Below are 72,089 nucleotides of genomic sequence, written 5' to 3'. Positions count from 1 at the left end.
GAGTCAAAGGAGAAGTAAAAATAAAACCTCCAAAATTTCTATGAGATAACAATAAGGAAAACATTACATATTAAAATCTATGGTGTGCACTTAAAGTACTAATCATAAAAAAGTCAAAATATATAAGATTTGTAATAGATTATGGTAATTTTATAATGTAGAAAACTTATATCAAAAAACATTTAAGAAGATAAGTACTATATAAACTTTGGAAAAAATATAAAAATCAACTATGTGATAACAACGGAGATAGACCAAAAACCAAACAGTCAAATGATAAAAAAATCAGCAAATCCAAAATTTGTTTTTACGTTGTTTTTTTTAAAAGCAAGATAGCTGTTCTATACATACTATTGCAAAAAAATTTCTTAGAGATATTATAGAAAACATGAATAAATGGAAAGATAAATCATGATAATGGATCAGATCACTCAGTGTTGATAGGAGAGCAACTCTAACATAATTTATTTCTAGATTCATCAGATTCTCCATCAAAGTGGCAGCAATTTATTTTTTACTTTGAAAAACTGATCCTAAAATTTATATGGAATGGTGGATTATCTACAATGTGAAAACAGCGAAAATCTAGGCCTGATATCGTTTGCTTTTAAGACTTGAAGTAGTAATTAAGATAGTTCGTCACTGGAATATAGATAAATAAGTAAATTAATTAAGCGTAATTAAATCCAGAGGTATAGCCGTACCTTTTCAGTTGCTTAATTTTTTGACAAAGACTACTCAGAATCATTTCAACAAATGATTCTTACTTAAGAAAAAAATTATATGTACCTATGAAAAAGAAAAAAGCCATTAATCATGACAACATTTCAAAATGAAAAATTATTTTGAAGCTAAGTGTAAAAGCTAATACTATAGAAGTTTCTAAAGGAAAATAAGAACATATATTTGAAACTTTGAGGTTGGCCAATATTTTATAGAATAGACAAAAATCAATAAATATAAAAGAAGGAAATTGTTCTTGGAGTTGGATTTTGTATGACTGCAATGGGATTTGGGGAAAATTTCCGGAATAATGTACTAATTTACACTGACATGTAGAATGTGTGATTTCAATAATTTATTGAATTATACACTTAAATTCTGGACACTTCTGCAAAAAGAAAAATATGCGACAAAATTTTAAAATATTTACATTAAAATATTTGGAAAATGAAAATTATGTAACAATACCACCTAAAGAATATCAAGTAAGTCAATCAGGCTAGAAATTAGACATTAATTTTCAATGCAGAAAAAGAAAGATAACTATAAAATAAGCTATAAAAGTAGAGGGGGCAAGAAAAATGATAACGCAGCAATTAATGTTAGAATACTGAAAATAGAAAACTATAGAATTAATGAACTAATCAAAAGGAAATGTCTTTCATTATTAAAATCTGTAACCACCTTTTTCAAGAGAAAACAGAGAAATCACAAACGTACATAACAAATAATGATAAGAAAGTAAAATAATTCGAAAGCAAGAGAATTAAAAGCAATTCCTAAAAGCTTTTTATCCCCCGCCAAAATACTAGAACAATTTCAGGTCTCATTTGCATCAAGGCTGCAAGACCAGTCACAAATACTGCCTTTTCACTAATCTGCTTCAACTGTTTCTTTCCTGCATATCCCTGACGCCATTTGAGCCATCTGATCCACAAAAATGGCATGGTGATCTAAAATCTCAAATTCTCTCTGGTGGGGAAAAGAACCTGGAATTAGAAGCAATTGGAGTATTAGACCATGATTTTTTCAGTTATTCTATAGAAGTTTCGTAATATAATTCAAGTAAGAAATAAATGCTTCCTGATTACGTCAATGTATTCAGTCTGAAGAAAGAGTGCCAATTTGTTGATATAATAAATTTTCTCTCCGAGAAAGAGTGGATTTTATAAAATGAATTAGTACTTAATATGGGGAAGTGTATTTAATTTAGATATTTGTGGTATTAACAGACACATGCTGGAGTGAAGTCCCTGACCGTACCCAGCGCATAGCCTGTGTCATACACGGTGTACAAAGCTTCTGCTTTCTGCTTCTACATGTCTTTCACACCAGGACAGCACAGACAAACTGGAGAAAGGACAACCCAAATGGTAACGATGGCTGCCAGTTTTCTAGGTACATGAAAGAAGTCAGGGGACAGGAGTTACAGCAGAGAATGGAAGAAGAGGAGAGTGCAGTGGGATGGGGTGGAAGGCGGAACAAGAAGGTAAACTAACCACCAAATCATATTTCCCACCTTTTACTCCCCATCCCATCCCCCTATTCAACTCCCTTACAGGTGACTGAGGGCTGATTTAGGGAGAGAGCAGGGATTCAAAATATTTGCAAAAGTAGGATTTGAACTTACACCTATTCGGGTTTTTTAAATAATAAAAGTAAGAGCCTTCTTTCAGCAGAAAGCATCTGGAAAGCAACTATGTGAGTGGCGATATGAGAAGAAATATTCAATGGAGTGTGAGTAAAGATAGTGGAGGCAAGTCCTGTTATTAGGAATGTTAATATGGCCTTGTCCCTAGGCAAGTTCAAAAAGTAAAATAGCATGCTTCAGTGAAGGAAATTCAGCATTTTACAGCAGAAATACTATAGGATGGGCCAGTCATCAGTATTCTGCATAGACTTTCAAGATTTAAACCTTGCATTCATTATAATTGCCAAAAATAGTCATTAGGTAAAGCCTTGTTGAAAAACTCAAATTTATCAATAATTTTTTTATGCAGACATTGGCTATTTTATGAGTGCCAAAATAATAAATGACAATAAAATTTTCTTGTTCTTTAATCACATAGGCAATTATCAGGAAGCAGTCTCATTATGATATTGTTCCATAGAATTTAATATTACTGTTTTTAAAGTTTGAAATAGATTTTTTGGAGTGATTACTTCCTGTTTTATCAGAGGAATGGCTGCCCTTTAGTGATAAAGCCGTATGGATATCAATATGTCACATCCCTCTCAAAAGCATGAGGCTACATTATTTAGATGCTTAGAGCAGAATTGCTGCAGTGCAGTCGGTCTTAAGGGGGTTTCATTTCTAAGAAAAGGCTTAGTTCCCACTGAATATTTATACCTCAATTTCACTTTAATCTCAATAGAACTGATGTTTTCAATCAAATCCTGGGGAAGCGGAAGAGATGTGATACCTGTCAAATACTTATGAGAAACAAATTACTGACTTAAACCAAGACATAAATGCATTAAATTGTCATGGCTATTTACAGAGAAAAATAAATAAATAAATAATTCTGTATAAAGTGATAGCAGCATACTTGAATTTGTTTCTGATGAATTCAACAGTATCTAATAATCACTTCCTAAAATAAATATTTACTAAAGCAAATGTTAGGTAAAGTATTATAACATTTATATTACAGAATGTTTAGTAATGTTAGAGAAAAGGTTATATACTATGTATTGGCCACAGCTGGATGGAAAAACATAGTTTGTAAACTTTCTTTTGGAGTATATTTAAGTAAGATATAGCGAAAGATAGAATTTATGAGTATGGCACATGGACACATCATTTTCTATCTGTATGGTCAGAATGGAGCTGGTATTATTGCACTCCTCAAACTTTCAACATGAAGTTAAAGAACTTATTTTTAAAAAATCACTGTTTTCCTCTGCTTTGCTGAAGCTCCGAGAAAGTAAAGACTTTTTACTTTGTCTCTTTCTGTCTCAAGCTACTCTGCTGAATCAAATACTATATGTTTTCAAAGGGTAAGACACATTTCAGATTACTAAAATATATAGAGAACAAAGTACTGCCAGTAAACTTTGGTATAGTCATGCTTGTACTTTAAAATTGATTCATCTTTCTGTGATTGTCAGACTGCTTCCACTTCTGTTCAGAGATTTATATCTCTGTCATGTAATTCACTCGATATGTCAGAACACACCATTCACTGGTCTTTATCTATGATGGACAAAGTTTTACACAAAAATAAAATTTTTGTACAATAAAATAAAGATTAAAATTAAAAACTACTAATAACCCAACATTTAGAAATCATACCGTTCTACATATGCAATCAGTAATTCTTAACATCCTCACATAGATGCATGATCATCATTTCTTAGTACATTTGCATCGGTTTAGAAGAACTAGCAACATAACCGAAAAAGATATAGAATGTTAATATAGAGAAAAAAAATAAAAGTAATAATAGTAAAATCAAAACAAAACAAAACAAAACAAAACAAATTTCTTTTTTTCCGTTAATTGAAAAAAAAAAAAAAGAGAAGGGGTAATTGGAGCTGAAGGGATACAGACTGTACAACGGGACTGGATATAAAAACTCAGAAATGGACAGCACAATACTACCCAATTGTAATGCAATTATGTTAAAACACTGAATGAAGCTGCATGTGAGGTATAGGTTTTTTTGTTTGTTTGTTTGTTTGTTTTTTCTTTCTTTCTATTATTGTTTTCATTCTTATTCTGTTGTCTTTTTATTTCTTTTTCTAAATCGATGCAAATGTACTAAGAAATGATGAATATGCAACTATGTGATGTTATTAAGAATTACTGATTGTACATGTAGAATGGAATGATTTCTAATTGTTTTGTTAATTCTTTTTTTAATTAATAAAAAAAATAAAAAAAACTACTAATAAAAAAGTTTTGTACAAAAGTAAAATTATGTTAAAATATGTTTATTTAGATTTTGCAAATGAACACACTGATTTGAACAATCTTTGCCAGAAATAAGGCATTGGTTTCACAAAGCTACAATTTTGGAAGTTTTTAGTATTTGGAATGTCATCAATGCTGGCAATTTGAAATGCCTGCTGGCAGTGTCCATTTCTCTTTCAATACTACACTATCAATGTTAAATTTAATAATGGAATCCAATTAGTTCTCTGAGCATGAACATTTTAATCAGATAAAATATAAATAGAGGATGCTTGGTAACAGAAATTATTCCTTTCTGAAAAGCCAGACAAATATCAATATTATTTTTCTCTCATTTCATCCACATGTTTATTTGTTCTTAGTGAATAATTTAAACGGATGGACTCATTTATCCTGAGTTACACATTATCAAAATCAAATTAGTAACTTCAAAATCCTAGTATTTAAACCTGCATTTAAAATATATTATATTTTGGTAACACTTTTTTTTATTAGACAAGCTGTAGGTTTACTGGAAAATCACACATAAAATAAAAAGTGTACATCTGTTAAAATTCGTGAAAGAACATTTTTATCATTATACTATTAACTAGAGCCTATCATTTATATTAGGGTTTGCTATTTTATTAGTAGTACAGTCCTTTGTTATCAGTTGTTTATTATTAAAATTTTATTCCAAACCCTTAACAACATGCATTTTCCCTTTTAGCTGCATTTTCCCTTTTAGCCACATTCAAATATGTAATTAAGTGATGCAAATTGCATTCACAATGTTGTGTGTCCTCATAAGAAGGGAAGAGAAGACAGTAGACAGACACCGGCAGGGAGATAACCTCATGAAGAGACAGAAACAAACAGAGAAACCAGCCATGTGGAGAAGAGGGCCTTTGCGATGGGCAGGATTCCAAGTTGTCACCCATGAACCCCACCTCTTGATGTTCTTGTTCTCTGTGCAGCCTCCTCTTGACTATAACACAAACCTACGACTGCTTCTAGCCAACAAAATTTGGCAAAGATGAAGGGGATTTTACAAATATAATTAACATCTGAAATCATCTAATTTTAAGTTAATCAAAAAGCAGTTGATACTTACTGGGTCTGACCTGATAAGGTGAACAACCTTAAAAAAGGAGCTAGGGTCTCCTTGAGGATCAGAAAGATGCTCTGTTGCTGGTTTTCTAGAAATAAACTGCTATGTTGTAAGAGAGCCCATGGAGAGGATCAAATGGCAAGAAACTTCTGGTGGGCTTTAGGAGCTGAACATAGCCTTGCTCTATTTTTATATAGAAACAGATAAAGTCTGGACTAAAAAAAACATGAAAAGTTATTCCATGCGGAGAATGAACACATAGGGTCAATTCCATAGAGCAGTGGTATAGATAATGAAAAATAGTGCTTTGTGAGGAATTCAGGAATGTTAGTTAAATAATATAATAAAATAAGTATTTAATTCACAAAATATTCATCTATTAGGATGATGACCAAATGTGTAAAATTATTTGAAAGTACCTCCTCACTCAAGAAAAATTATCCTGTCCCTGAGACCTGAAATTCAACCATTCTTACTTATTTTGTTAGTAAGACTTTGTATTAAGATAAAATGACCTTGTGAAGGAGATCACGGGACTTCTGATTATTTAATTTTCAAATTAACAAGTTTATTCAGCACTTAAATTAGAATAAAAAATTCAGAGATGGAATGTGTCCTCATGTATTTATTACAGGAAGAGGGGGACTTGGAGAATCAAAGTGTCATAGTATGGAGGAAAGGGAATTGAACATAAAAGTTTCCAAGTTCATACTTCTGTTTAAGGCCGGCTCTAGCTCCCTTTCTTTCCTGAAAATGAGCATATGTACAACTGCCCGAGACAAAATGGCAGAATTCAGAGCTGAATATATAATAGGACTATCACAGTGGAATGCTTCTTGTGTCCTGGCATCCCTAAACCCAGGTCAGCTAATAATAAAGTTAAATATCTTGTCCCATGAGGATAAACAGTCTGCTTCCATAAAAGCTTAGGGAATTGCAGTTAAGAGCATAAATCTACATTAAAGACAATGAGATTTGCTGTTCATTTTAATCACATCATTATTTTTATTATGTGGCTATTTTTGACTCCTAAGTAAATGGAACTACCTCATAAATATGTATGTGTGTTTATTCTCAAGGAGAACCCCAGAAGAAGTAGAAAAAATGGTTCAAGTGTACAGTCCCTCTCAGTGGTACTTCGGCTGGAAATACATGTGCTCCATTACAAGGTGAGACATTCTGAGTATTAATATAGAAATCAATATTCTCCTAAAGAATATAGGTGCAACATGAAAAAGACATGAGTTCTTTGGCTAGCTTCATGAAAAAGATTGTTCCTTAAGGAAATTATGCTAGCAATTGGGTCCATTCATTTGTTATTGGATTTTTGTCCAACAAAATTGTTTGTGCTCTGATCAGCAGCAGCTTTTGTTATTAATTAAAACCTTTCCTGTACAGGTATCATAAGAATTAAATGATAATGGGGTATTAAATGTTTGCAAGGTAATGACTACCTTGTAACTAGATTTAGTTTGGTTATCAAAAACCTCAGAAGACCTGGTAACTACTGAGTTAACAGGAAGTCAAACTCACATTCTGATTATCAATACCAAAAACTAAAAATTCTTAAAGATCATAAATTCAAAATAATAGCAATAAAATCAATGAAATAGGAAGATTAGAGATCTTTTTTTCAGAGTATTAGAGTATTACTTCATTTGATTTGGTCAGGGCCTGAGAAAAATGGACTGGCTAAATGGCTAATATGGCATTTGTAATATTTCAGTTAGTCAATGAGTGCTCTGAGCACCAGGCATTGTGCTGGTTTCATGGCATACCAAGGTAACTATACAGAATAGCATTACCATTTAATGACAATATAGTGAAAAATTAAAAATGGAGCCAAATAATACAAAAGAATTGATGAGTTGTGAATAGTGTACCTGCAGTGTGTTCCACCTGTGCTGAATTGTAAAAGATTAAAAAATGGGGTAAAAATTTTCAGTTCCTCTGAAGCACTAATGCTCAAAAGTCTTGATTTTGGAAAATGTACACATTTACAGCAAAACATTGCAAAATCTTTCCTATAAAATGCAATCAATCAGAGAAAATAATTGTGGTTATCCTCTCAGCAAGATATTCAAAATAGATATGACTAAGAAATACATCGTCAGTTTGACATTTAAAGGTTATTGAATAATCAGTCCATATAAACATGAATTATAATATTTTGAAAAATATTGAGGGAACTTTGGGTTATGTTTTCTGGTGATAATATTATTCTTGGTATATCTAGTGCCCATGTTATTATATCTGATGCCTGATTTAAAAATACCTGAGGTCATTTTGTCATTAGATCAACATAGAAAGAGATCAATGTTTGACATTTTCCAGTAAAAATATTTCTTGTAATATATTGGGTGGTAATATCTAAATTTGCATATCAGGCACATTTTTCAAAACAATGGAATTATATTCCCATCATTCAGAGATTTATATCCCAAACATCTGAAATCAGTAGTTAATTAGAAATTAGAAAATGACCATGAAAATGGGTTACAATAAACATTTTCCTTTATATTTTCTTATATATTTCTACATTTAAAACCACTAATAATTCACTTTGTTGAGGTTTTATTCAAAATCTAGATATTTAAGCCATTCACGGATAGTTATGTTTTAGTTTAAGGGAATGAAGAGGAATTGATAATAATTACTAAACAATACACTTATAAAGATGACTAGAACCTTTTCAACAAAGTTTCAAGGACAGTTTCCAGGAATGATTACTTTATTCTCTGCTCAGACTGTTTACTTTGAGGATTCTTATTTTGATTCTAAGTCTTTTGGTTTTGTTCTGTTTCTCTTCTTACTTATATATGCTTACTATATAAATTACCTTATTATGTGTATATACATACTCCTACAGCCGATATGTGATAATTTCTGTATGTATATTATTCTTCAGAATTATTCCAAAAATCTCTGCTCTCCACCCTATATCATTTCTTATTGCTTTATGTCAAGATGGGCTACTCCAATCATCTTCTAATTGGCTTCTGTGTCACTCTTCTCTCTCTATGATATCTCATCTCCACAATGCCTAAGTATCCTCTTAAAAATCTGCTTTTTCTCTAACCCACAAAGGGAACTTTGGTGATAGCCTATTAAAACAGACCAGGAATTCCACACAGTTCATTCAATGCCTCTCATTTTCTCTATGATCATCTCTTGACATTCAACCTTCATGTTCTGTCACCCCTGTCTCATTACATTCTGTCCACACCAACGTCTTACTGATGCTTGAACATGCGTACTATCTAACGTGTCTGCAAGTCTCTTGTCCCCTCTCCTTTCCCGGGTAATCCCAATGCTATCTTGCCTCTAACTTCCTAATTCTTTAGGTAATTTGTCACTGAACTTATGTTCTTTTACCACACTGCACATCCACTCAGAATATGAGCTACCACATCATAGTTTACTGACATAGCTTTTCTTCAGTTGGAGAATAAGTGTGTACATGTTTATCTGTGTGTGATTGTGGATGTGGATTAGAACTAAAAGAGATTAGAGACAAGGAGAAGAACAAAGGAGGGACAAGTGGTAGAGGCAGAAGGTAACTTGAGTCAATTAAAACGAGGTTTGCCAAGTTTCCTTTTTTCATTCAATCTAGAATTTCCCCGTATTTGAGTGTCAAAAGTTGCAAATTCCCTTGCTTTCCCTAAAAATAATAACACTAAGTAATTCAGAAATTCCATTTCTATGGCTAAATCCTCTTAAACATGGAACAAACTGCTTAGAAAATTTAGGCAAAAATGCCAGCAGCTTCATTTTGACTATCTAAACAATTGAGCAAAATCAGTTTTGATCTTGAATTAAGCAAATGATTGTCTGAGCTCTGCACTTTGACTATGGAGACAAACACATCACTGCTTTCCTCCCTAATCAGACTTTCTCTGTTGTAAGTTGATAAGCAGTTTCATATATATACATGTTATATATGTTATACATGTTATATAGTGCCTACATGTTATATATGTAAGCACTTGAATTACTTAACTGTTTAATTTTATAATGCACAGGTACCAAATAATGAGGCAAATTATTTATATGGGCCGCATTATTCAGACTCATTCTAGGAAATATTTTGGTAAATTGTCCCAAATAGTAGAAAATAAATCTGAACACTAAAAAATCTAGAAATGTTTATTTTCCTCAAAACAAAGAATTAAAAACATATGACTAAAACATCAATATGCAACACACATACCATTGCTATTCAGATATGGAAGAAGTGCCGACCATGTAGTATTTTTAATATTAATTATCTGTATTTGCAAAAACATGTACTGTGGTATTTGAATATAATTAGATTCTTAGAAATTTCACATAAATATTTAAACAATGTAAATTAAGGGCATTGTAATTACTCTCTTAATTTTAAAGGTAAAATACACTTAATTGGTTTTGAGTCAACTTTGTTAATTTTTACAAAACAGGAGTTGTCCCTTCTGATTAATTTCCTTTTCCTTCCTATTATAGTTCTATATTGTTTTCTTAACTTTATGCAAGTAACTAATTTGTTTTACATTTGCCAGCCATGTGTCTCACGAGAACTCTCCATTTAGCATCCTGATAATTGTAGCTTGTAGTATATTTTAGCAAACTAGCTTATGTACAAAACAATAGACTGAGCACAACCTGTTAAATAAAACTGCCTGCAGAATGCAAATACTCCCAATTTCCCGCTTCATTTCATTATATTTGAGTTTAACCTTGCTTGAACTGTCATTTAGTCTCCCTTAAATTAAACTCTACCTTTAAAAAAAATGTTTATCTTTTCCTTGTTGCTGTTTTGGTCATTCCTTCCTTTCATTTTTGATAACCATTTTTATGATAGAGTTTAATACATGTGCTGAAGAGCACATCAAACTGTAACTATATTGCTTAAATTATTGTAGTCAACTGTGCAACTGCCACACAGGTCAAGAAACATAACATTGCTGGTAACCCAGAGTCCAGTCCTTCCTCAAGAGATTGTGCCCTACTGAATTTCATCGGAATCGCTTCTTGCTTTTTATATTAGAGTGTTGTCTAATTACTTATTTCTAAATTAAATTGTTACCTTTTCTTTGTTTTTGAATTTTAAATAAAGTTTATATCATTTTACATGTCTTTTTATAACTTAATGTCATAATATTCAACAATATCATTACTTTCATCTCTTTTTGTCACTCATGGTTTTTAGTGTATACTATTCCACTGGCGACTAAGCCACACATTATTCAACCATCCTGCTATCAAACAGTTTTGGTTGTTATGAACAATGCTGTTATGATCTTTCTTGTGTATGTCACCAGGTGCACATAAGCACGCATTTTTGTAAAATCTACCCAGGAGTGGAATTGTTGATGATAGGGTATATCTATTCTTTTTCTGTTTATATAAAAATAAATTCTTTCGTCAGTCTATCTGTGTAGTCGATACTGTTCCTTTGTAAACCAGAAAGGCTCTTTAAAAACAATTTGCTATGTGGCCTAATCTCAGTGTTTGCACTGATCATTGCAAGCTGTTCTCCATCCTACTGATATATAACAAAGCTCAAGAAGAGACTGGCTGTTTTGCTCCTTGAAATTTGATGACGAAGCATATGATTAGCTGAGATATGATGTGATGCTTCCTTTTGAATTTTTATTAGGTATGATGTACTGGAATTGTATTTTGATTTCAATGCATGTTCTATAACAGTACTCTTGCTTTATAACTTCATAGGATCTAAAGCAATTTTAAATATTCATAAATATGTTATGAAATATTTTTAAATTTATAAATAAAAGAAATAAGTCATAGCATTTCCTTCAATTCATTCAAATGCATAGTAAGCTACTGCTATTAAATTAATATTAATTAATGAATAAATCAGGAGTTTTCAGTGTAAATTAATTATACAGACAAGTTTTAGGGATTAGATTTGGGAGAAAGCAGGACATTCTTACACATTTTTATTTTGTTTTACTGCAAATGCTGTGTTGACAAGATATCTTCCTGATTTTGTGTGCCAGAAGAAGCACATAACCTAAGGTCATCAACTGAAATTTACCTGGTTGCTTTCTGTTTGCAAAGTTCTTTTCTGACTGAGGGGTAGAAAACTATTATTTTTCTTATTGACATTTCTTCAGATGAGCTTCATGAAGAAAGAAAAAGAAAAAAAGAAACTGCTGTTTAGCATTAGATTGGAAGACATTGTGCACAGAAGTGAACTCAAAGTTTCTTAAAGAAGTCTTCCATTTTTCACAGTGTCAGTTTGCAGAGTATAGATTTCATATTTGCATTACTTCTGTACATTTCTAATTTTTCTGTTTTCAGGGAATTCCACTGTAGGACTTTCTTTTCAACTTTTGAGTGAGTGACAAATGTCTAGATGAAAAATGGATAGCTTTCACAGTGATATTCTCATCACTTGGACAATAATATATTCCAAAATGTAAGTAATACATTTGAAGATGTGACCACTACACTAAGTGTTTGTTTTGTTGCCCTTGGTTTGTTTGGTTGTGTTTTTTCTATCTCAGAATTCAAGTTTATCTATATCAAATCCAGAATACTGTAAGTTAAGAATTCACTTACAGTGAATTCTTATATTCATAAATATATATGAAATATTCAGGGTTAGGCTCTCTTTTTTTAGTTTTTATGGAAAACTGAACTGATACGTTAAATAACATAGTGACATTTGACTATATTCAATAACACCATTATATTTGATACATTAGACTTGGAAAAAAATCTTTATAAAAATATTTGATTTGGAAAAGTAGCTACATTCAATAACTTAATAGAATTATTAATTCTTTAATTTATTTTGAGAAATATTTTATCAATATCTAATATAGAGAGGAGACAATGGCAAAACTAAACAAATATCAACCTTTTTGAAGTTTTACATTATTCTTTATCCATTCATCATGATCTGCCAAGGTGATCTTACTTACCTCTAAAGTCTTAATTAACTACATCCATCAAATCGTCCTTGAACGCATACTAGATACCAGCAATTGTTCATGCTGCTGAGGCAATAATGTTGAGTCAAAGCAGGAGCTATGTCTCTTCACATGAAGTTGATTTTCTAATATGTCCTCTATTTACCTGTTACGTACACATTGTCATTTTGATATGTCAACAACTTCTCATACTCAAAACTGTAAAGATCAAACTTGTTATTCCTTAACCTCTAAATATTTTCCTTTCATTAATGATGCAAAGTATTTAGTAACCTAACCAAATTTAGAAGTTTTATTTGGCTCCTCTCTCCAGGTTACTTTACAATACTCTATTTCCTCTTAAAGCCACCATGGTAGTTTGAAGGTATGTGGACCCCAGAATAATATGTTCCTAAGTGATTCCATTCCTGTGAATGTGAACCCATTGTAAGTAGGACCCTTAAATAAGGTTACTACCGTTAAAAAGTTGTGGCGCACCTCAGTCAGGCTGCATCTTAATCTATTGCTCGTGTCTTTTATGTGCGAAGTGAAATTGAGACAGAGAGCCACAGAGGAAGCAAACAGAAGCTGAAATCAGCAGAAGGGAAGGGAAGGAAGAAACCAGGAGACGTCACCACGTGCCTTGCCATGTAGAAAACAAAGGGTAAAGCATCACCTGCAGCCAGCCACAGTATTCCAATCTTAGAGGAGAAAGCATTTTCTTAATTAAGCTTTGATTTGGATTTCTTTTAGCCTCAAAACCATAAGTTAATACATTCCCATTGCTTAACCCAACCCACATTATGGTATTGCTTGAGCCTCGGAAACCAAATCAGTTAACTTAGAAAAATCTTTCAAAAGAGGGGCTGTCTGAGAACACCTTAGCTCAAAATTTTGCCATCTTTTTCTTTGACTATTATAATGCACTTCTAATTGACCTCTCATACTTTAATCTCATTTCCATCTACACTGCCAATATAATGATATTTCCAGACTCATTCAGAAAAAAAATCAAGAAACATACAAAAAGCAACTCCTGAGTTTTCTCCTCTTTTCTTATTTATGAATCCATATCTGACAGATAAAATTCAAATTCACTTTCATTGCACATTTAAGCCCCCCATTTTTAGGTTTCCTACCTAATACTCTAACAAGATGCTCCACTGTCTAGCACTTCCCTGTCCCAAAATTGGACTATATGTCTCAATTATGGTGTGCTGCACATAGCCTCAAGCTATGTAAATCATTCATAGCTCTGTATTTCAGCATGTTACTTTGTCTTCTGTCATGCCTGTTTACCCCTTATCTGTCTATCATATTCCTATCAAACCTGAAAGGATGGCTCAAATTTTATGTACACTATGAAACTTAATTTGAATCACCAAATGAGAGTTTAATAATTTTCTAAATATTTGTTGAGTGCCTATAATGGAGGTTTATAAATGGCCCTGGAGATACAAAGTATTGTGCTTGGATGTTACATATTTATTCATTTAACAATATTTATTGATTACTTACTCTGAGTCAAGCACTCTTCTACGTTCTAGTGGTGCAGTGGTGGCATTCTAGATAGAGTCACTGATCTATGTACTTTTGAACATTTTATGTTGACACCTAAGAAAATGTCCCAGAATAACCAGTTACATGAAAGTTAGGAGAGGTACAAATATTATCTAATGTCTCCCACTTAAGTGGGCAACACTCTCTGCAATGACCTTGCAGCAGATGATTTGCAGGCACTTGAAACCTTGCCTCAGCAGCAAATCTGATAGTTGCGGTTTCATTTATTTTTTTGCTAAAAAAACTTCACAGTTGGATACAAGACTAGTTGTTGCAATGGTGAAAAATAAATATGATTACCTCTTTGCCACAGGTCTACATCTAACTACAGTTTCTTGGACAATGTCTATAATCATCACTCACAGATATTGTTGCATTGCAGGTGGAATCTGAAAGAGAACATATAAATAACGATGACATTTCTACTCTCAAGAAAGTTATAGATGGCATTAAGATTTAACATTGAGTAAATTAAAATGAAATGCTATGGTTATCATTGTGATATTCAATTAGAAATCTGATTCTTTATGTTGATTTTGAGATCAGATTGAGTATATTTTGCCAAAAGTGGACTAGCTCAGCTGACATAAGAACTGGGAATCTTTCATATTTTTTATTCTGCTTTCTGTCATAATACTAACAAAAACCATAGCCTCATATCACCTTTTTTATAAATTCAATTTAAAAAATTTCCATATCTATGAAATAGTATTTAAGATAAAATTGAAATATTACCTTCAGCCTTCAACAGGTTAAAACCACTGCTGTGTTCTTATTGTTATACATGCATCTCTATTGAGTAAAATGCTGAAAAGAAGAAAATTATTTTTTTTTTCTTTTTTTTTTTTCTCTCGCATGGACAGGCACTGGGAATCGAACTCAGGTCTTGGTATGGCAGGCATAGTAAACTATTTTCACTAAAGCAATTTGAGGGTGTATTCACTTTTATAAGAGAAAATTTACATTTCCAAATAAAACCAGATAATTATAGAACTAGAAGTATTTACATATACATCATCCACATTTCTGCACTCATTTCTATACATCTGAAAATATATTACCTAGTTATTTACTGAAATTGGAAATCATTAAAATTTAGGATTTATTAGTATTTTAAGACAGAGCAGTGAAACTCTATTAGTTTGAGATATTTGTCTCAAGCTTGATTTCTGTACTTTACTGAGGAAACAGAATAGCTACAATGAAATATTGAAAATAAGTATACATGTATGAAGTTCATTAACTTATCAATGACTACCTTTATCCACTTCAATTTGAATGCCCTCATATTCGTTCAGCCACTCGGGTGTGCTATGAAACAGATAGCAGGTAACACCCCATCTGACTCGGAGCCATCACCCCCGACACAACCAGGGAGTTTCTCTCAGTGAGTGGGACTGTAGTTCAGGCTATTCTGTGAATAAAACTCTTTAGAAATTATGTGACAGATTCAGACCAGAATTCAGAGTCCAAATGAAAAAAACTGCAGATCTGTAGGCTTAGTCTTCTAAACTAAATATATGCCTAAATATAGACAGCAGGTGTCTATGCATTATTATAAAACCCTGCTTTAGACTCTTAAAAATATTTATCCACCTATCATATTAAACTGTATTAAAATGATGAAATTCATCAGCGGAGAAAAATGTGAAAGTCCTCTGCTATGAGATGTGATTCAGAAAGTTAGGTTATGCAAACCAAAGAAGTAGAAATTGCATGCCATTTTATAAACGACATTTGGGCGTTAAAGAATTTGCTGCTATTAGGAAGATCAGGACAATGTTTCAGGCATTTACTGAATGAAATTCAACTTGATGATGTGCAAAGAAATGTCATCATGAGTACTTTAGCTGGTCTATGGACTTCACATTCAGTTTCAGGAAGGAATGAAGACCCATTGAACGGAGGTGGAGGGCATGGCAGAGGGTAGGTTTTATGTCTGAATGTATTGCCCCATACCTAGCATTAAGAATTTTGAACTCTGAGATTAGTGAGTTGCACCTGGCCTGGGTAAAAAGGTTTTCTGAATATGCAGAATAGGAGGCCTTGGGTAAAATTACTGGGAAAGAAAATGTCATGCTTCCAATAAATTTGCTGTGCCTCACACTCAGATTTAGAATCCACAATGGGGTATCTGTTGATGAGGATATGAAACTAGTTAGCACCACATCTCTTGTATCAGATTTTTGGATCAGTTAGCTTTGCATCCCACATGGTCTTCCTGCAATAATCTTGAAGTAAACATAGCCTGCCATGACTTAATCATGTTGTGACTCTATTTGGTCTTTCTAAGGATTTGTACCTACTATTGGCACATGCCCATACAGAAATTTCACACCAGTAAATCTTTAAAAATATCTTTGCTATTGAGTGATATATTATTTTCCACTTTTATTGTGTAAACCTTTTAAACAAATGCTGCCATCATAAAAATGCCAACAAAATATAAACGGGAAAGGGTTTTTGTCCTTGTACCAATTCTTTGCAGCCTATAATTTTGTCAATTTTTAATCCAATTTAGTTTGGATTGTTATTTTTATTGTTTTATTGTTAAGTTTGTTATTTTTCTTGTTTTAATATTTTTATAAATTTCCTCCCTTCTTCCCTCCCTTGCTCTCTCCTCCTTCCTTCCCTCCCCCTTTCCTCCTTCCTTCCCTCCCCCTTTCCTCCTTCCTTCCTTCCTGTCTGACTGTCTTTTTCTTTCATACCTTTCATGGGTTCTGGGCCACCTCACCCAGAATTTTTAAACGGTAAAATGACGTTTCCCTTTGGATTTATTTTCGATATGAAGGAAAGAGTTCATTGAAAATAAATGGATATACTTTTCCCATCTTTAATTCTATGCACCCTCTTTCTTCTCCACAGAGGTAATGAACCATTTATTTAGTGTATGTCATTTTACTCCATGTTTTTGCATATTTTGGTGTTAGAGCTTTACTATGTAATGATATACTGCTTTGTGTGTTGTTTGAAAGTATGTGGGAAAGCTACCTTATCCTCCATATTATTTTTTACTAGAGATTTTGTTGACGATCTCTATGTATTGATTTTTATGTATAGATTGGGCAACATTCATATGTAACTACTGATAAATATTCAGCATTTTTTACATTTTTTATTATAAGCAATGAACATACAGATGCTCAAATAGTTTATAGAATGCATATATAAATGTTGAAATGATAGGTCGTAACATGAAAATTTTAACTTTTCTGAATCATTGGACAAGGTTGTGATTCCCCACTCCAATCTGGCATTATCCAATTTTTTTCTTTCATTTTGCAATCCTTGTCAAGTATAACATTTAATCACATATTTATTTTTCAATTGTATGTTTTAAATTGCTAATGGATGCATTTTATATGCTTATTAGCCATTCAAAATTTACTTATGCAAACTCCCTATTTAAATTCTTAACATTTTTCTTCTTTTTATCTTCTTTTTAATTATTTACAGAAACATTTAATATATTCTGCATATTAATTATTTTATATATTTTGCAAATATTTTCTCTGGTCTTCAAGGCTATGTGTTTTATTTCATGATGTAGAAGTGTTTAATATTTATGCACACTAAAAATTTATCAATATTTTCTGTTATTTGAGTTTCTCTGTCTCTTGAAAACAAATATTTTATACCAAATCCACAGACATATTTTCCATATCTTGTTACAATAGTTTAAAGGTATTTGTTTATTGATCTATGTTTAGTCCTTAAGCAATATGAAATTTAATTGGAATATGTTAAATAGATTCAAGTTTTTCTCATACATCAAGCCAATTTCCCCAATATTATTGTTTCTATAGGCTACAATTTTTTCACTAATATCTAGTGTAAATTTATCATATACTATGTTTGGGTTAATTCCTGAAATTATCTTCATTTTTCAACATTTCTCATCATTTTCAGATCTATGCTTTTCTAAGTGAGCCTTAGAGAAAGATTGCATAGATGTGTAAGTAGCCCTACTGAGAATTTTGTAAAGTTGAATTAAAATTATAGATGAATTTGGAGAAAATTTATATACCAACAATATTAACCAATTATGTCTCACCTTTTATTCAGTTATACAGTTGTACATTCTTTAAAAGTGTTGTTTTAATTTCAAACATCATTTTTTGTTGGTATCTTATAGTTTTGTTTATGCTGTTAATGTATCTTTTTAAATATTACTTTCTCTTAATTATTACTGGTAAATTAGACTACTACTGTTTTTTAAAGTATTCAGGCATATTATATGTTTATGTTTATATTTGTGAGCTCTGAAGTCAGACTAACTTGAGCTTAAATCTTTAATGTATTAGTGGGATGCATTATACAGATGAACTTTCTGAAGCTGATATACCCTTCTATTCTTGGTTATACAGTCCATTCTTGGTTATTGTATACATTTAGAGATTAACTATAACAAGTGATATTTCTGCTTACTCTTTCTATACTAATTTGAGATCAATAAAAAATTTCTCTCTTTACTGTCTTTTTCTAGGTTTCATTACAATGAAAATGCTATTTTATTAGATGAGTTGGATAGTCTACCTTATCAAAAGGGATGGGGAGTCTAGACTTCCACCCTCACCAGGGTGAAATAAGACATGGCTGTGTCATCCCCAGAATGATGTCAGAGAACCTTGACTGCAGAGACACCATAGGGCATCCATCCTTTTATGCTCATGGAGTGACAACCATATAGGGAGCCTCAGTGTCTGTCCCCACCGAGTAGTAATGAGGCAAACCTACCTCATCATTCTTGATGGTCTCAAAGAAAACCTAATGGGAAGTCAGGACTTTAACCAATGCACTGCAACCAAGCTCAGCCAAAGTGGTATCAGTGGAGATAAATAGAGAGCTGAAACTTCCACTCCCACCAGCAATAATGAGGGGACTCCCAGAGTGTCATCAGATGCCAAGTGAGGATCCTGGATTTTCAGTCCCTTTGGTAGTAAGGAGGTCCCTCTGACCTCCCTCCCTGGGGTGGTATAAAATGAGGCCTGCTAAGTAGATTTAAATAAAGTCCAGTCATTCATAACCTTAGTACCCAAAATGTCCAGGAGTGAGTAGAAAAATCACTTTTCATACCAAAACCCAGGAATATCCAAATTTGAATGAGAAAAGACAATCAACAGATGCTAAGTTATTAAAATTATGTGACAAGAATTTTAAAGTAGCCATGATAAACAAACTCTAACAAACAATGAAGATCACACTAGAAACAAATGTAAGAATAGAGTATCAGCAAAGAAATCTAAAGTCTCAAAAAGGAAATAGAAAATATAAGCAAGAACTAGATGGAAATTTCAGAACTGAAAAATATATAACCAAAATAAAATGTTGATGCTTTTTAATTTTCAATGTTATTTGCAAAAAAAAAAATTATGAAATGCTTTTTGGCGTTCCATAAATTTTGTTGTCTGTAGTTAAATATGTTTAGTTATTTGACCCTTCCATTATTTTCTTCTTGATCAATTTTGTGAGATTTCTTTTCTGTGTTTTAAAGTTATCAAATAACTGAATTATTTAGGACATTTTTCATGCCAAATCTACCCCCCAAAATGTTTTGCTTATTTTCTTACTTGATTGCCCTATTACAAAAATATGAATTGATTTCTAAAGAAATACAAAAATATATCAATGAACAACACCTTCTCACACACAAAAAATGAATAAATATAAAAACACTAGGTCCAGATATATCACCATGGACCAGATACTTCCAAATCAATTTAAATTGTTCCAGAAGCTAGAAGAAGAAAGAACATTGCCACATCATTTTTATGAAACAGTTTAACTTGGGTACCTACTACTGATAAACACTGCTTAAAAGAAAGAAAGAAAACTACTGGTAAATTTAAAATATGAATATCAGCACATAACTTCTAAATAAAATATTAACACAACAATCAAACAGTATATTTTAAAAATGCATCTTCTCCAAGTGGAATTTCATTCTGGGAATGCATGCATAGTTCAATTTTAGAGGATACCTATCATTCCACATAACATTAGGTTTAAAGGAATAATTTTATTTCCTGATACTATTTTAAGATCTTTAAACAATAAATTATGAATAAAGTGGGACATAGTAAAAAAAAGTCTGGGTTTTGTTGAAAAATAGGCCTAAGATTAAATCACACCACTTCTATTTGCTGTGTGGATTACCTTTGGGAGTGATTCATCCACTCTAAGTTTTGCATTAATATTTATAAAATAGAAACAGTATTAGTCATTACTTTTGGTACAAATTGGAGAATCTAAGCCTATTCAGTATAGATAATACAAACAGATTTCTTGAAAATATACAGAATCTATGATTTCTCTGTTCCCTTGCATCATACAACCAATCATTTGACATGTCCTGTTGGTTTTGCTTTCAAAATATATCTCCAATCTCTGGAACTTTTGCCATGAACTCCTATTTCCTTGCTTCCCCGTTTGCCCTCAAGGACAGCACTTCTCAAGCACTCCTGGTGAATGAACAATTTTGTTTGTTGATTTTCAATTTTTCACACGCTGACTGCTTTGTAATATATAATAAAACTGAATTACTTTAAAAATAATCACATGCTTCTATGTTGCCACTATGTCAGAATGCGATAAAGTTTCCAAATGTTTACTCTCGATTTCCATGCTTATCATGGAGCAGTAAAAGTAAAGAGTTCAGAAACTAGCTTCATTCTGAGCACCACCACTCAGTAGTCTATTTTCCCTAAGGTTGTGAAAATGTACTTCAGATTATGACCCTACCTGCCTGAACTAAAGAAGTCTTGCTGTTCCAGTGAGATTAATAGCAAAATTATTTAGCTGATTGTATCAAGCCAGGCCTAATCTGAACTCATTTTACCTTGTCTGCTTCATCGATGACAGCTCAGCCTCTGGCTCCAGTCACTTTGTACATTGGGGGTTTGGCTCTTCTCAGACACATTCAACATATACCTCACAACAAGGAGATTTTAGTGAATTTTTTCAAATGTACAAAAAATATGAGAGTAAAAATTAAAATGCACCTAAGGACCCACCATTACAAATAATATTGAAGTGTAACCACATATTTTCTAGATATAATTCCTATTTTATGCCACAGATTTAATCCAATATTCTGATTCATGTTAACCATTTCTATGCATGTCTTTATGATTTTAATGTATTGATGCATTGCATGATTATAAACTTCATTAAAATGATATCATGTTGTACTTGTCTCCAAATTACCTTTTTTTTGCTCTCTGTTCTTCTCCTCTGTATAAATATGCTGCTGTTTATAATGCATTCCCTTGTTTTCATATCACTTACTTTTTCATAATATTCAGGTTTCTGTTCAAATCGTCACTTCTTCAAAGACTACCCTAACTAAAATAATCCTTATACAATCACTGACAAACTTCTCCTACACATCTTTAGTTTTCTTCCTGTCACATCTTATCACTAAAATCTCATTATTTTGCAATTTGTGAGATTAATGTTTTTTTTTGAAGACAGAGGCTTTTTCATGTTGACTCTTTTATCAACACAGCCTTAAAAAGCATTGATAACATGGTAGATGCTTCATATATTACATGTATATTTATGTGAATTATCCAACTATGAACTTAATGATACATGTTGCAGAAAGAGACTAAAACCTGAAATTAGAAATCCATCAAACATTTAGGTAACTTCTCCCAGTGCATTGGCTTTTGGCTTTTATCTCTGCATCAACATTTTCTGCTTTTCAACACCGTGACCGGAAAATGGGATTTTGTTACATATAAGCTTACATCTTTTATTCTGGTTCACTGTACCAGAATACCATTGAAGTCAGTTCAAACTTCCCAACACTGAAAGTGTGATTAGTCTTTTTATGGCCAAATTTCCAAATGACCATGTGGCCCAGTTACTCATGGTTGAGGTAACCTATGGTATGAGTGATGAGGTGTGAAATCAAGATATGCACATTTAGGATCCAAACCTAAGAGGTGAGGGGACTGTGAAAGCATGTTTGTGAGTTCATCAGATGTTCCACAAGTGCTTATTATACAGTCAATAACACCAATGTTTAGGGTTATAATAATGATTAAATATAGCATGAGTAAAATCATCACTTCTATGCCCGGTGTGAAAACAACACTATGTATTGAGGTTTTAACTACTTGCATTTATTGTTATCACAGAGATTCTTAATCCTAATTCTGCAAAATTGATCTACGTGTAAATAATTTTGTCTGTATCATATTTCCTTATAGCTAATTTTTTTAACCTCTGATGTATAACTATATTTCCTTTGCTTTTAAAGTTGATTATTTTGAAAATAATACTTTGTAAGTGCTTTAGATATTATATTTAATTTTCTATGAAGAATATTTTAATATATAAAGATATGACAAATCATTATCATAGTAAAAATAGTATATATTTCATAAAAGATGTTACATAGCTTTATTTTCCTTCCTCATAATGGAAAATTGAAATTAAATAGTAATTCATTTCTAAAAAATTACATTATACCATGAAGAAATTGCATTAAGATATGTGTCTATATTCAAGAATTACTTATGTAAAATTCTGTTCATTTTATGGATGTAAAAGCTCAGTTTCTGCCTTTATCTATCTCTAACTTTCAAATTATTCCATTTTTATGTTTAATTACTTTCTGTTTGTCAGATATTTTCTGGCAATTTTATTTTATTTTATTTGGAAAAATATGTAGAATGATATTTTTTGTGATATTGTCTATAATATTATTTGCTTCTGCTTTTGCTTATTAATGACAGTTGGTTGGGTAAAGAGTTTATGGGTAACAATCTTATTGGAATTGTGTAAATTTTATAGAATTGTCTTCTGGCTTCTAATATTGCAAAGAAGAAGTGTGAGGTCAATCTGAACGTAGTTTTTCTTTGTGAGTTATGTTTTCTTTCTTGTTTTTTCTTTGTTTTTAACTTTTTGTTATTGATCACTATAATATTTATCAAAATATATTTAAGCTTAGATTGTTTCATTTGACTTGTAATGTGATTAGATTATTTGATGTGCAAACTGAAACTTTACTATTCATCTAAGGAAAGAATAATTTTTTCTCAAGTTTTTCAAGCAGTTGCCTTTATTTTCATCCCATTTTCTCCTACTCTATTTTGCATAACATCTATTTCATTCTTATATCGATTACACTGAAAATCTCTGCCCTTCTTATATGTCGTTGAGTTTGAAAATTTATACAATTGTTCTTTCACTCTCCACTTTGTGAGAGTTTCTTATATTTATCATTCACTTCACTGATGTGATATATTGAAATATCAAGCTGTTGCTTTATCATTTACAAAACAGATTTATATTTTACTATTGCATTTTCATTTTCTTCTGCACTCTCATTTTCCCACCTACCTCTGTGTATAATCCCAATCTGTTGTCTAATTATCTCAGCCAGTTACTTAATCATTCTAAGCTAATTTTATTTTGTTAAAATATAAAAAGTACATGCTACAAAATGTCTTCTCTTTTTTTGTGTATCTAATAATCATAATTATTATTAAGCACCTGTTCTAAGCAAATTTTCTGCCTTTATTTTTTAATGGAAAAATGATGTACCATACCCAATTTGAGGTTCTGTTTTTACAGGCTACTAACACCTGAAATAAAAAATGATATGTTATAGGCTAAGTCTTTGTTAATACTAAAGGCTCATGGTTTGCTTTTTGTCATAAAATTTACTTTCAATCCACATATCTCCATACCAGAAATAAGAGGTATTTTCAGACAAGGGAGTGCTGGTAGAATTTCTCTTTCAGAGCCAGAACTGTGGATAATGTTGTTATACACAGCTTCTACCTTAAATCTAATATTGGTTCAAACAGTTATTACCTCAGTTACCACCAAGCTTCAATATAGAGTGGATTTTCTTCTACTACATCTGATACTCTGATATGTTACCAGTTAGAATTTGGCAAAATTTTAATGTTAATAACTCATTTTTATGAAACTTTACCTTGGAAGGTAGGTCTCTCAGGACGACTTCTACTTCTTCACTGAAAGGTACAGCTCTCAATGGATACATAATCAGTATTCTAGAGAAGAGAATGCAGATGCTAGTTTTGCTTTTGACCATCTACTCTTTTCCATCACAGTGGTCTTGCTTTCTAAGTAAAACATAGTAAATTAGATGCATGCTTTTTTCTGCCAAAATCCAGTCAGGATGATACCTGTGTGTGTGTGTGTGTGTGTGTGTGTGTGTGCGCGCGCATGTGCACGCACATGTGCATGTGTGCTAATCCAGTGGCTAAAGCATTCGTAGAACAAGTATTTGGTTTCTTAGCACAGTTCTATTAATATTTTAACTGATAGAATTAATTGTATTTTAATTGGTAGAATGTATTATTCTAAAGAAAATAAGGATGCCTTTTGGTTTTGAAGTAGTTAGGTTATTTCAGTTATCTTTTATTGCCCTATAAATATATCAATGAGATGTTGTAGAAAAACATTCTCCAGACTTCCAATCTAGCAGTGTGTAATAATTCTCCACTCGTAATAAAATTTTAACTCTCATCCAATTCTTTTGTTCTGACGAGGGTATCTCTAGTGCTCTATGAATTTCCTGCATCTGGAAGATTAAGATACTAAAATGAAAAGAATTAACTGAGTGAAAGGCCCAGATACTCATCCCTTAATTCTAGCTCTTCCCATTCCTAAATGTGTGACAGAATGGCCCATGCAAGATCATTTTGTCATCCAGTCAATTTTAATTTAGCAAAGACCACTAAGTATTTACCAGGCCCTAAGTCATGGACTTCTGAAACAAATAAGCATTAAATATGTCCTTTTCTTTATCAGTACATTCAAATTTACAAAGCAGTACTCCTTTATAATATGTCAAGGAACAATTATTAGACATATATGCAAGTAAGGGAGGTAGGAATAATGTAGATGGAGGTTTCATTCGTAGAGGAGCACTTCAGCATCTCGTGAAGGAGTGGTGAAGTCAGGATAAACAGCATATGCAAAGACACTGCATGGCATATTCTGAGAATTCTAAAGAACAGTTATGAATTAAAAATAGAGATTGGTGATAAATGGGTGATAGAAACAGCAGGAAATTAGAGAAAGGCATACATAAAACTCAGAAAGTCTGTAATGAAACAGAAATGATTTCTGTGACTTTACTCTTCTTATATTTCCGTTATATGAGAACATATGCCTTTTCCATCAAAACAGCTAAATCTTTCATGGATGCTTTCAATTAAGTTATTATACTTTCCCAATATTCAAGTATTTATGGAAAGGAAAATGTTATCAGCAGATGCATGAACTATTTATTCTCAGACATGACACCCTGGGAATATATGACTTCTTTGATAAATGCTAATGAGGGATCACCTGGTAAATATAATAATAATATTGATTAGCATAAAGGTAACTAGAAATCCTTAACTATAAACTGCTTTTGAGGGATATGCTTTTGCTACCTAGCTATTTATTTTTTATATAAAATTGGAATATATGGACTTATGGGACAATGGGCAGCTAGAAAATGTCACATAAACTGTGTAATTAATGGGTTACAAATAGGGGATAATTCATAACCAAAATGGAATTTTCTGTACCCATTCCATGGATTATTAAGAACACACTTTTCATGTTAAAATTTAAACCAGAATGTGTTCTGATGTAGAAGAGAAAGAGCCTGCTTTTGAAGGGATGGGATCCGACTTCTTCATGAGAAAAAGCCTTCCCCAGTGCCTTGTGTGTAGTCATGTACTTTAAACTATCACCAAATGATTGTAATAGGTAAGATCTGTGATTTGTGTGTGTCTAATCTGACAATTCAATTTGTATATGAAGCTTCTCTTCCTTGTTTTTCATTTCTCTAATGTTTTTCATACTTCTATTGCAGAGATTTTCTCCTACTGTGAGATCACCCTTTTTTGAAGGAGCTTTGCCATATTGCCAAGCTCAATCTTTCCTTGCACTTCTTTCCCAGAGAAGGGTCACACAGAGGCATGTACATTAGTCCTGCTACTATTGAGGTAATGCTAAGTAAAAATATTAAGAAATAAGGTTGATTTCTTTGACTTCACATTAAAAATTGACAGGTAATGCTTTAAAATATTTAGGAAGAGAGCTAGAGGAAACTGTCTACAAGAAGTAGTTGCAATTATAGAAAAGAGAAACATACAAATGTCCATTCATCAACTCCCTAGGCAAGTTAAATGAGAAAAGATAAAGAGGCATATGAATATATGCTATGGGACTGAAAAGTCTTAAAGGCAGTACTGATTTGTGGTGTACCTTTGCATCCTGTATCATCTAGCTTGCTATGTACACATTGATAAATATTTATAGAATAATTTCAAAAATCTTTTCATAAGTGTGCCATTCCAAGAATATACTAAGACTTTTTATATTCTAATCCAATTTATATTAATACATCAATATTTATAAATAGACTTGCCTCTCAGAAGATTATTACTTACCTATTTTGGAGGTCACTATGGTCAGCCAAGCTCCTTCAGAAATATTCCACTTGAAAATTTCAAACAAGAGACACACGTGTGAAAGTACTGACTTTTGGCTCAAATTATATTATATACATGTATCACTGCTCAACTCTTTGAAGTTAACAAAAATCTTTAGCATATGCCATAGAATTCATGGACATTGAAAAGTATGTCATTAAAATTAATAATAAAACTCAATTCTATTTCATAATACAACCTCTAACTTGTTATCTTATTCAGCTTACTTTTTTAAAAATTTTGGTTCTCAGAAATAGTATTTATCAGTGCTTCAAAACAAAGAAATGTATAAACCAGTTAGTACATTTGAAATACCATCATCATGTAATGACATAATTTTAATCTGAATATAGATATTATTGCAGCTCTATCAAGGGAGTTAAATGTACACAGATTGCTTTATAGAAATACAGATAAAATAGATGACTCCAACTATATAACAAATATATGAATAAAATTGAAGAAATATATGACTCAATTGATATACTAACTTTAATACAAACAAGATGAAATATGATATTCATATGGGCCCTTCGAAACGAATAGGGAAATGTCAATATAGATTTGGACAAGTAGACCAACCAAGAGAACCTTGCTGTCTTTTAAATTTTCCCTTGATAAAATAAACCACATATGCAAAAAAAGAAAAAAAAAAGGCTGGATGAAGTTCAGGCATTAATAATTAAGTGGTACAAAATTGGGGATTAATTTGAACTAATTTGTCGATACCTCATTTTAAAAGTCACAAGAGCTGCTACCATATACTTGAAAGGCCTCTTGATAATTTTGTTCATCTTAAAATGAGAATAAAAATCATCATCTGCATTATTTTCTTTAGGGCAATTGCAACAGCATACTATTTCAACTACATATTATTAGAGTGTTTAAATGCATTCTGATATATGATGATCAGAGAATTTTGAGATGAAGGGGAGGCATTTCTTCCACTCTGCTGCTATTTTCTTTCATACCTAAAGAATTCTGCATGCCAAAATGGTTACAGTCTCTCCTCTGTGCCCTTACTTATAACTCTGATTGGTAAGCCTTAAAGACAAAAAGGTCACACAGATTAATCTCTCAAGTATTTCTCACCACCATATAAGTGACTCCAAAATTTAGCAGCTTTAAACTGAAAACATTTATTATAGTTTCTCAGGGTGTGGTATCCAAGACCAGCTTAGCTGAGTGTTTTGATTCGTAGTTTCTCTTGAAGTTGCAGTCAATTAGCCAGTTAAGTTTGCAGTCACCTAAAGGATTGACTGGACTGGAGAATGTACGTCCAGTTTTACTCAAATGGCTGAGGGTCACGATCTTCAGGTCTTGACTACATGGGCCTCTCCATAGGGCTGCTCACGCATAGGAATGGCTTCCTTTAATATGGCAAATGGTCTGGAGAAAGACTCTAAGATCTAAGTCATAGTGCCCTTTAAACTCTAATCTTGAGAGTGGAGATTCCATAATTTCTGCCATATTCCACTGGTCACGCAATACAAGGTGGGGAAAACCAAGTGTGAGTGCACATATCAGGTGACAGGGATCCTGTGGGACCACATGGAGGCTGACTGCTACAAACCTAACTTTATTTCCTCTTAAAGGAATTAAATTGCCTAGAGGGAGAACATATTCTCTCTCACCGTCTGTGCTCTAAACTATATAGCAGCAGGCCCTACCACTATATTTAAGGGTGTTAACGTTTGGGGTAGTAAGTCTAAAGCCCCAAATAAACATCCTTTGGCCAGGAGCCTTGAAAAAAAGGTTAAGAAAAATATTTATATAGGGGTTAACATAATGTGGGATGATTGTGGGTACTAGTGCTGTAGTGAGCTTGGCTTTGGTCTGTGGACAGGGAATTTGACCTTGGCTGTTCATAAGACTTAATTTGAACTTATTATGATTTACTTTTTAGTATAAAGGTGAGTACATGATTGTTCATTATAGTCTATATAATTATTATAAATTTGGAATATTTTGCTGTTTTATAAAAGGAAAAAACCTGTATGAGCTAAATTCTGCTGCCTTAATGCTTATGTCTTTTGCTGTATACTGGAGAGCAGTTACATATAACATCCTGGTGTAGTGTTGCGTCTCCACCTACATTATGGAATGCAGCTATAGCGGTTAGTAGACTCCTGATCTAAGGGCAGCCAGGTCAAATGCCTGACAGTAGAGCAAACAAAATAGTCTACACTTAGGGTATTACTAAATTATATTTAAGAGTGAGTGAAGACCTATAAAGCCTCACCAGCAAGAACTCTAAAACCCCCATAAATCTTGAACTACTTCAGGTTATCTCCTATCTCAGAGGTAAAGTTTTTCCAATTACATAAACCTTCTTCATTCCAGCAAGCTGGACTAAGTTTCTATTTCTTGCTACCAAAGCTAGTGTTCACTTAATTAGCTAAGTGATAGCCCAGCGTTTGCAACTTTCATGGTAGACATGGCGCTCAGAACTTGGTATCTCATCCTGTCCAATCAGTAGCCTGAAAATCTTTAGCTTTTTAGCATCTGTGTTATGTTTCCCCGGGAATAATATCATCCATTCATATGGTGCATTTAGTTGTGCAAAGTGCTACAGAGAATATTATGTGAATTACTCTGAGAAATATGAAATAAAAATGACTTTTACTTTAAAAATGTGACTTAGCAAATGAATAGTCCTTCCACAAACAAAGATAAAGTTGCTTTTGACTCATTTAGATTTTCAGTTGGAGAACTCATTTTATTGCTAGATTCCTAGTTTTTTAAATCTATAAGTAGGTCGCAGAAGCTGAGTGGAAAATAGAAAGCAGAAATTAAACAATGGAAAACAAGCACATCAGCAAAATGCTTGTGCCTAGAAAATTAGATGGGAAGGTTCCTGTCAAGACTTGATATCGAAACTTCTTTCCTATCCTCCCCTTATAAGACAGAAACTAACTCCAGAAACTATGGAAAAGACTCCATTGTGAAGAGCATACCTGACAACACAGCTACCATTTCTGTGAAGACACATTTCCCTGCATTGTTTCTTCCTTGACCTCTTCTTATATATAGGTGAAAACTTTTCCTCTTTCTTTCCCTAACTCCCCTTTCCCTCAGAACCAAAGGTACACAGACCTCACAAGACAGTCTCTTCTTTCTCTCTCTCCTTCTTTCCCTCTCTCTCTCCCCCTCTCCCTCTTGCCCAGAGGGATAACACACAGTCACTATTATCTTATTAACAAGATAATGAGTCTTTTAATAAGGGGCATTTCAGATGAAATAATCGTGAACTATGACTATAACTTACAATATTAGTTTCTAGAAATAAATAGGGATGTATAGTTTTCATACAAAAAGTATTCTCATATAATAGAATATTAAAGTGTTAATCTCACAGTTTCAAATAACCTTGTTGGGGGAATTATACAGTATTACCAGCTTTTTTCCTGACATTTGTCCTCACCTAATCTAAAGACCTGCATCTTTCCTGAGAATTAAGTCCTTCCCTGCCTCTGAAATGTCACCAGATGAAACTGCTACTTCACCATTTCAGGACCAGAAAATGAAGTGTTCTCATGTGTCGACATTTGTCCACTGATACCCACTGCTGCTCTGGGAAACCGGCCATGAACAACTAGTGCTCTGAACACTCATGCTGGAAGGGCACAGAAGTCTGTAAAAGAGAGGATTCACTTCTCTTTGCTCTTCAATCTGCAAGCATGCTTTTATTTATTTTGATTTTTAGTTTAAGGAACGGACATTTTAATATTTACTTATAACATTTTCCTCTAAAGATTTCAGACATCTACGTAGAAATTTGGACGAAATATGTACTTGATTAAAGGTCCTGATACTAGGCTCAAAATTACCTCTCCTTTATGTTGAGAGTGCTTTAGGTGGGTAACTCTATCAAGCTTGGTTCTTCCGTACTTCAGTATCGGTTCTCCCTGATAAGTTTTCAGGCAAAGATTCTTTGTTTAATACAATTAAGAATGTCAGACAAAGCAAGACAGTCCATCATCCTGTCTAACTCTCCAGTACTTTATTGTCTCACAGTTTTGGAGGCCAGAAGTTCCTCATGAAGGTTTCAGCTGACTGCATCCAAATGTCTTTTGCTTATAAGGACTCTGGCCATATAGATAAAGATCCACCCTCATTCAATTTGGCCTCATCTAAATAAGATTTTTAAAAATCCTATTTTTAAAAAAAGCCCCCACTTTAACAATAACACCTTTAAAGGTCCTATTTCCAAGAGGATTCACATCCACAGGAACATGGTTCAAGATCTGAATATGCATTTTGTGAGGGACATGATTCATCCCCAAGATCACCTCTGGAAACTTTTAGTTGTTGGTAACATTTCCTCGTCCTCAAAATTCATGGATTTTATAGGTGCACAAGAAAGCAACATACTTAAGCTGTGTCTGCATCTATTCCTCTGAATTAATGCTTTTGTAGTATACAAGGTTTAAATATTCTTATGACCATCCTAAATCATGTTTGCAATTTTTTTTCTTATTTGGCCACAAGATGAGCTGACACACTCTTAATTGTACCACACAAAGTATCTTTGCCTGAATAACTTATCAGGGAGAACCAATGCTCACAATTTAGCAATTAAAAATGCTCTTTTTAATCTGGTAAGCATTCAAAAAGTTAAATTCCATAGACTCTCTTCTCCCCTGAACTTTTTCCAATTAACTCCTTTGTTGACTAAAAGCCACCCAATCGAGTCTCCATTATTTAGCACTGATTGGTTTTCCAGGGATAAGCAAACAAACCTAAACAAACTCGTGAGAAATTGCCATGAACATTAGTGTCCTTAATATCTACTGGGTGGCTCACATGTGTGCAGACATTGGTATAAGTTTATAAGAGGAACACTGCAACGGGTATCAGCTGAAAAACAGGAACATGCTGTGGAAGGATAGGAAGAAAAAATGACTCATAACCAGGAAGACTAGGGCATCTTTCATGCAGGATGATTCATTCGAGCTGTGACTAAAATGAGGAGGCTGTTCTGAGAAGACTGAGAATGGGGAGTAAATTATTATAGGTAGAACAGGTAAGGACCGGATTAGAAAAGAAAAAATAAAACTGAAATTTATGCTACAGTTTGGATCATATTGTTCAGGTGTTTGAATTTTGAGTTTGTTTCGGAAGGAATAGAATATTTTCCCGTGTTTTAGAAAGATAACTCAAACACTATAGTGGAAAAATATATTTGACTGAGTGAAGTTAATCATATAATACATTCAGAACTGGCAAGAATATTACCTTTCTCGTTTCTTTCCTTTAAGAAAAAAATCTCTCAGTCCAAATAATAATATGGGTTGTAACAGGCAGGTGCTAAATAATTGTTTGTAGAATGTATCATGGAACAAGTCTCTCTGAGCACTTAATCCTTTCTTTTGTTCAGGTATTTTCATCTTATGCATTCTCTTGGTCATTCACCAATTTGAAAAGTCATATTTGAGGTACAATCATAACTACGCAGTTTTCACAGTTAAGAGGACACATTATTTCTCCTTAATAATAAGTATGTTGTTCACTGACAGAGAAACCTGGACAAGCTTTTTTCTTCCACTGAAAGTTGTCAGTGGTAATGAAAGCATTCATTTGGTTTAAAGAGAGCCACTTTGCATATAGTAAAATTGAGGGACTCCTTTGACTCCCCACCTCCCCCTGCCCCCAATTATGATTCAAACATAAATCATAAGATTAATAGGCAGAACGGTCCTTAGAGAAGATATGGTGGGATATCCACAAGTTATTGATGAGGAAAGTTAAAGTGCAAACATTTCTTTCAATTCTACACATTAGTTACTATTTTGCATTCCGTTTTGATTATTTTATGCATCTAATGCATTTGGAATACTAGTACATATATCCAAGATTTAGTTGGAAAAGAAGCTATGTTTATATATTTCAACATTCCTTCATATAATAATGTTATGCTCAGCATGTGAGCAGATTTATTAGTTTCGACAGTAATAAACAAGTTTATGCTCTTTATCTGAATAATTTATGTAATGGCTCTCATGGCTGAAATCTAGATTTATCTTATAATCAATGAAATGGCTTAGTAGATATTTTTAATAGAATTTTGTTGCTAATTTCAAAACGAGAAAATGAGGGGGTGCATAGCAGGTGACAGAGTTACAAACTCTGATATGGAAATTGCTATGATAATGAATCTACTTCACTTTTCATATACAGCATTTAGGGACCTTTAAAGAATTAATAGACTCAACCCAACATCTTTCAATTTTCAGAATTGAGATTTCCTGAATAAAACCCATTTTCTCAAAAACTTCATTATCCAAGGCAAATGCTACTCACTCTTAACCTTTTTTTATAGTGCTACATTTGATGAAAAGAGCTATTGCACTTCTATAATATAACTAAAGCAAGGGAGTTAAACAGATATGCCTCATAGCCCTTAGAATTGTTACATTAAATAACTTATTAATGAACACATTTCTCTCTTCTTTAAAATATATCTGAATCTTTCATTTCTATATTAATCAGTGCATTTATTAAATTATATTGTATGATCCCTCATAAGTGTTTGGATAAATAAATTTCAAATCCCAACCATTAACTTAAAATTTGCAATAGATTTAATAAAAATAAACAAATGCTTTGCTCTTTATTATATTTATTATATTTTAAATTCAAAAAGCTGTAAAACATTATTTATACAAACTACAAACACCTGAGAAATGTTAAACTGGGCACAGCATCTTCACACAGACAATTTGAAAGAAGACCAAGTTTAAGTTAGAATCTCGTATTACAAAATACAAATAATGTAGATGAAACCTCAAATCACAAATACCAAGAAAATAGCCGCTTTTGTATATAAAGTACAATTGATTTTCTAAACAGCAAATGTACATTCCTGCCCTTGATGTACATTGCACTGGCATTATAACAAATGGCTAACAATATCAGCACCGACTTTCATAGCTTAAAAGCATTACACCAAAAATTATACAAAGTCATATGTAGTAAAAGAATAACAATGAATGTTTCCCTTAGAAGTTCTATCTTTGAAAATAAGGCCCAACATGACAAGTCAAAACAAATGCATCTTCCAACATTTAACAGAATAAATGTCTCAGAACTAAGCAAACTGGAAACACTGCATAGAACATTCCTGCATGGAAGCCAATCTGATGATTGCATCTCCACCCCTGAAGAGTAAGCTGAGAGGTACTAGTGATAGCAAAGGATGCACATATTTTTAGCAAAATAAAAAGATCTAACTGTATATGTAGTTCATCAATGCCTCCGCATAGGTGCAAAGTGTCATTTTAAATTTAAAACGAAAGGTTTACTTGTGTGCACGGCTACAGGTATAGAATAAAATATATGATATAGTATCCCTATGGAGAATAAACACATGCAATGAAAATACATATATTTTCAAAGTGTGGACATCAGTATCTTCATATACAAATGAGCAATGAATGCCTAGGCAAATATCCAAGATGGCCCCAAATATGGAAAGTTTAAAACATATTTCACTGAACAGAATGTATTCAGATTCCACCCAAACCACCCTTGTAGTATAAATATCTCTTGCCTGAAAAGACTAATCTATCTATCCTACAATTTAACAAAGAAATGTTGCTTCAAGGAAACCTATAAGCTTATTTTCTTCTCCTTTAAATCTGAACACAAATACAATATACAGAGAAATATTAACAGAGAGGAAAGAACTTACATGGCTTTTCCCGTTCAGGAAACTTATAGACCACGAAGAGGACATTACAGCAAAGAGAAGTTTCAATACCTTTGAGAAAGAGACGCTATCTGTAGTTGCATCTTTCAATTTTCTCCTAAGAAAAAATATTCATGAATTTAATTATAAAAGTCGTCCCCCATCCCCTGACACTTCCCCTTTGGGATTTAGATGCTTTGGTACAATACGAAAAAAATTAACTACAACCAAAGGCTTTTCTCTGTTTCCTGCACGTTCGTGTGCAAACTGTGCAACTGAAAAAATGAAAACGACTACCAAGAACTAAGTGCTAATTTGAAAATGAAAACGCTAACACGTTAAATTGTTTTCAACGCAGTAGACGGGGCTGCTGCGTGGTTCGACAACTCCTATAACAGACTTTTAAAGGAAACTTCTGCAACACAAGAGCTGCTTAGGGCAGCGAGCGGACTTGCTATCAAGAAGGTCTCAGCCTCCGCAGAGGCGAGTCAACTCGAAAATGTCCGCGAACATCTTTTCAACGGCTGAGGTACTTCTTCGGCTTCAGCCTCTTGATGTAGTGGCCCAGCTTGACGGCGGTCCCCAGCTTCAGCCCCATGTACTTCATCATCAGGTCGCTCTGGAGCAGCAGCAGGGCCTTGCCGTCGACGGCGTGGTAGCGGAAGAGGTGGGCGAGCGGGCGGAACGTCTGCGGATCCACGTGCACCAGGAACGCGATCACTTCCTCCACCGACCAGCTCGAAGGATCTTTGGGGAACCTGTGGGTCAGGCCCCGGGAGTGAAGGCCAGCCCGCGAGCTCGGGACAAAACCCGGAGGGACGCAGAAGGCCGACGACCCGGCCCGCGTGCCGACGCGCTTCTCCAGCCAGCGGCCGCTGACCGGGTCGCCCCCCGGGACCACCAAGCCCGAGGCAGCCGCCGCGGGGCCGGCCCTGACGGGGCGGGGCGCAGGCGCGGGCGCGGGCGCGGGCTTGGGCGCGGGCGCGGGCTTGGGCGCGGCGCGGGGCAGGGCGCGCCGCCCGGGCAAGGCCGGGGCCTGGGGCTGCAGGGGGCGCTCCCCGCGCTGGCTGAGGGCGGCGCTGCCTCCCGCTTCCCTTCCCGCTGCCGCGGGACCGTACCCCTCAGGGCGGGGAGCGGCCGAGGGCGGCTGTTGCTTCATTTTCTGGAATTTAACTTCCCTAGAGAGCAGGACATTGTCGTTTTTGGACGTGTAACCCGGGGGCTTACGGCTCTGCCACAGCGACCTCACGCGGGAATGGCGGACTTTGGGGACCTTGGCGTCGATCACATCGAACTTCTTATCCAGGTTGAGGATGCCGTCGTAGATGACGCGGCACTGGCTGAGCACCTTCAGCACCGCGCTGGGCTGCCCCCCTTCGCAGGACATGTCCGCGAGGACATTGGCCTGGTGACTGACGCCGGTCCCGTTGGCCTCGTGGGCCCGCGGGCCTGCGCTCTCGTCGGAACCGCGTGCTTGCGAGCTCGTCGCCTTCTCGCCGGATGGGCTGGCCATCTTTTCGCGTGCGAGCCACCGAACCACTGCGCTGCCTCCGAAGGACACCTGCGCCTGTCTACACCTGCCGGAGGGCGTGTGTGAGAAACCGCTGGGTTCTCTCGCACGCCTAAACCGCAACTGTCTAGACCCCCGGGTGATGAGGAAGGCTCCTAGTCGCAGCCTCGCCCAACGGTGACTGAGCGACCGTTGGGACCACCCACTTCTTTGGAACTTCCGCCGGAAGTGGCAGTTGGGACCACCCACTACTTTGGAATGTTGGTGCCGGAAGCCCCGCCCCCCCCCGCGCGCGCTTTTTGACAGGCATTTAACGGTCAGTCCTGTTGTTTCATGCATAGAACAAGAACGTGTGTTAGTGAGGAGGGGGTGTGTACAGCCAATGACAGGGTGCCTCCCTAGAAAACATGTCTTTAAGTGGATAGAAACAAAAGTTTTCCAATGAAAGGCTTTTGGTAAGACGCTGAAGGAGACAGAGTACTTCCAAATGAAGTCAGCACGGATACATACCGTTCTCACTAGATATAACGTGGTATATAATGCAGTCACAAGTTCAGTTGCAAAATCAAGAAACCTTTATATGCTAATACAGATACCATATCCAATGACAGGGATATGAGTGGAACTCCCTTCTGTTTCTCACGCATTTGGGGTAGAGGGCTAGGAGAAAACTTGTCAGTGAATTTAATAAACTCTATTGCAAAACTGCGATCAGGATCTCCTGTTAAAGCATGAGGAGAACGGAATTATCACATATGTGGCTACTGCCTTAAAATTAAATATTTTACATCAAAATAAAAAAATATATCAATACTTAAATATTGTATTCCTCGTGAAGTAGTTCGTTATACCTGCAGGCAGGAAAGACTTCTGTAAAAGATAGAACAGTTAATTCCTCTGTTTATCCAGGAACTGTGTGAGTTTAGATATATTCACTGGGCAGGAATGTTCTGTTCTAAGATGCCAATAATCAAACTTCTCACATGTATCACCATAAAGAAAGTAATAACTTAGTTTTAAAGAGAAAAGAGATGTAGCAAGATATGATTAAAATGATATTCAGTGATGTTTTAGTTAGCTAGCTGCTAGAATGCAATATACCAGAAACGGAAAGGCTTTTAAAAGGGGATTTAATAAGTTATAAGTTTACAGTTTTATGGCTATGAAAATGTCCCAAATAAAGAAAATCCAATTAAAGAAATGTCCAATCTAAAGGGATCCAGGAAAACGTACTTTGGTTCAAGAAGGCTGATGCTGTTCAGCGCTTCTCTTTCAGCTGGAAGGGCAGGTGGCAGACATGGGTCTGCTGGCTCTCTCTCCAGGCCTCCCCTAGAAGGTTTTCCTTCTTCATCTCCAAAGGTCACTGGCTGGTGGAGTCTCTGCTTCCTGGTTCTGCAATGTTCCAAAACTTTCTCCAAAACACCTCTTCTTTTATAGGATTCCAGTAATCTAATCAAGACCCACATAGAATGGTGGAGACACACCTCCATCTAAACAAGTTTAATACCCACAATTGATTGAGTCATCTCCATGGAGATAACCTACTCAAGTTTCCAACCTATAGTACTGAGTAGAGATTAGAAGAAACCATTGCTCTCACAAGATTGTTTAGGATTAAAACATTGCTTTCTTAGGGTCCATAAATCCTTTCAAACCGGCACAAGTGCCACATAATGCAGTTGCCTGATTTGCAGAACCAGATTATAGAGCCCTAGATAATGCATTCTAAGGAAGGCTCACCAAACCTGAAGACTGTCACTTTCCTTAGGTACCCAATATCCCATCTGCTTGTGTGAGACGTCAGTAGGTCTTAGCACCTTCAGATGAGAAATGTGGTACATTCGACTTAATGAACAATGAAGCTCTGTAGCTTGTGTAACTTACTTTACCTTTGGACAACTGCCCTGTGAGGCTCGTACATCAATCAGTTATAGTAAACTGTGTGCTTTGGACAAGGAAAACCTATCAGTTTTTTCTCTGACAAATAATTCTTCTTTGAACAACTTCACAAGAAATTTTAAATTGCTGCATTTTATATCCTTATTGGATTCTCTTAATTTGAGGTTCTTAAAAAAAAAAAAAAAAAAAACGTTCTTAGTATTTCAGTATACAGTTTGGAGCAATGACACCAGTCATTTCATTGTATAAATCCCCTACTTACGCGAGCATTTCCAATTTTGGTGGCTCCACGACACAACTTACACTTGAGAAAATAAAAATTACAAGCACATTCTCATGGAAAATGTATACTGATACCACTTTAACTTTCTATACCCACAAGTGCTCCTGCTTTTATATATAAATAAGAAAAGTTATTTTTTTGAGTTCTAGCACTTGTATAGGTTCAGTGAATGTTTACATGAGATATATATGGCTTAAAGCTAATATAAGTATCAGATAGGGAATATAAAGTATTTGTGTTTGAAATACTTGAAGAATAGAAGATGGAAATTACAAAAGTGAGTAAGTAATAAAAAAACTAGAGGTATGACTAATTATTTTTTTTAAGCACAGATTTGAAATAAAAAGCAATTGTTAAAAAGTTTAAAAAATGAAATGAAAAGAACTCACTAGATGTATTGAGCAATAGAGTAGTCAGAGTTGATAGAAAATTAAAGATGGGAATTGGATATGAGTAAATAAGCAGAATGTAGCAGAAACAGAGGCAAGAGAAATGAGGTTAAATATGTGGAGATACAATTAGAAATTCTGATATGTTTACTTGAACATATGCTTTATTCTCTATGTTCTCTCAATTGGAAAATATCTAAATTTGGATACGTGAGGATACAGATTATGGGAACTGAACTTATCATATATTAGCACTGGCCATACAGCTTGGTGTATGGAACAGGGCAAGGGCATGCAAACAGCTCCAAAAGAGACACAGCCCTTCATTTACCTGCTTTATGACCTTGTGCAAATAATTTAGACTCTTAAAGCCTTAGATTCCTCATTTGACTATGATATCGATTCTTCTTTATTTACAAGATTAGCCATAAAGACTGAACAGTTTAAGGCATGTGATCCATTTGAAAATAATAATAAAAATCAAATCTTGGGAAACAAGTTTTATGATAAGCATTTGTGTTTGTCCTTATTAAAATGGGAGAATAATTCTTTCTTTTAAAACAGTTAGTGCATTTGAGACACTGTGATGTCATTAAATTAGATTCCAAAATGAAATAAGCCAAATTTCCAATGCCTCTCATAATCATATAATTATGTGTGATCATTGATAACTCCTGTAATGGTGTTTATTATGTTTCTGGTCATCAGAACGAATAGGCCTCCAGGCAGGTCTTTTACTTGAATTGGACCTAAAATTAAAAATGCCAGCAGTTATTTACCATTCCTCATCAGCTATTTGGAAATCAAGTTAAATCACAACAATACATCAAATAAGATACAAACATTTCTGTGTGACTTTAAATATTATCTATGGGTTTTATTTTTAACATCTCTCGTCCGTTCTAAATTAAAGTAACTCTTTTCCAAATCATTCACAAATGATCTTAGCTTTTTAACAAAGGAACTTTACCCTTTAAAGTCAGCTGTGTTTCAACATTCAGATTAGTATGTGCATAGATGGAATTTAGGAATGTTATGTTTTTGAAGCCATAAGTATCTTTCTTAAGCTACTTCTCTGTGTATTTTAGGTTTATCTTCCATTTATTTCACACATTTCATTTCTATTGAAGAAGGTTTTGAAAGCTAGCAAGCCTACCTAGAGTTAGCACGTTTTAGTTTTTTACATTCCATCATTTGTATCACAAAGTGAAAGATTTTCGTTTCTTTACTAAATTGTGTGGAAAACCATATACATACGCACAGGCAATTCACCCCTCTGATCGTATCTGTGGACCACTATAGTTCTAGAGCATGAATATTATTGCTGTCTGGGTATAACAGCTATTTTCTGAAGAGAGAAGCAATTTACGATAAATAAACTCAAATCTATGGTCACTGAAAGTCGACTCTTTAAATATATAAAGAGCCAGAAGCCTCTGTCTGCATGCTTTTCGCCATTCTATTAATTTAGCACTTCCCGTACTTCATTTCCTTCAAATTTGAGATGAAGGGTACCTAAGCATTTCTGCTATAACTATTTAAGTGTCCACAGAAATATTATAAATAATATAAATGGCACAGTTATTCAGAAACTTAGGAAAGTATCTGGCTAATACTAGGCTGAATTTCCCTTTACAAGCTCCAAACTGCATATTGAACTATTAATAGTAGTTTGTTTTAAGGGTCTTAATTTAAGAGAATCCCATAAGGATATATAATACAGCAATTTAAAATTTCTTGTGAAGTTATTCAAAGAAGAATTATATGTCAGAGAAAAAAGAAATAGGTTTTCCTTGTCCAAAGCACAAATTTGACACTTATCTGGGGATTTCAATTCAGAATATTCTTATATATGAGAGAAATAGTCAACTTATACTGTAAACAAATTAAAACCCTGCCAGCGTTTTCTCTTTTGGTGCATCAATATGCCTTTTACTCTATCAGTGTGCAAGCACAATTGACATGTTTTGATTAACAGTTGCTGTAGTCTATTAGATCAATAGGCAAGTTTGTCCGTAAACAAAATCCCAGTACAGAGTTTTTCTATTATATGTCTTAAAGTTCTTCCATTGTTAATATAATTATGAATTTCAACAGCAGCTTTAAATTCTAAACTGTATGATGAAATATGAGCAAAGAATGCAATTCTGTTTTATGTTTGGGGTAGGTCCTTGGTTTATCACCATCTACTTAAATATTTTCTTCCAGTTTCAGTTGAAATTGGCCCTACTTCAGCCTTTTTACCAATTCTAATAGAAATACTTATTACTGAAGATTGTCTGGCTGCAAATAGAATAAATGCCAAAAATTAATGACAATCAAAATAGATGTTTAGGGCTTGCCATGGTGGCTCAGCAGGTAGAGTTCTCACCTGCCATGCCAGAGACCTGGGTTCAAATCCCGGTGCCTGCCCATGCCAAAAAAAAAAAAAAAAAAGTTTAATTCATAAGAGAGTCTGGAAATAAGCAGTCATTGACTGTTATGGTATCTTTCCTCCTCAAGTTTCTTAAGGAACCAGACAACTTTTAGCCTGTGCTCCATCATTCCACAGGTTGCCTGGGTTTTATGACCTAAATATATCTGTTTCAAGCAATAGAACCTAGTTAAGTCTGAAGAAGAAGAGATGATAATGATGATGATGATGATGTGTATGTGTGTGTGTGTGTGTGTGTGTGTGTGTGTATCAACTGTCTGTTAAAGAAGAGCTCCAGAAGTTGCCACAGGACAAATCTACTTTATTCTGAGATAATGAATATATAATAACCAGACCATATACAACATATAACTCTGACCTTCAAACGCTGCAGCAACTACAACCTTTGTAGGGATTCAAAACAGTCACAACCTGGTTAAAGACTGTCAACTTCACCAATTTTTGACCCCCACCTTCCAACTGAGGACCAAACAGAAAAAGCCAAATATGTTCACCACACCAATCGCATAGGTTGTCCCACTTCTAGTTAGCCTGCTTCCAACTTTCCCATGCTGTTGAAAAGGACACAAAAATGAAATGATCCCAGAATTTAAAGGCATAAGAAAAACAGCACATAATAAGAAAACACACATGTAAAATAATAACACTTAAAAGCAGGCATTAAGTACATAATAGTAATAGAAATTAACTTACTTAAATGATACTCAAAACTATTTTTAACCACAAAGTTTGACCAAGAGAACAACTGAGATAAAAGCACACAGAGAAAAATTAATTAATTAATTTAAGAAAAAGAATATTGAGGTACTGGCTAAAAATAATTTATTCAAAATTGATAAACAATTAAGATTTAGAAATTTTTGATAAATTAGGAAAGAAATTAACCCCAAGGATGGTGGACAGGTCTTCATTACTTAAGTAAAATTTGAAGAAAAACATAAAGGTTTGTGCAATATAATTAACAATAACAACTTATGAAATTCATTCTAGATAATACATAAGTTTATTTTCCTGCAGAGCAGTCCATGATTATAAAAGTATTGATAGTGAAAAGGGTCCAAAGAAAAATCTATTTAAATGGCAGAATTTGAACAGTCTCTAATCAAAGTGCTATTAAAATAGATATTAAAAACTATCGATAACTGTTCTAGTTGCTAGCTGCCAGAATGCAACACACCAGAGACGGATTGGCTTTTAATAAAAGGGGATTTATTTTGTTAGTTCTTCAGAGGAAAGGCAGCTAACTTTCCACTGAGGTTCTTTCTTACATGGAAGGCACAGGATGGTCTCTGCTGGCCTTCTCTCCAGGCCCCTGGGTTCCAACAACTTTCCCTGGGGTGATTCCTTTCTGCATCTCCAAAGGCCTGGGCTGAGCTGCGAGTGCTGAGATGAGGTATGCTGAGCTGCTTAGGCTGTGCTATGTTGCAGTCTCTCATTTAAGCATCAGCCAATTAAGTCAAAGGTCCTTCATTGCAGCAGGCACGCCTCCTAACCGACTGCAGATGTAAATCAGCAACAGACGAGGTTCACGTACCATTAGCTCATATCCGCAGCAACAGAACTAGGTACGCTCACCTGGCCAAGTTGACAACTGAATCTAACTACCACAATAACCCACAGTCATGTTTAATAGACTGCTCTAAATCACTTTTGACTTAAATAGAAAAATAACATTTAAGTGCAACCTCCTCCAAAATTAATGACAATAGAACCTAAAGATGAAGATGAAGTGACAAATTCTCACAGTGCTGAAAACAACCTTGAAACTGAGGCAGATTCTTTCTAAGACAACAATGACATGCGCTATTCAAACTTTTGTGTTGAAGGTGATGTAAAATGTATACAAAAATTCAAAAGATGGACGACGACGGACTCATAGTTTTACTTGGTATTTCACATATGATTTTCCTCAATTCCCTTTATTTTTCAGAAATAAAGTTCAATAATATATTTCTTCAAGGAAACTAACCATGCACTGCCAGTAATTTGGTAGGTGTGCTTAAAAGAAATGATAGAGGAGCCCTCGCAGTAGGCAGTTGAGAAGCTAAGAATCATGACAGAACTGCTGCCAAGACAGTTTTCCCTGTATAAACCTGTCATCTATCTTTCCCCTTAGCTGGTAGATTCAGCTAGACTGGAGAGAGTAGCTCTACCGAAATGTATAATCACTGAACAACCCCAATTCTGTAGCATTCTGTATTAGAAATTGTTGGAGCTCAGGAAAGATGCCATCTATTTAGTCATATGAATTAACTGATGATGAAGAAATTTATCCTTCCAAATAAAAGATTAGAAAATAATCGCATAATAAAATAAGGGTGCTTGGGCTAAAGTACTATTTGACCATGTGACAGTAGAGAATACAAAATGAAATGATCTGTTTCAAAAGCATTATAAAGTTTTGCTGAGAAAGTCTAGAAAGTTTTTTCTTTTGGCAAAGCTCTGGATGTAATATAAAATAGCTAAACAAATTTAAAATGAAAAAATGCTTATGAAGTGATCTCGCACTGTTTTGTGTTTAGTTAGTGATTCTGTGTTTACAGTGTTGATTTCAAAAATGTATTTGATAGGAAAAAATGAGAAAATTAAAACCAATAGAAATCTTAATTTCATAAAACAAGGAAGATATTGGGAAAATTGTCAATGAACTTATATTTTTCTTTTGTTATTAATTTCACTCTTTTTTTGAAAAAAGCCTGTCATTTATGTCATGCTCTAGGCTGCTTTTAATGTCTCTTAGCATATTTGGTGCTATGAAATTTAACCCTAATTTATGTTTTTTCCTTCCACCAACTCAGTGGTCCTTTTGGTCATAGGACTTGTGTGAAATTTTCCTGTATTACTATCTTTTTAAATTTCCTTCCCTTCCGTTTTCTTTATTTTCTGCTTCTGTAACATCTCGTTACAGAAATCTTTCAGCTTTTTCAGTAACAGACATTAATTGCAAATTAAGCTTGTTACATGTAAGGAATGTTTCATCCCCCAGTGTAGGAACATAATTAAATCACCATATTTTGTTTTAATAGGTAATTTTCTAATAAATAAAATATATGCTTCATCTTGAATACCAGGAACTGGGCCTGTAATCTCGTTCTAATTCATATATTCACTTCTAGGACTTTTGGGGAGATTAAAAAAATTCTTAATAACATTGTTATATTATAAAAGAACTCCTTAAAAATGTCGTGTAAGTCCTACTTACAGAGCAAAGAAATACACATGATTTTTAAAAATCGTTTAAATGCATCTATTAGTACTTAGAGAATCAATAGTACTTCATGGGTTACATTCATTTATCTCCTAGTAAAATTGTTGATTTTGACATTTATTTCATTTATTTCAGTAGATATTTTACCATTGTTGTCTGCATCGGACACTCTCTTGTGAAAAATAACAAAATGGGAGACGTTTTTCAAATCTGTGCTTTATTACTGCAGGATGCTTAACTCCTTCCATTCCTTGCAAAGTATGATTAGTCTTGCATTTGAATTTTCAATAGTTAGATTAGTGTCAGTTGAAATTCAGTGATGGCTGAAAGCATGCTATTAAAAGAGCACTCCAAAAATCAGTATTGAAGCAGTGAATATCACATAGTTATCTGTTTTGCAAAGCCATAAGCTTCCTTTAAAACAGCGTTCATGCCACTTATTCTTTAATTATTGTGATGATATCTTAGGCTTTTGTATCGTGTGTCAATATGTCATAAAATGTATGCATGCTTTAAAGTCCAACATTATTACACTAGCCAGGAATTTTAAAATAGACTCTTATACATTGCAATATTGTTTAACAAATACTGATGACTCCATAGCTATTAATGCATGACATAGAGAACATTTAGACAATTCTGCCTTTCTAGGGGGGATCTACTCGCAAAGAAATTTCAAAGAATAACTGTACGTGTTCTTTTTCTTAGTAAAAATCATTGGAATACAATAGAGAAACTAGGAAAATTTTTATTGACTATGATGCCAGACAAAACTGGAAGGGTCATAAGGTGAAACGAAGGACTAAATAATGAGCTATTAATAAAGTGTAACATGAAGGGAATATACTTCCTTTCATGATGTAGTAACTGCTACGGGCCTTGTCCTTTCCTGCCCACAACTCAAGAACCTAAAAAAAAAATAAATGAAAATACTCTTTTTAACATTGGACAATAGACACCACAGAAGAGGAATCTCTGAGAGACTATAAATAAACAAGATAATTTCTACAATCATCTGACTCACTGCCTAGAAGCTCTTTCTAGACCATGGCGGAGATGAAGGAAGTGAGAAAGAAAGCAGACCATACTGTCTTGCTGAATTGAGGATGCTGCCATATTGGACCATAAAGAGGCTGAGGTAGCTGGTTTATCAGAGTTGAATACCTTAGATGAGGGAACAATGCAGAAAAGTAGTTCCAGAAATATGCATATGCTTTCACGTGAATGTTTCATCTGAGAACTAAGTTCCTCAGTTACAGGGTAAGATGCCACAAGCCCAAAATAAGAAGAGCTCCTGGGGAAAATCAGCTACTATGAAGCTGTAAGTAGAACAATCCCAACATTCACAGATGGCAGGGAGATTTTCCAGTCATCCTGAAGTAGAGAGATTTTAATAATGAGAAAATCAATAAAAAAATTGAAAGGGTTATTCCTTAACAGTAAGGCTAAATTAGCCTGAGAACAAAGTCTTGCTTAGTACTGACAGAAAATGAAGCTTAAAAACAAGGCTTTCAAGTATCAAACTGATCTGTGTGCAATTAAACTTCCTGTCAAAACAAAAAATCGAAACTATTAAGTAAATGTCATGGTCAGGTTCATCTGTCAACTTGGCCAATTGGTGGTAACTGTTTGTGTGGTTGGCAAGTGCTGGCCTGTCTGTTGCTATGAGGACATTTCATAGAACTAAATCATGATCACAGCTGCATCCACAGCTGATTCCATTTGTAATCAGCCAAGGGGTGTGTCTTCTGCAATGAGTGATGCTCAATTTAATCACTGGAAGCCTTTTAAGGAGCACTGGGAAGAGACAGGTTTCTTCCTGCTTCAGCTGGTGAGCCTCTCCTGTGGAGTTAGTCCAGAACCCCCATCGGAATTGTCGGCTTCACAGCCTGCCCTTCAGATTTTGGACTCTGCATTTCCACAGTTATGGGAGACACTTTTATAAATTTTATATTTATGAATATTGCCTGTTGATTCTGTTTCTCTAGAGACCCCTAACTAACATAGTAAACCACAAAATACAGGTACTCAACAAATTGATGTCCAAAATGTGACTCTTAAGATGAAAAAAAACAATAAATAGATGCAACAACTAAAAAAATAAATAAAAACAAAACAAAAAATCAGAGCTATGTAGCTCCTAACCCACTGAGAGATAAAATATAATTAAAAATACTCAGTTGATTTAAAAAAATGGCAGGAAAAGTAGAAAAAATAAAGGAAATAAAATTGAAAATAAATAGTAAGATAATATAATTATTTAAATATAGAATGTAGAAAACCTTCATTCAAAGGTAAAAATTTTACGAATGAATTAAAAAGGCAAAAACCTAGCTCTATCACCTTGTGGTTGGAACAATACTGTGCCTTCAAAGGTGACTACATCCTAATCCCTGGAACCTGTGATTATGTTTCACTAAGAGGCAAAGAGGAATAAAGGCTGCAGAGGAAATTAATAGTGCTGGTCAGAAGATAGAAAGATCATCCTGGATTTCCAAGTGAGCACAATGTTCAATTCCTGTCCCATGCACTTCCCCAAAAAACAAACAAGCAAGCAAACTAACAAAACAAAACAAAACGAACAAAAGGAATTCAACAAATGGTGCTGCAATAATGAGATACTCACATGGAAAAAGAAGGAAATGTACCTCCGCCATATAGCATAAAAAAATGTGGAACAGGAGTTAGAAGGAGAATCAGAGTCAAAGAGATGAGAAGAAGAAAGAAACAGTGTCAGAGTGATGCTGTATAAGAACTTGTTCTGCTTTTTCTGGCTTTGAAGATGGGGAAACACGCAAAGGAATGTGGGGCACATCTAGAAGCTGGAAAAGGCAAGAGTTGTCTAGAACATTGCCTATACCTTGATTTGAGCCCAGCAAAGCCTGTGGCAGACATCTACAGAACTACACAATAAAAATTTATATTGTTCAAACCATCAAGTTTGTGGGAATTTGTTATAACTGCAATAGAATACTACACTTGTCTATAAAAGTTAACTTTAAAAAATAGTAAAGGGCTTCCATTTCCTATCAAAATGGAGCAACAGAGACCATATTTACCATTCACGTGATACAACCAAACACAACCAATCAAAACACATACAAAAATCCATTATGTCTGCAACAGAAGTTTTCAAGACACTTGTCATCAGGCAATGAGGAACTCTGTTCTCTGCAAGAGAGTAAACAAATGAGGTGAGACCAAAAATTGCACTTGCTTTCTGCCCAGACAGTTTACATGTAACTTCATTGCTTTCCAGAACAAATCTCACAAGTAGGTATGGCAATACAAGAATGTCCCGCATTCAACCAGGCAAAGCACACAATATCTGGCATCCTATCAAAAATTAGCAGATATACAAAAAAAGCCAAAAAAGAAAAATGTGGAGAAAAGTCTATCAATTAAAAATAGAACTAAATCTGAGCAGAATTAAATTTAGCAAATAAAGACATTAAAACAATTATAATAATTGCACTTCAAATGTTCAAAAATGTACAGAAGTGAAAGATCTCAAAGAGACCCAAATCAAAATTCTAGAGATGAAATCAATACTGTTATGGATGAAAATTATACTGCATACAATTAATAGCAGATTAGACATTACAGAAGAGATTAGCACATATGAAAATATTGCCATGGAAGGTGTCCAAAAGGAACAGAGAACAAAGATTAAAACTATAAAGAACAAGAATGAGATGAGGACTAACTTCAGCAGGAGTCTTTGTAGAAACTGAAAAGTTGATTCTTTTCAATTTAGGTACTTGCATTTGAAAATTTGAAATGGCCAAAACAGCACTGTAAAAAGAGAAAAAAGTTGGAGTACTAATTAATCAAGATAGTATGGAATTGCAGTGGAAGTGGACAAATCAATCAATTGAAAAGAATAGAGAATCCAGAAAGAAATCTGTACATATAAGGGCAATTAAATTTAATAAATATGTAAAGGCAACTGGTTAAATGTTAATCTTTTCAACAGTAGTGCAAAAATATTAGATATCTATATCATAAGTCTCAATAATAACTTGCAACATACACAAAAACTAAAACTAACTCAATATGTCATATACCTAAGTGTAAATCCTAAAACTATAAAACTTTCAGAAAGAACACAGGATAATAATTTTATTACCTTGATTAGCCAAATATTGTTTCATATGAATCCAAATGCTTAATCCATAAGAAAAATCTGTTAAGAAAAAATTAATAAAGTTGATTTTATCAAAATTTAAAAAAAATCTCTTTTTTGAAAGGCACAACAGAGGAGAATAAAGAGACAAGCTGCAGACCTAGAGAAAATATTTGTAAATTATAAATCTTACAAAGGACTTGTATCCAGAATATATACAGAGCTCTCAAACCTTAACAAAAAAAAAAAAACAAATAACCCAATAAATGGACAAAGGATTTGAAGAAGATACATTGATAGCAATTAGAACATGAGTATACATTAGTCATTAGGGAAATGCCAATTAAAATGATGTGAATCTAATACACATCTGTTGAAATGGTTAAAGTTAAAATAGCAATCATTCCAGTAATTGGTGAGGATGTGAAGAACCTGGAACTTTTATCCACTCATGATGAATACAGATATTTTGGAAAATATTTCGGCAGTTTCTTGAATATGCAGCTACCATATGATGCAGAGCTATTCAGTGGTAGAAAGGATAAGTATTTGAGCCTGAATTGTTCAGACAGTACCATCTCAATCTATACAGATAGACATTTTGCAATATTTCATCTGATGGGTCCTTTTTCCTTTTCTCGGCATCGTGCATTTTTTTTTTTTCTTTCTCATCAGGTTGTTTTTCCTGACTCCTCCATTGAAACTTGATCTCAGTTGTTGCTATAACTTTCCAAATTTATGTGCTTCAAAACAAATAAAGCTAACTTGGTTGTAAAAGGATGTTAAAAACTTATATCAGCTACTGCAAAGATTCCATAACTCAATCCATTTTAAGTCTCACTCGAACTATCTGGAGTTATGCAACTTTCTACTAGTTAAGGGGATTCCTTTACAGGATTACCTTTCAAGCACCAATCATATATTCAAGGGTCTAGGCCACCTGCACTTCTGACCAGCTGGCTACAAATTTGGGGCTTCCCTCCATCCCCTCAGGTTTTAAAATTGGCTAGAATGACCCAAAGAACTCAGTTAGAGAGCTATACTTATGATAATCTTATATAGTAAAGGGATAAGACCTAAAGGAAGAGATAACTAGGGCAAGGTCTGGGAAGCCCTCAAATGCAAGTTTTGAGTCCTCTCCATTTGGAGACAGCACATGTCACCCTCCCAGCACAGGGATGCGTTTTCTCAATCATGGACTCTTCTTTGGTTTTCCAGTGTCCTGAGTTTATGTGGGTCTCATTAGGTAGGCCTGAATGATGGATTCAATGCGTATGTGTGTGAACTCAATCTGCATTCTTCCCCCCATCCCAGAGATCAGAAAGTCGGGCTGGTATGTGACTCAAAATCCCTACAGGCTAATCATCTGGATGTTCTAGCAGGCATTTTCATGCTGAAGCTATTGCTGTCTCTGTTGCATAATTGCGAGGTTTGTGTAATGAACTGTAACCACATGGGGAACAGCTTTTGTGAGGATGGTGAAGCCTTTTGGGAGTGGTGGAGTCTGACACTGGTTACTTGACCCTCAACACAGGAAATCAAAGAGTAAAATGAATCTTACACGATACTAGAGACACAGCTGATTTGTCAATAGGCTGAAGAGAAAGGAATAAATGTTATACATGTGGCTCATTTATTGTGGTACCACCAACAGCAATAATTTTATATATTTGGGAAGGTTTATGGGGACCAAATCAGTTCATTCAAAATGACTCAATATGTTGCATTTATAGGCTCACAAAATGTTTGATATCTGCCCTGTGTTATCCAATATTTTATCAGTAACTCCCTTATGGGCTCTCCTTTTCCTGAAAATACTAATTATATTCCATTCGAGGACCTGCAGACTAGGCTACCAAGAGAACATCAGAAGTTTTCAGGCTTCTAAATGGGTAAGGGAGAAAATTTAGATATTTCGCTGTTGTCATGTTATTTTTGTACTTTATAATTTTTTTCTACATTTTTAAATGTTTCCCCAGAAAGAGGCATTTTGAACTTACCTTGCTGGTTCTCTCTCCTATTCAAATATATAGACCTTTCTTTGCATTGTATTTTTCATGCTGTATCATATTCCCATTGTGGCAGACATAATTCAAATATCTCCTCATTGTTTTTTCTTTTTTCTAGTGCTATTACAAATATATGTACATGTATTTTTTAGATAAATATTGTGATATTTCTTCATGTGCAGAAATTACCTTTGTACGTGAATGATTTTACATACAAAATGGGCATAGATAGTGATAAGTATAGTGTCGGACCCACTTTTCTAGCTATTTTTGCAGCTATAATAATAGGCATATCATTAAATCCTGGACTATGTGAATAAAAGAAAGGTGTCATTTTCATATATGATGCTTCTAGGAAAGTGTTTTAATCAAGTAAAATAAATTGATTCAAAATAAAATCCTTCTCCCTTCAATTCTATAAGTAAATGTTCTGATAGATGAAAATGTCACTTGGATCTGTTGTAACTGTTTTACAACATACATGGAAAATCAGAAGAGAAGGTAACCTAAAGCCATGATATCATAGTCTTGATAAATGAATGAGGGATTCATTTACCTCTGGTTTCTCTGTTATGTAGGAAAAAATAACCCAGTGTTTTGTAGTAAAAAAAATTCTAATAGAATCATAGAAAATATTGTTGATCCTGGGAGACTAAAATGAAAATGCTTATGTTTAACTTTTATATTATTGTTTCATAATCTGTCATTAATGTGACATAAATGTATTGACCACCAACTACATTAAATATACTATTTAAAACCTGAGGCTATAGTGATCAAAATGTTACAATTGTTGGAAACAATGTTGATAAATTTTAATCTGAGATTTAATCAAAAGTAGAAATGAATTGCTGGGGAAAATGCTTCTCCATCACCCTTGTGGGATGGACTGATGTCACTGATGAATTGGGTAGAGGTAGCAGCTATGCATCACCCAGACTTTACTGTCTTTCTCCATAATCTGATGTCTTGGAGACTGTTCTTTCAATCTCTCTAGGGCACAAGTGAGTTTAAAGATAAGGCTTTGCCTCTCTAGGTGGAGGCATGCATTGATCCAGCCTGAATATCTATCTGTCTAATTCTGGTATTCACTATTAGGAGATCACCTGACCTTGCAAATAAGCCACATTTATAAATATACATTTTGAAGAAGTCTTAATTTCCATTTGTATTTTTACGTCTAATTCCTCTATTAGTCTAATATGAGAAAAAGTGTTTTTTTAAAAAAGCTCAGTCAAACTTCATGACAAATTAATATTAACTCACTCAGATAATTAAGTAACCTGGCATAGCAAATGCTATCAGGGCCCCGCATACATCCCTTTTGCACGTGTCAGATACTGACAACTTGGGAAGAAAAGCCAAACACATAGAAATCTACTAATGGGCTGAGGAGTTTTCTATGTTTTATATCCTTGAAATCGTTTGAGGAATTGTCCTCATCTGTGTTTTGGCTCCATCACCAGAAAAAGTGGCCAGCTATGGCAACATTCTCACTTCGCTTGCTTTTCATTGTAGGTGAAGGTGGTTGACCCCCTTAAATAAAGAACAGCGACATTTTCAGGGAACTTGTGCGGTTACTGAAATCTTGATCATTTCCTGACCGCCGTCCATGGCTGTCCATTGCTCTGTGTCCACATGTTCTGACTTGACCTTCAGGTGTGGGACTCTTTTAAAACAACCAATCGTTTTTACTAAGTAAAATTTTCTTCCTTTGATGAAGTAAAGATTTGGTAGGTGCTGATGGATATTTGTGTCAGTTACTTCGCATAAACCTCATACTTTCTACAAATATTTCTCAAAAATGTTGACTTCCTGGTGCTCCTGTTTTCTGATATTATAATACACTTTTAAAAACTATTTCTTGCTCATTTCATTGGAGTTTCGAGAGGAATGCTAGACAAATAGTCTCTATGCATCATACTGAAAATATTCTCATGTATTTTGATAGACATTTACACAAAAATGATTCACAGTCAATCCGTACTCAGAAACTACTTTCTATTAAGCATAAACAGATGTACACACATCCATATATATAACATATTTTTCATATTTTAGTTCTGTACCTTTTTTGCATATGCAGTTAAAGCTCATAATAAATTTTTATTGAAGAACACCAAAGTTCCAATCTACCAAAAATTCTTGAATTTGGCTAGAAGATTAAGAGATACTGTATCAATTGCCAGAAAACTGATGGCTTGATAGGTAAAGAAACCAAGCTTTACAGACATGAGAGTAGGAAACATGAATAAGCAAAATAGTTTTCATTTAAAATAAATACTTATAACCATCAACCATAACAGAAAACACTAAGGTATAATGGGCAAAACCATATGGTACTCATAGATAAAATAAATTCTATGGATAATTTCATAGAAAGCAATTATTTTCAGAGATATAAAATAACTGTTAAGTGGTAAAAACTTAACCGATATGAATGAAGAGGTATGTATATACAAAAATGGCAGGAAATTGCTCCCTTACAATTATTTAGTGGTGTCTGAATTATATGTGTTGCTGAAGTTTTTAACAATGCTACTTGCTTACTTAACCCTTGTGGACTAACAGTGAAATAATGAATCAAGGAAAAAAATTAAGATAAATATCATCAATATGTAATTTTTCCTAATTGTATTATAATTCTGACTTTTAACTACTCATTGATGAAAAAATCATTTTATCTTTTTCCTGCTAAGAAGTCTTTGGAATTTAGCCAAGAGAAAAGGATAGTAGGTACCCAAATTTTCAACTAAAAAGGCTAGAAGAGCTTAATGTCACTTAAAAGCTTTGGAATAAACTATCAACTTATTGTTCAGTACCACATTGGGTTACTTTACACACTGAAAGCAATTCTGTTCTTAGACAGTAAATAGGAAAAATAGGAAAGCATGTGAGAGAGAAACATTGTGCTGTGTGTTTGTGTTAGACTATCAAAGAATGACTAGATGATAGAAGTTCAATGCTTTTGCTTTTTTTGCCAAAGTATCCAACATGGCAATTGCTGTCACATTGGCTGGTATAACAGAGCTGTCTCCATTTGTAGTGATGGGGCCAGAAAGGGCTTGAAATTGAAGTTCTTATATAAGAAAACATTTTTCTAGTTCCCAAAATAAAAATGGATTATTATGACTATAGGCAGTTAAAGGAATTCATGATCTAGTATTATTAGAAGTTGGTGGTGTCCCAAGGGATTAAATATTTGTTTGCAAATGTAGAATCCATGTAATAGAAATACCAACAATTTGATTGCCATTTCTATTGAATATTTTTTTTATCGGAACCTTACGCTATTTATTGACCATGTGCAGTTTCAGCATTAGCCGTTGAATATTTGCTTGTGTCAAATTCTAACTATAGAGTAGTCAGGGCTTTTCTTCAATTGTTTCCGGGATTAAACTGTGAAGCATGACTCAGGGTACAGTAAGTAATGAGGCAAGTCCAGTTGGTTAACAGGTATTGAGTTCCTTTACATTGTATTTTTTTCAAACTGTTGTTTATTTTAAACAATTATTAGCTCTCCAGAAATGCTGAAGGCAGATAATTCTTTATTCATTCATTCAACACTTATTTATTGAATATTGATTGATTATGTGCAAGGTAACTTTCTAAATAGTTGGGCTAGAACACTGAACAAAATAGACAAAGATCCCTGTCTTCATGATATACTTTCTAGAAGAGTTAAGCAGATAATAACAACAATCAACATAGGTAAATAAACTTAAGTTAAAAGGTTACAGAAACTGCAGGTAAAAGGAAAAAGTAGAGCCAGGAAAGGGAATCTGGAATAAGTGAAAATGGTTGCAGGGTAGGGTTTGAAATTTTAAATTAGTTTTCACATTTTAATTTTTATTATTTTTTGGATAAATGAAATTCAAGTTGGTGAATCAGTGGAGAATCTATGTAAATTGATAGTCATCTGGAGATGTAAAAGATCCAAATCTCAATATCTCAAGTACACTGATTCAGAGTTAATTAACCTTTACTCATTCCCTACTTTTTGCCAAGTCCTTGGGCTAGACATGATTGCTGACATTATGTTGATTATTTTAATCTTTATAATAGTGCTGTGAAGTAGCTATCCTTGTCCAGGAAGTCCTGAAGCCCAGGGCGGTTATGTGAATTACTTAGGGTTACAATGCAGTTTGAACAGAAAGTGGAAAGATAAAAGTTCTGCTGAAGAGTGGTCATTTATCAAACTGATTTAACAATACTATTAAAATCTGGTTCAATTTGTTTTATTTTTCTGTTTCTTCAAAATCAAACCTTGGAAATCAGTAGATTTTTTTAAAGAAAACTTGAATTAAAAAAAAAATACTTTACTCATGGACTACAGTTTTCTAATTTAATATCCTTCTAAATTCATAGCTTCATTACAGATTTTTTTTACCTGAATCTCATTTCTTCATTCTCTATTGTTTTAGATTCCCAAACTGCTGAAAGCAGATACCATGAAATAGGCTGGTTTAACAATAGGAATTTTGAGGCTGAAAAAAGTGTCTAAATCAAGACATCATCAAGGCAATGCTTACTTCCTGAAGAGCTGCTGCCAGTAATCCTTGGCTTCTCTGCTACATGGCAGGGCTCATGGCAGTGTCTGTTGGTCTCTCCCTTCTCTTCTGGGTCTTCCCTGCTTTGAGCTTCTTGCTTCCATGACTCTCTCTTTCTCTCTGTTTCTTTCTCATTCATTCTGTTTATAATGGATTCTAGTAAGAGCCTTAAGACCCATCCTGAATGAGGTCAGTCTCACCTTAGCTGAAGTTATCTTATATAAAGGTCCTACTTACTGTGGGTCACATCTGCCATGATGGATTAAATTAAAGAACATGATTTTCTGAGGTACATACAGTTTCAGTCCACATTTGTCAAAAACTAAATATTACCTATTCAGAACCTAGAACCTCAATCAGTAAAATCAGTTGGATGCAGTATGAGACTGATGTTAAAGTTGAAATAAGACAAGACTTCATTGATTATTGAACTGGGATATTGGCTGAGAAGAAATTTAAAATAAGCTTTAGAAACTAGAGAAGTACAATGTATGGAGAAACTCATTTGTTGCATATTTACATGTATTCACAGTGGTTGGATCAATTTCGGAAAGAATTTTGTTTCTATTTCACAGAAGTAAAATTCTTTAGCTCTAAAAAAGCCATTCAATAAGTAACAGGGAGACAGGCCATACCTCAATACTTTGCTTAGAAATCCTCCTAGCTAGATCACAATTTCATATTTTAAGTTTTCAACACAACCATAGACAACAGTTTTGCTAAGCTCTTTGCCACTTCTTAACAAGGAGATCACTCTTTTTTTTTACAGTTTCCAGGAACATTTTCCTCACTTCCTTTTTTAGGCAGTATCCTCAAAATCAGATTTCTACTAACAGTCTGTTCAACACAATTTAGGTTTTCTTTTATTTGTTTCTCAAACTCTTTTTATCCACCACTTATATTTTTAGCTATTTGTTATGGCACTGTCTCACTTCCAGTTATCTATTGCTACATAACAAATTGCCTCCAAACTTTCAGCTTAAGACAATAAAAAATGCATCATTGCATAGTTTCTGAAAATCAGGAACCTTTGCGTGCTGACTCATGGTCAGAGACAGCACTGCCATTAAGATCCTGAAAGGTTGCAGGTACCTTATGAATCCAGCCTGGTAAGAGCCACTTCCAAACTGACCCACATGACTGTTGACAGGAGTCAGGTCTTTGCTCACTGATATCCAGAGACCTCAATTCCTTGCACTTAGGACTCCCTTTTAGGAAGCTAAAACAATAGGATGGCAGGTTTTCCTGACAGCAAATGAGGGAGAGAATGAGAGGGTAAGTGGGAGAGAAATCAGTCTTTTTGTAACATAATCTTCATACTGATAACCTCATCCCTTTCGTTGTCTTCTGTTTGTTAGAAGGTAGTCACTTTGTCCAGGCCACATTCTTGGGCTAACAGCAGAAAATGATTACTGGGAGTTGGGGATCCTTGGGGCTATCTCAGGGTCTGTCTGCCATAGCTGCCTTCTAAGAGGTATCTGAAGTCTTATATTGTACCAACAGGTACGTTAGACACAGAAAAAATGTAGTAAACATGTAAGAATGTGATTGATGTGTGTAGCAACCCACTATCCACTAGAAGTTCTCATAAGTAGATGGTATTGGATAACTGTTTTGTTAAATATGCTTTTCAAACTGCTTTTAAGTAAATTTTTTCATCACGAGTTTTTTTATGAATAGCATTTCTTCATTCCCTGTTAAAAAATATTTATTACCTACTTAGAGTCTAAACCCTGTTTGACAAAACCAGTTGAATTAAGTAGGTGTAAGATTAGAGTTTACTGTGAGAAATAGACAATGTTTCTAGGGTATATTCTGTAGCTTGGGTTTTGTGAATAAGACTTAGACTAGCTAAATCTGTGCAATTTGGTGAGTATTTTGTAAACTTCAGCTTGCAATACCTGTTTTAGCATTTCTTGTTGTGAATCTGCTCAAAACAAATGTTCTGTATTATCACTGCTCTGAAATAGTCTTGTTTTACCTTCATTATTGAAGGCTGTCTTCACAAGGGTTGTTATAGAACAAGGGTTCATGCCCTATATGTTGGAGAAGCCATACAATATTGCTAACATGGCTGCCATGGCTGATGCAAGGCAACACTAAATGGCTGACCTGAAATCTGCCCTCCGCCCTAGCAACAACAGTGACCAACCCCGGTAATCTGCCCTCTGCCCTAGCAACAACGGTGACCAATCCTGGTAATTGGCCCTTCAGCCTAGCAACAATGGTGACCAATCCCGGTAACCTGCCCTCCAGCCTAGCAACAACGGTGACCAATCCTGGTAACCTGCCCTCCAGCCTAGCAACAACAGTGACCAATCCCGGTAATCTGCCCTCCGCCCTAGCAACAATGGTGACCAATCCCTGTAACCGGCCCTCTAGCCTAGCAACAATGGTGACCAATCCCGGTAACCTGCCCTCCAGCCTAGCAACAATGGTGACCAATCCCAGTACCCTGCCCTCTGCCCTAGCAACAACGGTGACCAATCCCGGAAATCTGCCCTCCAGCCTAGCAACAGTAGCCACCAATCCCAGCCCGACAGGTGTCCCTGCATGCTTCCCAGCCTATATGAGCCTGTGCACTTCCTGAATAAAGCAGACGCCTTCCACTCACCCCTGAGGGTTGTCTCCTGAGTCGTGTGCTGTGTCCTCTGCGTCTGTGTGACTGACTCAGTACAGCTACTTACTCCCAGCCATCAGCTAACCAGCCACCAATGAGACAACAAGTGGCGCCCAACATGGAGCCAACCCCCCCTTCGGAGGTTTTCTGTGAGAGCTGCCCCCTTCGGAGGTTCTCTGTGACAGCCACCCGTCTTGGTAAGTGGCCCCCTTGGCAGTTTCTCTGTGCACACCGACCCCCAAAATCTCCCTATCATGGGCAATACTCCCTCCTCTGATTTCACGCCTCAGGCTCAAGCTATCCACGCCTTATTGGCCACGAGGCGGGTTAAAATCTCTGAAAAAAACCTTGCAGGGTACTGGGAAGTCCTTACGCGGTCTAACCCCTGGCTCGAAACTGCCTCGATATGGGACCCAAATACTTGGTGCAAACTCCTTCAGTGTGTTCGTGCTGTTGAGGAACACGAGGGAAAAACCTTTCCCCAAGTTCTCGTTCCCACCCTCCTAGTGATATATGCATGCCTCACGGGAGCCCCTTCTGAGGCGCTTTCACTTTTGCCTGCCACGCCGGCTTCAACCTCCCCACCCCCCACCTCCACGCTCAATCTTCTGCCTGCTTCTGAACCCAAGCCTCCCCTTTCCGAACCCAAGCATTCCCCGCCTCCATACACACCGTTCTCCTCCTCTGCGGTAGCGTCGCTGTATCCTTCTACCCTCACCCCCTGCGGTCACCGCCGCCATGGCTGCCCCTCCCCCCTCTCCTCCTAAGCCCTCTAGGCTGCCACGACCTGCTCCCTCTCTTTCGATCTCACTTCCCCCTCCTTCTGCCCCTCCCCCTCTACCTCCTTTCCCCCCTACTAACACTCCATTGCTTGATGCCGCCTTCATCAACAACCCCTTCCCCCTTCCCCCTTCCACTCTCCACACCCCTGAGCCTATTGGCTCCGCCCCACAGCCTGCCGGCCCTGCCTCCAACCCCTCCCCTCCTGTTGCGCTCCCTCCTCCTTCCCTTCCCTTACCGCCAGCAGCCTGCTCCCCTTCCCTGTTTCCACCCATGCTTCCGGTTCCTGCGGCCCCTCCCCCTTCCCACTGTGCATGCCCTTCCCTCCCCCACCCCTCCACGGCCTCGCCGCACCCTCACCTCTTTCCCCTTAATCTTCATCCCACGTCTTCCATTCCTTTCTCCTGGTACCCCTATGATCACAAGATCATCTCTAACCTTCAAAAGGCCATCCAGGAGGACGATCTCCATAGCCCCTATGCTCAGATGCTTCTTGAGAACCTTTCCTATGAATACAACTGCCTGGTAGACTGGAAAAACCTTGCCTGCTCTATTCTCGAGCCGGGACACTTTGTTACCTGGAATGCATTGTATAATGATGAAGCCAATCGAACTGGTGTCCGGAATCTCACCAATGGTCACACCGAAGTTCCCCCTGATGCCCTTAAGGGCACAGGACAGTGGTCTCTTTCTTCAGTGCAAACCTCCTGCCCCCCTCTCCTCTTTGAACAGGTCCGTAATATCGCTAGGTCTGCCTTCCAGAGGCTCAACCCGCAGAGTAAACCCATTCCCTTAGCTGGTCTCTTAAAAGGTCCGGGCGAACCCTTTTCCACTTTTTTCAGCCGCGTTAAAGACGCTGTACATCGTAAGATGTCAGCAGGCCCCACCGCTGATGCCCTTCTCAAGGAACTCCTTTGGGAAGGGGAAAATGCTCCCTGCAGACAAGCTATCACCCCCATTCACAATCAAGAGCCGGACAATTGGGTCTTGGCCTGTAAGGACATCTCTTCCTCCTCCCCCGCAGCGATTGCTGCCGTCGCTGCTTCCGCTGCTACAGCCGCTGCTCCAGACGGCGCCTCCATTCTTGCCACCACCCTTATAGAATGCCTTCATTCCCCCAAGGGGCCTAGAACCTGTTATCGATGCCATCAGCCCGGCCACTATGCTCGTGAGTGTACCTTTAACGCTTCCCCCCAACTCCTCCTACAAACCCCTCTGGTCCCGCCTCCATGCACTCTGTGTGTCCCCGATGCAAACGTGAGTTCCATTGGAAAAAGGACTCCAGGGCTATCTCTGATGTTCAAGGTCGCCCCTTGCCACTGTTAGACTGATCTTGGGCACCTCTTAGCCCCACCCCCAAGAGAGGAGCACTCCCCCGCAGTTCTCTGGGCTATTCCCATCACGCAAAGCAAGGCCTTTCTGACACTAACGGTTCAGGGCAAAGCCATTACTGGTCAACTGGACACAGGGGCTGACATTTCCATCCTTCGGCCCCAGGATCTCGACCCCTCATGGAAACTTAAGTCGGGACCCCTAGTGCAGGGTGTTGGGGGCCTCAAACCTGCCCAACAGCTCACGAGCCCCCTAACCTGGGTGGACCCCGATGGAACCACAGGCACGTTTAGCTCTCTGGTTCTTCCTGGTCTAACTTACCCGCTCTGGGGCTGGGACGTATTCCCAAAGCTTAACACTGTGCTTACATCCCACCCTGTGGTCCACCCCCAAACATAGAGGCCACTGCTCGTCCACCCCAATTTTCGGTCACCAAGCCAGCGCCCATCAAGTTACGGTGGCTAACAACTGCCCCTATTTGGATGGAGCAGTGGCCGCTGCCTCGAGAAAAACTTTCCGGCCTGCACTCCATTTTCCAAGAACAGCTTTCCCTTGGACACATTGAGCCTTCCATCAGTCCTCACAATTCTCCAGTCTTTGTAATCAAAAAGAAAACTGGCAAATGGTGTTTCATCCATGACCTCCTTAATATTAACGCCCAGATGGAAAAAATCGGATCCCCGCAGCCGGGACTCCCTCATCCTTCAGCCATTACACACGGCTACCATATCATTGCTGTTGACATCAAGGACTGTTTCTTTTCTATTCCTCTTCATGAAGGGGACCGCCCTTATTTTGCTTTTTCAGTCCCTACAATTAACAATGCCACTCCTCATCAGAGGTTCCAATGGAAGGTCCTTCCTCAGGGAATGAAAAACAGCCCAGCAATGTGTCAGATTTATGTCTCAGTTGATACTAACCCGCTTCTGTCATACTGTCAGGTGGTGCATTACATGGATGATATCCTTTTGGCCCACCGGGACCCGAGTCATTTATCAGACTGTCTTATGGCTTTATTTAATAATTTCAAACAGCTACAGCTTGCCGTTGCACCTGACAAAATTCAACATTGCCCCCCCTTCACATTCCTGGGCTACACCATCACTGACGAGATCACACCCGCCTCCCCTAAGCTGGACCTCCCAGACTGATGCACCCTTAATGAGCTCCAACGCATCTGTGGGGACATTAATTGGCTGCACCCCCACCTAAATATCACTACTCATGAACTTAGGCCCCTGTTTGAACTTCTAGAGGGAGATTCCAACCCCTCCAGCTACCGTACTCTTAGTGGCCCTGCACGAATGTGCATATCCCTTATAAATGACAAAATCAAGGCCATGAACCTTGCCCGATTCCAACCAGAGCGCCCTCTCTTGGCCCTAATCATCAATACCCCAGGGACACCTACAGGTCTCCTTTACCAAGATAGGCCACTTTTCTGGGTGCATTTGGTACCCACTTCTCTGGGAAAGATCACTCCATACCGGGACGCAGTCTGTATTCTTGGGAGAAAATTTCAGACCACTGCTGTCTGCATGTTCAGCCTAGAGCCCGATATGTTAGTTCTCCCCTTTACTATGGAACAAATTAAGCACCTTTGCCAATCCGACCTCAAAATGCAAATTCTCCTTGCCAGCTACACAGGGAAAATAGACAATCACCTGCCCAAACACAAACTCATCACATCCATGACCCTTCTTCCCTTTATCCTCAGCTCACATGCATTTCCCACCTCCAAGCCCATCCCCAATGCCCCACTTATTTTTACAGATGCAAACAAGACTCACAGCTCTATCGTTCTTAAGTAAGCCAGTACTCCCAATACTGTTGAAGTACACCCACACTCTGGCTCAGTACAGCAGGGGGAGCTTTATGCCCTCCTCTTGGTTTTCCTTCACCACCAAAACTCTTCATTAAACATCTTCACAGACAGTGCATATGTAGCCCAAGCTGTCAGGGCACTGCCACATGCGGTACTTAAGAACAAGATGTCTCTTCAGGTCGACATGCTTATAGCCATGAGAGACCTCCTGGAAAACCGTGCATTTCCCTGGTTCATCCAGCACATTCGGTCACACACTGAGCTCCCTGGACCCCTTGCTGAGGGTAACGCTGCTGCGGACTACACACTCATGGTCCATGTCTTGAGTTCTGACATCGACCAAGCCCGTGTACTCCATGCTTAATTTCACATGTCGGCACAATCCCTTCAATGGCTTTTCCCCTCACTTTCTGTGCAACAGTGCAAACACCTCACACATACTTGCGCTCAGTGTGGGCCCCTTCTTCAGATAGGCCCACTACAACCACAGAGAGTAAATTCACGTGGCCTATGACCTAATGCCATCTGGCAAATGGATGTTACACACTTCCCTGGCTTTGGTAGGTTCAAGTATCTCCCTGTCATTGTGGACACATACTCCAAATTTGTCCATGCTTCCACCCTCTCTGGAGAAAAGGCAAAACATGCCATCTCCACCTGCCTCCAGGCATTCAATACTATGGGGGTGCCATGGGCTATAAAAACAGACAATGGGCCTTGTTACTCATCAAGGGCTTTCCAGCAGTTTTGCACTGATTGGCACATAACCCACAAAACCGGCCTTCCCTACAACCCCCAAGGACAAGCCATAGTTGAGCGCACACATCATACACTTAAACAGCAACTAAAAAAACTGAAGGAGCAATTCCCAGTAGGGTGCCCCCGAGATTGTCTCAACAAAGCCCTTGTCATCTTAAACTTTCTGACCTTTGATACTCACCAGTGCTCACCCGTGGTAAAGCACTGGGCCGGCCTTTGGGAGGTGCCTACACCCATCCCTCTGGTTACATGGAGGGACACACTCACAAATGCGTGGAAGGGTCCACACCCACTCTTAACCCAAGGGCAAGGTTTTGCTTGTGTCTTTCCAAAAAACACAAACCAGCCCCTTTGGATCCCCAGTCGGCTGACCAAGCCCGCCGTGTCTAATGGATGAGCTCCCACAAACCCTGCATCAGCATGAACCACAAGTGTCTTTGTCACCCTTTTCACCGTTCTCTCTCCTCTCGTTCTTGCTTCTGCTTCTCCCCGATGCCTCCCTCCAATATACACCCTTCCCTTCCAACCCCCACCAGCCTTGGAAATGGACCTTAGCACGATGGGAAGATTCCAAAATCGTGCAGACCCAGGTTACAGCAGGCCGCCCCTCCTTCGTTGTTTATGCCTGTGATCTAGTTCTGTTTCCAGAGGGCACATCATGCCTTAACAAAGCCCAATACTACATGTGCCCGTCCTCAAACCCTGGAAAACGATATTGCAATGCTCCCAACCAATACTACTGAGCATATTGGGGGTGTGAAACACTAGCCACTACTTGGAAACCTCCCTCCACTGATCATTACCTAACTTTAACATGGGCCCCTTTTGGATGCAAACCCCGCGACCACTCCATCAATCATGTATACGATAAGTCAAACTGCGAAAAACTGAACCTTACCGTACAGCTCCCTACTGATCCCTCTTGGCTGATTGGCCAAACATGGGGCTTCAGATATTATTTGGAAGGGGTTGACCCAGGGGGTCTTATCGTGATAAAAAAGGAAGCAATGCAGCAGACCTCTGCTATTGGGCCCAACAGAGTACTTGTACCCTAGCTTCAGGCTGTTCTTTCTCCCAATCTCATTCCCATCTCAACATTATCACCCTCAAACAAAACAAGCTCTTCCTCTGCTCCCCCCTCCATCTACCCCACTCTGGCCAATGCTCCAAGCTGCTTTCCTTTCTTTAAACTCCTCCTTTCCTAAACTTACTCGCAGTTGTTGGCTGTGTGTCGCCGCCCAGCCCCCCTATTATGATGCCATAGCTATTAATGCCTCGTTTACTGCTTCTGATGAGGACAATCCCTCCCAATGTCCTTGTACTGGCAGAAAAATCAGCCTCACCATGCAATCCGTTCTTCACTCTGGACATTGCATTGGCATCGTCTCCACCTCCCTAAATACAGTCTGTGCTCAATTGTCCTCTCCATCACATAGTAAATACTATATTCCCCCAGTAGGGGCAAAATGGCTGTGCTCTTCCACAGGGCTTACCCCTTGCATAGTGAAAAAGGCCCTCACGGAGACGGGAGAACTGTGCGTCTTAGTGACTGTGTTGCCCCATGTCCTCTTCCATAAAGAAGAGGACCTTTATCAATACTGGGATGTGCGGCTTCCAGCCATGCTAAGAGAAAAAAGAGAACTCGTCACAGCCATTACTCTTGCCTCTCTTTTTGGCGTAGCTGGCCTAAGCGCCGGCATCGCCTCTATCACCCTCCAACAACAGGGCCTCTCCAGCTTAAGAGCTGTGGTGGACGAAGACATAACCCACATAGAAAGCTCCATCACCCACCTCAAAAAATCCCTTACGTCTCGATCAGAAGTCATTCTCCAAAACAGGAGAGACTTAGACCTTTCTTTTCCTCAAGGAAGGAGGGCTCTGTGCTGCTTTAGGCGAGGAATGTTGTTTTTACACTGACCATTCCGGTGTAATTAAGGAGTCCATGACCAAACTCAGGGAAGGACTTGTGACCCATAAGCGTGAGCGGGACGCCCAGGAGACCTGGTACCAACAATTATTCTATAAATCCCTATGGCTAACCACCCTAATCTCTTCTATTCTGGGACCCCTTTTCATCCTCCTTCTCCTTATATCTATAGGCCCATGTGTAATTAAGTGCCTCCTAGCTTTCATTAAAGCATGAGTTAATGCTCTCCACCTTATGGTGCTTATGCAGCACTACCAACCTATTCCTTCCCCTAGTGATGATGCAGCAACCACAGTATGACAATCCTCCTAGCTTAAAGGCCTATTGCTAAACCATTTGTTTAAGACTTATTGCAGATGCGGCCGAGAGGACATTAAGCACTGGAGGACCATGTTGAAGATTTGTATTGTGAGCTGCCATTAACAACCCCCTGTGTGCCCTTCCCCCCTGCTTTCCCACCAGCTGCTGTGTACCCCTGAGTCCCAAGGAAGTCCTTGGGCTCCTTGAGGCCCCCATCACCCTCCCGACTACTGGTGGTTTTTGGCCTGCCCCATCCCGCATGCACTCCCGTTGTCTGGGCTTTGGCTTTGTCATAAAGTAGCATCACCTGCATCTCCACAGTCTCCATTACAGCCAGCCTAGGCTGTGCAGCACAATCCTCCTGGGTGATGATCAGCAGGCAGCCAGTGATGGGTAAGACCTCCTGGGGAGGCAACCTAAGACAGGCACAGTTACCTAGAATGCTAAAAAACAAACAAGGAGGAATTGTTGGAGAAGCCATACAATATTGCTAACATGGCTGCCTTGGCTGATGCAAGGCAACATGAAATGGCTGACCTGAAATCTGTCCTCTGCCCTAGCAACAACGGTGACCAATCCTGGTAACCTGCCCTCCAGCTTAGCAACAACAGTGACCAATCCTGGTAATCTGCCCTCCGCCCTAGGAACAACGGTGACCAATCCCTGTAACCAGCCCTCTAGCCTAGCAACAATGGTGACCAATCCTGGTAACCTTCCTTCTGCCCTAGCAACAACAGTGACCAATCCCGGAAATCTGCCCTCCAGCCTAGCAACAACGGTGACCAATCCCTGTAACCCGCCCTCTAGCCTAGCAACAATGATGACCAATCCCGGTAACCTGCCCTCTGCCCTAGCAACAACGGTGACCAATCCCGGAAATCTGCCCTCCAGCCTAGCAACAATAGCCACCAATCCCAGCCCGACACGTGTCCCTGCATGCTTCCCAGCCTATATGAGCCTGTGCACTTCCTGAATAAAGCGGACGCCTTCCACGCACCCCTGAGGATTGTCTCCTGAGTCGTGTGCTGTGTGCTCTGTGTCTGTGTGACTGACTCAGTACAGCCACTTACTCCCAGCCATCAGCTAACCAGCCACCAGCTACCCACACTGATACACACAGAAATCAATGCCACAACAGTGGGATTTTGAGAAAAGAAAAAGCTTTAATCCAAGTTGACTGGCATGGAGATAGGAGGCCCCTGCTCAAATCTGTCTCCAGAGTAGAAAGAGTTTAGGGTTTTTATGGGAAATCACTCAGTTCACACAAACTAACAAGTACAGTATCAAGTAGAAGGACAGAACTAAGCTATAGTATAAGTACAGTAACAGATAAAACTGCTATAGTTAGCAATTACAGAGTTAGTTTGGCAGTTCTCTTATTTTGGGTCCTTTTGTGTTTCAGCACTTAAAAAATTGCAACATTGTTTTTCATCCTGCATTGTTTTTAATGAAAAGGAAGCATCATTCTATTATTATTCTCATAAGTATAAAATGCTCTTTGCTCTGGGTGATTTTCTTTTTCCTTTTGGTCTTCAGTAATTCAACTATGATATCGCAATGGACTGTTTTTTGCATGTGTTCATTATGCTTGGGGTTTCTTGAGCCTCTTGTGTTTATGATTTGATTTTTTTTTGTCAAAATTTCATATATTTTGGGCTGAATTTGTTCAGACGATGTCTCTGTTCCTTTCATTCAGTCTTCATATTCTGGGGTTCCTATTACACACCTTACACAACTTGGTGTTGTTACCAGGCAAAGACTGTGGATTCTTCTGCCTGACGTGCTCAATAACCAATTCCCCAGACGCTGGGGTTTCAAAAAAAGAAAGAGTTTATTACTATGTGTGTAGCAGGAGAGTAATTGACCTAGTGGCCCAAAATCTGTCTTCGCAATCTGCAGTAATTCAGGTAATTTTACTAGAGAAAAGGTGGGCAGGTTTAGGAAAATGAGCACCTCGGTCCCAGATGCGCATGTCAGGAGGGCCCACTTTGGTTCATGAAGATAATTAGGGGCATGGGATCGGCTAGTTCTGGGTGGACCCAAGACCCTTCATTTACAGACATTAGGGGCTATAAAACCTGGATAACTAGGTACAGATGAAGGTTAGTCACAAGGTTCTTATAATCTTAGGGCAGAAGATAAGGACTATACAATCATTATCAGAGATAAAGGCAGCTGCATTACAATTCAGAGATTTAAGGTATTTCCCTGTCTACTCCAGTATTCCAGAAAGCAAACAGGAATATTTATGTAACGATTCAGCAATTAAAATCATCCCATAAATCCTGATTTCTTGCACATGTTCTTATGCTACATTTATTCTTACAGACTTTTTTCTTCTCTCTGCATTCATTTGGAAAGTTTCCATTAATTGAACTTCATGTTCATTAAGTCTTTACTCTAAATATTAAATGTGCTGTTGTGCCCACCCAATACATTTCTTAATTTTAGCTATCACATTTAACAATTTATACACTTTAAGAGTTTTCCTGTATCTTTTGAAATTCTCTTTCTTTACAATGTTTATATTGTATTATAAATAGTGTGTATAAAAGCTCATTGGAAGCCAAAGGATAATTTTCTTTTGCTCTGCTTATTTCCCAGAAGGTATACGCCCTTTCTTCACTAGGAGTTAGCATATAGGACAGATCATTCACACTCTTTTTATAGTGAAATTGAGCTGGTACAGGGTTTCAAATGTAATTACAGAACCTGTGTAATTACATCAAATCAGAACCACCGAGCCAGCTCAGAGCAGAGCGGCAATCCTTATAAACTTGTCACTAACTGACCTGGAAGAGAGATAGCTGCAATTGAGATGTTTTTTTGATTCTCTTTTGAAATACCCTCTGGTACCCTCTGGCAGGGCCCCAGTAAATCTCTGTAGTTTTCCCCACATTACCAGCCCTCTTTCAGTTGTGCCCACTTGGTAATACGGAGGTCTGTGGTTATTGGGCCAAGATATTTGTCCTGGTGTCTGGCCTTCCCCAGACTCCAACTATTTTCACAAGCCCACACTCGGAACCTAAGGCTGTCTGATCCCCTTCATGCTCACCGGAACACCAATATCCTGGCCTTTTACCAGCCCTGCACCTCCATCTGTATACTGCACTCACCACTCTCCAATCTTCTATGAACACATTTTTCCCTCTGAAATTCAAGTTAGCAAGTCTTCTTTCATCCTCCATTCTTTTTTAGCCCCAGGGAAAAGTTTGGCTGCATTTTGTCAAGTTATTTCTTGTTATCATAAAAATAAAGGTCTTGCATGTCTGTCTTTATGCTCGCTGGGAATGGAATTTCATTTGATAGAATATAAAACAATATCCATTTTGTTGCTGTTGTTGTTGTTTGCATGAGCAGGCTCCAGGAATCCAACCTGGATTCTCTCCGGCATGGCAGGCGAGAATTTGGCCACTGAGCCAAAGCTGCCCCGCCCAACAGTATTCATTTTTATATTCTTTTTAAAGAATAATGTGAATATCTACAGATAAGTTTAACTAGAATTCACCCATCTGAATTCCACAGTTTTTCAAATATCATGTGATTATAATTGTACATTAAGCACTTTGCAGAATTCTCAAGTTATCAATCACCTTTTCCTTGATTCATCTGAATAACTAAATAGCAGTCTTTATATCATCAAATACATTGCTGACATTTTATTTAATTAGAAAATATTTTAAAACCATGACTTTCATTCCATTTTTTTTCATTTCAAAAGATTTCTTAGAATGCTTAGCCAGCATTTTATTTCTCAAAACCTTTTTAACTTTCCTTACACTCTCCAACTCCAGCAAGAAACAGTCACGCAGTCTAGCTTAGTAGAGTCCCAAGTTGGGGACAGGAGGAGTGGCAACCCGCTCCACCTTTAGCCTGCTCCATCTGCCAGGCGAGCAGAGGGTGCATCACCTGGGGAGGCTTAAAAACAATAATAAAACCAGCTAAAAGTCAGTCTGCTTTTTATTATCACGTGGCCAGCAATTCTAAACACTGTCAGTGATAAAATATTCTCTTCCTTACCAAAAAAAAAGAAAATTGGGGGGAGTCTAATTTCTTAACAATTGTTGTTGCTGCTGTTGAGTTCAAACAATAAAAATGTAAGCACCAATGTAGCACATTTTTTTGCTCATTCTTTAGCAAATATTGCATTCTACATGGAAGTTAATTCAGAGAATTAGCGCCACATGTTCATTTGTGAGTCAGTTAACCACAAAGCTTGTTTTAGGCACAGTTCATACTTCCAGCTTCCATGGTATGATATATTCCTGTATTCACACCAAGTACATTAAAAAAAAATAAACAATGTTAACACAGTGACTATAAAACAAAGAAAGAGAACTTGAGTTACTTCAATTCTGTCATTCTATGTGACCACTTGGAGATTTCAAAATGTGTTTAAATTCTTTGGAATATATTGTGAAGTGAGATTTCCAAGAATCTCTATCAAACTTATTCTTATGGCTATTTATCTGTTGCTTCATGTGAAAGAAATCTTTCAAAATTAAAATTTTTAAAAATGTTCTTCAATCAACTAAGAACAAAGATAAATAAATCATTGCTCCGTGAATTTGAGAAGAAAAACAATTTTGACAATGTCTTAGAAAAATGTGTAGAAGTTCATCTAAAAAGCAGAAACTGTAAAATTACTATTCATTACTGTGAAATAACAATGGTAGGCATAAGTTTTCATCAAATAATGAAATAATAAAAAACCTTGCTGACACATAGGATTTTAGAATTGATAGAACATTGGTAGAAACTACTTTTTTCTACCATTTTTTTAGATTATAAAATTAAGGCCTGGGAAATTGCATTTATCTTGCCATCTGCTCAATAGAGAGATAATTTCTTTCAGTAAAACCCTTTTCTGAAACACCCGATTATCAGGACATAACTATAAACCTTCTTCAGGACTTACCCCTCACCAATGAGCTTTATCAACTGGGCTTTTACATTTTTAGGTGTCTTGGGTGATACCCAACAATCAGCTACTCTGATAATGTAGCCCAGGCTAAAGAAAAAGCAAAGCATATCTCTGATATGGCCTCATTATTAAATGCTCCTTAATTACAAATTTACTTATGGTAAAAAAAAATCTTCACTTAATCTTTTCTTTTTTTTTTCATATGGACAGTCACTGGGAATTGAACCCACGTCTCTGACATGGCAGGTGAGAACTCTGCCAGTTGACCCACTGTGGTCTGCCTACAGTTAATCATTTTTAACCTTTACAGTAACAGTAGAGTGACTAACTCCAGTGAAGCTGTTAAGGTCTCCAAATCAGTGTGGTCATGGGAAGCAGCTTGCAAAATGGGTTGTTTGCTTATTTATCCTTTTTTTTTTTAATGGGCTTGTGATGACCCTCTTTTATTGTACTGAGATTAATAACAAATTTCATTATATTGAGATAAACAGAGCCATGGTAGAAAATGTATCTTAATTTGCTCCATCAAATTGTCTATATATCTATATATCCCTTGTCATAATGCTATTCATTTTAATGGGATTTCTTTTATAAGCGAATAAATGTTCACCTAACAAACAGATGCACTTTTCAGGGATATAGATAAACAAATGATTTTTAGTGAACAAATCTTTCCAAAGGGAAACATTTGTTCGAATCTACATAGCAGAAATAGATGCTTATTTTGGAAAATGTATTCATAATTGTTCATTTGTTTTATCATAATTTTAATAGTGAAGTGTGGCCACAGAAGTATTCACAAATTTATTGGCATTATGTAGACAGTGTGCATATCTTAATTTAAAAATATTGTTGCATTTAACCTAAAAAATCAGAGCTATTTTCAAAGAAAATATATACAATTTTCTTTGAAACCTATCACTTATAGAAACCTATAACATCTTTTGACGTGAAATGACATTTCAGAACAGTATAACATTACATGACATTTTACATTATGTGATATAATACAAAAATGAATATAAATAAAAATTGCAAGAAACTCCACTTGTATTTCCACATTTGTGTACACTGGGAAACAATAATGGATTACTCTTTTGCCGCAGAAATCCAATCAGTCTTATTTGGAATAAGTAAAATAAGTAAGTGATTTAAGGAACACTTCTAAATCATTTAACATTACTAACTAAAACAAGTAGCACATAGTAATAAAAAAATGTTTTGAATCTTATTTCCCCCCAACAACCTAAGTGACTACTTTTTTACATTACGTCTACCAGCTTTTGGACTTCATTCTTTCCTTCTTGGTTCATCCTTAACCATCATCATTTTAGACTCTGTGGTCCAGATTTCTCAGGAAAGCCAGGATGGAACACAGAATAAACCAGTTTTCTTGATGGTACTTGATAGAAGCAACCTGGGATTTTAAATTAGAGTCAAAATTTCAAGCTGTGTTCCTAATGGTAAATACTGTTCAAAAAGCAAATGAGCTACAAGCTAAAGCAACATCCTCCTATTATTTTGTGAAGTACTATACTACCAGCAAGCATGCACAGAGAATCATTAGGAAAATGATTTCCCATAGGAAAATGGGTATCAAAGGTAAGGGAAGAAATCCTTGATAAAATCCACCATCCTCTCCCAAAGACAAACTGGCCATACAATATGGAGAGGAACATAGCTTGCTCCCTCCAATTAAGAATGACTGGTGTAAGGATTTTAAAGTTTCCTTGCAACTCACTCTGAAGTGGCAGTTCCTGCTTTTGAGAGGGATTAAGGTAAGCCTTGTGCTACTCTTTAGGTTTAATTTGAGAAGGAGGTAGAATTGGCAAAACCTATGATTTTTTTTCCTTCTCCTAACACCTGGATTCTAAAAAAATAATCACAACTTTATAAATGAGTGTCACTATTTCATGACTCATCCCATAACAAAATAAGCTATTTATCAAGGAATTCTATACTGTCCTTAAATTCCTTAAAATGAGAGAAACTAAGATAATTCCTTAACTAGAAAAACACTTTATTTTTACTGATTGGTAAAAACAGGTAAAATAGATCTCCCTTATTCATATTTAAAGGGAAATATGGTAAAAAATGCCAGGTTAAATCCCATGTATCAATAACTGTCAAAAGTAATTGTAAATAGGGAACCTATGCTAATGTTTATTATCAATAAGTAATTATGTTTTGTACAGCTATATCCTAGTTTTATCAATTTTAAAATTAATATTTCCTTAGCTAATACATTAATATGACCCCTAAGGCTAATAACCCTTTTGATAATTGTCATGGTCAGGTTCATGTGTCACCTTGGCCAAGTGGTGGTACCTGTTTGTCTGGTTGGGCAAGTGCTGGCCTGTTTTTTGCTATGAGGACGTTTCATTGAATTAAATCGTGATCACATTGGCTGCATCCACAGCTGATTCCATTTGTAATCAGCCAAGGGGAGTGTCTTCTGCAATGAGTGATGCTTAATCTAATCACTGGAAGCCTTTTTCAGGAGGATTCAGAAGAGACAGGCTTTCTTCCTGCTTCGGCCGGCAAGCCTCTCCTGTGGAGTTCATCCAGACCCTCCATCAGAATCGTAAGCTTCACAGCCTGCCCTGTGGATTTTGGACTCTGTGTTCCCATGGTTACATGAGACACTTTTATAAATTATATATCTACGGATATTTTCTGCTGATTCCATTTCTCTAGAGAACCCTGAGAAATAAAATAATCGTCCCTCTCATTATTTTCCCATCCTCCTTAAGGTAAATAGTAAATAGGCAAATATAGACATAGACATTATATTTAATTTAAATTATTCACCTATATATCTAGCTATTTATGCAATTGT

The 72,089-nt window shown here is 36.4% G+C and overlaps 1 protein-coding gene and 3 long non-coding RNA genes across 4 annotated transcripts in view; 1 reads left to right on the top strand and 3 right to left on the bottom strand.

Annotated features, from left to right (window-relative positions):
- LOC143654798 (uncharacterized) overlaps positions 1-13,506 on the top strand; it is a 63,524-nt gene extending 50,018 nt beyond the window's left edge. The window contains exons 2-4 of the long non-coding RNA XR_013161965.1: positions 6,809-6,898; positions 12,036-12,153; positions 13,198-13,506. This is a non-coding gene — a long non-coding RNA (uncharacterized LOC143654798). The remainder of the gene's footprint in view (positions 1-6,808; positions 6,899-12,035; positions 12,154-13,197) is intronic.
- Positions 13,507-21,047: 7,541 nt separating this feature from the next.
- LOC143654797 (uncharacterized) lies at positions 21,048-26,694 on the bottom strand. The gene is made up of 3 exons (XR_013161964.1): positions 26,644-26,694; positions 24,162-24,240; positions 21,048-21,139 (listed from the first exon to the last, which is right to left on the bottom strand). It is a non-coding gene; the product is annotated as an uncharacterized LOC143654797 (long non-coding RNA).
- A 6,600-nt stretch (positions 26,695-33,294) lies between these two features.
- On the bottom strand, positions 33,295-36,224 carry LOC143656581 (sex comb on midleg-like protein 1). The gene is made up of 2 exons (XM_077128607.1): positions 35,494-36,224; positions 33,295-35,133 (listed from the first exon to the last, which is right to left on the bottom strand). Exons 1-2 carry the CDS (start codon positions 36,222-36,224, stop codon positions 34,893-34,895), a joined length of 972 nt encoding a protein of 323 aa, XP_076984722.1. The 3' UTR covers positions 33,295-34,892.
- An 8,248-nt stretch (positions 36,225-44,472) lies between these two features.
- Positions 44,473-64,864, bottom strand: LOC143655602 (uncharacterized). Its single transcript, XR_013162174.1, has 3 exons — positions 64,634-64,864; positions 48,228-48,284; positions 44,473-45,006 (listed from the first exon to the last, which is right to left on the bottom strand). It is a non-coding gene; the product is annotated as an uncharacterized LOC143655602 (long non-coding RNA).
- Positions 64,865-72,089: the final 7,225 nt, after the last annotated feature.

Source organism: Tamandua tetradactyla, chromosome 14, assembly GCF_023851605.1.
Source record: "Tamandua tetradactyla isolate mTamTet1 chromosome 14, mTamTet1.pri, whole genome shotgun sequence".
Classification (NCBI taxonomy): Eukaryota; Metazoa; Chordata; class Mammalia; order Pilosa; family Myrmecophagidae; genus Tamandua; species Tamandua tetradactyla.
Note: the sequence above shows the minus strand (reverse complement) of the source record. Positions and strands in the feature narration are given on the sequence as shown.

Coding starts and splice junctions, on each gene's coding strand:
- LOC143656581 (XM_077128607.1), bottom strand. CDS start 36,224: ATGCATGAAACAACAGGACTGACCGTTAAATGCCTGTCAAAAAGCGCG. Junction 35,134..35,493: donor GCCGCTCCCCGCCCTGAGGG/GTACGGTCCCGC, acceptor CCTGACCCACAG/GTTCCCCAAAGATCCTTCGA.